Consider the following 63,908-nt stretch of genomic DNA (forward strand, 5'->3'; position numbering starts at 1 on the left):
AAATAAATGAGGGTTAGCTTAGCTAGTTGGTGCCTATCTCTCTAAGTAAAGGGCTTTCATGTTCAAATCTAAGGCCCCATCTAACATTACTGTTAATAACAGAGTTTTTGTATACAGAGTTTTGGACAATAGGTTTTTGCTAGTAGGACTTTTAATAAAATATTGTTTACTATTTCATAACAGTATTTCAAATGTACTGTGAAACTTTAACATTGTTTGATGGCCAAAATAAGAAAATATGCTTAATATTAAAAAATAAAAAAATATTATATAGTACTTTCAATTATCTAATTATTTTGTACTATCAAATTTTTTATGATAAAATATTTGTAATTTATAAATTATTTATTTTGATATTAACCTAAATAATATAATAAATAATAAATTTTAAATTTATTATAAAAATATAATAATAATTTTATAATATAACATAGCAAAATCAAAAAGAAAAAAAAGATGAATTCGCTCATGAACTATATTGTTTTGACTTCTTCCGCCACTCTGAAATCTATCAAAAATTGTTATTAGAAACTATTGTATTGTTGGTCTGTAAGCTATTTTTAAATTATTTTTTTTTAAAAATCAATCATGGAGGCTTGAATTCGGATCTTATAAAAAGAACAGCTTTTAAAACTTTTGCCAGAAACCTTGGAGCTTTTCCCTAGCAAACCTTTTCAGCTATTGGAAGAGCCAAAAAGCTATTTCAAAACTGTCATCAAACACCTGAATATCACCAAGAAAAAAGTTTCTCAGCCTCCAAGAAACTTTTGGGTCCTCTAAAAGCAATTCCAGATGGGGCCTGTGGAATAACCACTGCATTCTTTTTGAAAAAGAAAAAGAAAAAGATGATACATACAAAACATTGGGAAATAATGGTGTACCTATGGAATGTTAGGATTATGATTATCTACCGAATATAACGACAAATCAATTAAATTTACTTTGTATCCCTATTACAGCCCAAAATTGTAAACTATTAAATCTACAAACTTAAGCATGACAATGGGTAAGTGAATGAGAATTGAGAGGCTAGGGATTTCAAAGATACGGGTTTCTAGGTTAGATCAAATCTTGGGAGATCGAGCCAAGTTGGTCCAGGCTATATCATGTTTGACACGTTCGAGGCCCGATTAGTATATGGGTCTATAGAGGTCTAGTTTGGTAGGACAAAATATGATATGTATCTAACCTAATTTTCCAAACATTTTTATCCAAATACAAAATAAGGTTACAAAAAATCAGTTTGGGTCAAGTCTAACAAGGTCGAGACTAAAATAAGTCACAAGCGAACCAACCAAAAATAAGAAACCTAATCAATGCCAACTACCTTGGAAGATATACATTTGGATAGTCCAAATTATTGGTTGGTGCAAGCAACACAACCATATTCCAGGGGACAACCATATATTAAACCAAGGGAATTTGATGCAACGCAACTTACCAAGTTTATCTAGATTCAACTACCATGTGCCAAGAGAAGTTTATAGACACAAGAAATTTGAAAACCAGAATGGAGGCCTCATAGCATCATCTTTATACAGGGGAAATAATAGCGAGGAAGCATGACTTTGACTCAGCTCATGGTACGCTACACCCTTGGAGCACTGCAAATTTCCATGTTTAGTGTTTTCACAAGATCAGAAGGGCTTTGGATTACAATAAGGTCTTTTATACTTGACCCTGGCACAGTGTGTTGCCTCCGGGATAGAACAGAGCAGAGAAAGGAAGTGTTGGAAGTTGACGGGAACTTGCGACGCGCCTAGTTGCCGAGCTACGGTCACCTTGCAAGGAATAATCTTTACGGAGAATTACATTATATAATACAATATATTATCAGTTTTGTTTTTAAAATCTATGAAAACTTAAATGATTTAAAGTTGGCAATATCTAATTGGCTTTCAAATTATGGAATAGGGCCTGTGGCACAACTTGTTGGTACCAAGTGATTCTGGTTCAAAACGTATAAGGAAGCTATTTGGTTTGGATTTTTTTTTTGTTTGTTTTTGATGAACATTTGGTTGGGATGTTTGATGCCAACATATGAAGAACTTGTTGGTTAACTACTCTGTTTAACAAATGCAGCAGATTACTCTCTGAGAAAAGGTTCAAATTTGGTTTTCTGAAACCAATTCTCTCTGCTGCCAAAAGCTTTAAACAAAAGGAGGTTTCAGAAACAATATAGAAAACAGAAGGTCTCGTTTTTTCTGTCCTTGTCAAAGCTAATTCAATCTTCTCCCGGGATTTTTGGAAACAAAGAATATAAATGCAATATCAAACGGGCATAAGTAATAGAAAGTAGAAACCCACAGTGGGTGCAGTGGATCGGATCGGTGCAAGCACACTTCAACTACTCATATTTCTGCTGGCAATCACAATAATCTAAAAAGTACCAACTCATGATTCTTGATGTTGGTAAATTCCCAGCGCATCAAGTCATAAACATTAGTAGCCTTACAAGGAATCATTCACCCATTTATATTACACCCTAACTAGCTGCAGAGCCTCCATCCTCCTTTCTCTCTTCACACTCTCAATAAATTCCTCTATCTTTCTATTCAGTTCATCAATTCCTACGTTCTTCATTTCATCCACACCCACAAGTTCCTTTCCTTCATCATCTCCTCCTCCAATCACAGCCAACTCCAAAGACCTGCCACTATCCTCTATAGCCTTCTCCACAGCACGCGCTTCTATCTCCATAGCAGCGATTCCCTCTTCATCTTCTCTTCCTTCTATCATGACTAAATCTAAAGACTTACGACTCTCCACTGTTGCCATGGAAACATCTGCTTCAGTCTCCACGTGAGCTTCAACCTTCGGCTGCTGATGGTCTTTCCTCACAAGGAATTCATCGCCAAGTTTGTTAACCGGCTCGCTGCAAGGACTGAGCAAGCCGGAGTCTTTGACCAGGAATAATAGAATGGCATTGAAAAAGAGGAAAATGGCCTTCCTATTGATGCAGTGGTCAAGGTTGTTGAGAAGAGTTGCGGTGGAGGAGAGGTTGATGGAGTGGAGGCAAGAAGAGTAATAAGAGAGCAGGACGATGGAGAGCAGGAGGAGGACTCGGAGGGCTCTCTTCCATGGGTTTGGCTCCCTTGCTTTGGTCCCCATCTCCTTCTCAATCTCTTTGTATTGCGAAGAGAAGTGAATAAGATGATTGCAGGGGAGGAGGGACATCCTATATATCTAAACTCGTGGTTGGTGGGAAATGTCCGACCATGACCTTCAGTATGGGGATAGATCAGTTGTTGGACTCTGAACAGCTTTCGGAATTATAAGCTAACCTCTTGTTGACGAGTATTTCCTCAATGAAGGGGCCCAAACCTGATTTTTGGTATCAATACATGAGAGATGGAAGCTGCTAAGGGCCTACAAAAGTCCTGTATAATTGAAGGGAGTAGAAGTTGTTTCTAATCTATGTGAGTCATAGATCGGATTCCCCCCACTTGTCATAATCAAAAATCTTATCCAAAAAAAATCTAGCCAAAAATATAAAAATTAAAATTTAATTAATATATAGTTGATGTGGGACTAAACATATCTCGCAAGGTCCTACAAAATATGATAAGTCTCTCTAAACTTTTGGTCAAAGTAGTTGTCGGGCATGTTCCAAAACATGGGGCGGCGTCCGTCAAGATCATCCGGATTCTTCCCCATGTGTTCATGGACGCTGCTTTTCCATGAAAGACCGCGACCCAGACTTCAAACTTGGGCTTGTCCGCGTTAATGGACCCAGTCTCTCGCCTTGTTGGGGTCCACCTCCTCATCCTTCCAAAGACTTCATGTTGACTCGTTCCTCGCACGTCATGCCTCTCCCCATCTTGCACTATAGAAGATGACTCAGTTCCATGTCCTCATCTTATTTTCTTAGATATCCTCTTGCACTCCCTATCTTTCCTCATCTATTCAAATTATAGGAAGACACCAAGAACTAGAAACAACTTCTTACGTCTGTCTTCCCCCTTCCACCACCCAACCAAGCTGCTATGAATATATATCTCCAATTAAATCAAATGAATTTGGTGGGATTCAAATTCATCCTTATCTCCTAATCTCGTTTGGAGAATTTAAAGAGAAATCATGATGATAAAGCTTCTACCCCACCCAAGACTGGTATAAAAGAGACTATACTATGGAGTCTGGACTCGGGACTCATGTAAATCTGGGTCCACAGACTATACTACATAAATATATATGAAGTATATAAATATATAGAGAGAGAGAAAGAGAGAGAGGAATCATAAAGGTCTTCAGAAGCGTGGGGCACAGATTTGCATCACTTTGCTTCCAATCATGCCAACCACTCCCCATCCAATTGGCATCTCTGTGCCTTGACTCTGTAAGACAATGGATTGATCCTTTGCAGCAATAACTCTAAGCAGTTCTTTCAATTAAGATACATCATTACTTTTTTTTTGTTATTTAGCTCTGCAACTCTTGACCTGCAGCCAGTTCACATTATGCCAACAGCTAAAAAAATTACAGTGATCTAAGCTGTTGGACTCTGATCACCAGTTGTTCTTTTGGCACTAGCCATCATACAGACAACGAAGAAAATCTAAAAGAACGCTGACTAGGTAAGCACTCTCCTATAAATAAAGGATGGGGTGTAGTGAGATGGTGGTGAACAAAGAGAAAAAAATTCATTCAATGCAAACAAGTTCTGGCAAATTACATCATAATTCTTATCATCGGGAAAAGATTTCGTTTGCTCCAATTGAACGTTTTTGAATGCTGCATTTGCAGAGTACCTTCGCCCAAGCAAAACTTTGGAAGGTTTTGCTTTGAAGAAAGAAAAAGACGATCGAGCAAATCTCAGAATGGGGTTAAGAGTGAATTCAAGCTTGAGCTTGAAACCGCCCGTCTTCAAAAATGACAAAAGATTGTTAAGAACATTGCAGTCTACTTGGATGTTAAATGCACCTAATTAATGATTTTGCATCTCAGAGTGTGAGGACTACTCATAAGTTGATTCATAGCTTTTACAAGGACCACATAGTCCATGCATCAACACCATGGAACATATGAATCTCATATACCTTTCTCCTTAAAATCTTAAGGAAAATAATTAGAAGAAATTGGAGAGAATGCTGTCCAATTCAGGACCCATCCATTCTAGCATACACCATTACCATGATAATTTTTCCTACGTAAATGAAAATAATGATCCCATCGTGCTTCTTGGCTAACCATTGCAATGGTTCACATTATCCTTCGTGGACATAATTTACATTTTCTTGAGAGCATGTTTGGAAAATTCAATAGGTTCGGGCTGGATTTTTTTATAAAAATCGGACCTTTGGCCTTTCCAGCTCATGTTTTTCCAAAGACCCATCTTGATAGCCTAAATCCCATTTGGAGGTCTGTTGGACTACAGCAATTAAAAAAAAAAAAATCCAAGAAGGTCTTTTTCTTCATCCAATATGATTTGGGCTGAGAGGGGTGTGTGTTTATATGAGCGTTATTCAAGTAAACGGCCCATTTCCTGCATCCAATAAGGAATTCAACCCAATCCTACGGGATTTTCCAAACCGGCCTTAAGAGTTTTAGAGATCCTCTCCTTTCCTTTACCCCACACAAATAAACAAGTGCACACAAAAAAAAAAGGATAAAAAATTGTCAAAAATGCAATTTTACTAGTATTATTAAGTTGTCTTGAGTAATGCGCTCTATATATTCATTTAACTGGCAGCTTAGGACATGTTACTAGTATGGAATTTACAAACTCTCGCGTATGCTTTTCTTTGAGAAATCTCTAAAAAAGGGATTGTTAGAAATAGAGTGGAGGTAACAAGAAGCAAATGTTATAGTTTTTAAGGCGCAAGGTGTTAATTGCCCCCATATGATATTTTGAGTTTGCTAACGGGTTCTTACAATGCACCATCAATATACAAAGAACCTTATTGGGCTTTGCAGGTAACAATCTTTAAAAATCTCACAAACCTTTTGTTGAAACTTGCAACTCTCAAGTAAAAAAACAAAAAGAAGAAAATTTATGGAATTTATGTATCAAAAGCAATCACCAGGTTCTTGTTGCAGTATTCTCACAATCCCAGGACTTTGCTTTATTTTTAAAGAGATATTTTTGGTTATTTGCAAGCCACAAAGTACGTCACTGGGATTTGTTGAAACAAGGGCTATTGGCCCAATTTGTACTGGGCTAGGCTCTTGCTGGGTTCAATGTTCAAAATAAATACGGGTCCAACTTGGGCCCTGCACGGCTCAAAGTATCACATTAGGCTTAATTCAAGCCCAGTTTTCTCAAGGCCCACTTTGCTCAAACGTGAGCTTCAAAACATTTGATTGGTTCGGGCCTAGGCCCATTTTCAGCCCAATAAAAAACTCTCTTTCTTCTATCTAATTAAATTATTTATTTATATCAAATCCAAATCCTCCGCCGCATTGGCGAGTGGGCCCGTGAGCGGCCGATCCCTGATCTTTCTGATCGCTTCACGTGCAAGCCTCTGCCCTGGTGGCTCGTGCGGTGGGCCGCGGCCCACGCGTGGCATTCCCTGCCCCCCCCAAGGGCTCTCCCTCCTCCTCGTATACCGTTTCATGGGGACAACTTCCCAGAGCTCGTTAAATGCGACGCTGTCATCGTTGGGACCTAACGCTTAATTAACGCCGCTCGTACCCCAAAAGCCTACACCAGCTTTTATTATCCCTCTCTCTCTCTCTCTCTCTCTCTCTCCCCCCCCCCCCCCAACCCTCTGCACTTTTTGGCGGCTTAAATTACTTTTCCTCGTTTCCTTTTCCAATGCACCACCCACCTCTCAACTTGTCCTCCTCCTCCTAAATCATAGCATAGCATCTCATTAACTAACTCTCTCTGCCCCCTTGACATTTATTCTCCCTGCTTCCCGTCCTTTTTGAGTCACTGGGGCGTTCGTTCTGGCTCCGACATAACGCCCGTTATAACAGAATTAACGGCCATTCTCCCACGATAGACCTATCTATACGCCATACCCTGGTTTCGACCTTCGTTATTAGAGGAAACGGCGTTATTGGAACGTAACTGGCCACAGCTGTTGGCCATGAGGGACCGGGCTCCAATATAAATCGCTGCCGTCAAATCCAGATCACAGTGGACCCGTGACGCGATCTATGATGCGACGTCCCATCAGGGATCACACGGGGGTGAGATGTCACCGGTCGGTCAAAGATCTCCCTAGCGTTTCCCCCCGATCGAGGGCCGTATTTATTTTGATCGGCATCAAAAATGGACGGATGGATGTTTATCTCAGTCCAGCATCTGACGCCCTTCATTCGATGCTCCGCTGGGGAATGTTCTCTTCCGATGGACCCCCACCCCCTCCCTCCCTTTTCTCCTCGGTCACGTCATCCGATGTGACCCCACCCACCCCCTACCGCCATTTAATATTAAATCTCCGTTTCATCCCAAACGGCACGCGACTTTTGAAGCCCATCCGCGGCCTTCTGATCCTTCCGTCATAAACGGGAAAATGTAACGGAAACGGAATTATATCGGGGAGGCCGTCGTAAGTCATAAATGCTCGCACCTGGCGTGGAGAGAGCACGACGACGACGGGGGATTTCCCAACTTCTGAGCCCGGTGGTAGATCCGCAATTTTGGAACGAAGGCGAGGCCATTTTGGTACCAGAGACACGGGGGAATACCGGTATAAAACGACGAGCGATCCCTTTCTCAACCAACCGTTTCGGGTAAAGACGGTAAGCGGATTTCCCTTTCGTCTCTACTTCGGACTTCCCTCCTCAGTCCTCCCCTCCCTTTGTACTCCGTACAGTCGTCTCCTAAGATCCGACGGCCGAGATCTACCCCTCATGGGCTGGTTTCCGCGGTTCCCTGAAGTCCGCTTGCTTTCAGCCATCATGAGCTTGGTTTTGCTCTTCTCCATTCTCTACTTCGGTAAGTCGTCGACTTTCATTCCGTCCCTTAACCTTAAACCCTTTCCATCCGACCGTTTGGATCATCGAACCTTCTCGTAGATGCCAATTTAGATAACCTGGATCACCAATCAGACGGTCCAAATTCAAATTATAACAGAATCTATCTGCTATCCCTAGAATCTAGCTATCTGAAGGTCTTAAATTCGTAATTGACTCTTCGAATGGTGGTCGTTCGGAAAATTCCATCAAAGCGAGGGGCAATTACTAATTAACCATGCTAACCTGCAGTGGATGGAAACGACGCGGGAGGAGCCATGGCCCTTGTTCCCGAGAAGAATCGGAGCGCCGGCAGCACTCGGAAGCTCTTCCGCATCGGTAAGATCAAACGGCCCTGATCGGCTTCATTGCATGTGTGTTTCTAAGTTGAACCGGCGACTGACGGCGTTAAAAACGATGTTATAGTGGGGGAGAGGATGGGGGTAGAGTCGTGCTCGAAGGACGACGTGGTGGTGTACCAGGGGCCGACGGCGCCGCTGCCGAACGGGATACCGACGTACACGGTGCAGGTACTGAACGTGTGCTCGACGGGGTGCGCGGTGGCGGACATCCATGTGAGCTGCGGGTGGTTCAGCTCGGCACGTCTTATCAACCCCCGGGTGTTCCGCCGGATCGGCTACGACAACTGCCTGGTCAACGACGGCGCCGTGCTCGGCCCCGGCCAGTCCCTCTCTTTCCAGTACGCCAACACCTACCCCTACCCGCTCTACGTCTCCTCCGTCTCCTGCACTTGATCCTGCTGTTTACCATGCATCATGCATGCCCTTCCTTCTTCCTTCTCCTCCCTTGGAGCTTGCTATATATATATATATATATGTGTCTATGTAGTTACTATAAAGATTGTGATGTGGTTAATTTATGGTTGCTGCGTTCCTGTCTTGTTAGCAGTGGTGCTAGTAGTAATAACCGAGCTGGAAGCGGATGTGCTTTGGTGGAGCAGTTCTTACTCTATGAACCAAGTATGGTATGATATGTATATGCATGCTAATGTCGTATAGCAACTAGTTTTATTTTCTGGATCGTTGTATGAAATAGTAATATATTTTTGGGCTTGTATTTGCATCGGAGATCTGGTTTGTGGTCGGAAGAGTGATGTGAATGATGTAGGTGTGAGTTACCGTGTGGAATTGGTGAGTATGGAGGGATGGTGTCTCCCTTCCCCCATCCCCCGGGGTGCTCTTTCTCAGTCTCGTTTCCTTTATTTTTGTCTTCCAGGAGATCTCTTGGCTGGGCTGAGTGCAACGTCTTATTGTTCGAAGGCACAATCGTATGGTATGGTTTTTGAAATTTTGGTTCAACACTTTAAGAACGATGTGGGCTGAGGTCTGCGCGAGCAAAGAGTCGTTGTGGTTTGGTTCGAGGGTTGTAAAAAAAAAAAAACGTGCTTTGTTGTTCTAAATCTTCCTAGTGTAGATTTGGTGTTGCTACTTCTGGTTATAAAGGTAATGATAATGATTCTGCTGCCATGTCAAGATCAGGGTTTATTCAGATTTGAGAGAGTACCTTGTACACTTGCGAATTATTCTGCCCAACGCCCTTATTAACTATCCTCTCGTTTCCTGGTACGAGACTCAACTTCTTTTTACAAGAGAGCTGGTATATATGCAATGTTAGCTCTCATTCTATTAAACAAGCAAAAACTACATGATTGAATAACTAACAAAATGTCATAAGTTCGAAATATGCTATTATCTACCTGACCAAGCAAATTTGATTAATCATAATTCATACATAGTCACGGAGCAAGCTGATAGCTCTCAGCTGGGTAGTATCATGTTATCCAAGGGGGAGATTTCATGTTCAAACCTGAATGTGTTGTATAATATTCTCTATATTTTCAGAAAAAGAATGGCCCTCTATGTTTCTAGAACCTTAGGTTTCACTGTTTTGCAATGAGCATCTTTTCTTTTTTTAATTTTAAAAAAAAAAGAAAAAACGTGGAAGTATGACATGTCTGCATCGCCATATTTACATGCAGTTAGGTTTTCTAGTCAACAGGTGTAGAACAACAATCTGTAATATTTTTGACAGCTGCCTAACTCATCACCCCATCCTTTTATTGCAGTTGCAGACAATAAAACGCCGCTTCATATTTCCTTAAACAACACTTCGCTTCGAACATTGCAAGTCCATTATTTTTCTGGTTATACTTAACACCATCGTAAACTTGATCGATGCTTAATATGTACTTGGAAAAGGCTATATATAAATCCATCATCTCTTGGAAGACCTCCATGAAAGAAGCCGGCAGTCCCAGTGCCAGCAAGATGCCCTTTCCGTCCTCCCATGGGGAAGAAACAAGGCCACCTCCTCTTCGGGCAGATCAGCCAAACCGGACTGAACCGCTCCACCCCGCCTGAAGTGCGTGCTCCTGAACTCTAGCTGGCTCCATTCCGTCACCTGAAGCCCGGTCGGCTCGTAGTAATCGATAGCGGACCGGATGAACCTGTCGGTCGTATTTCGAATCGCGGTTTGGACCAGCTGGATCGCGAAGGAAATCGGCTGGTCCAGCAGCTCTACGGCCCGGCACAAGCAGCAAACTAGCACAATCCGGTTCCCAAAAAAGCCGGCCGAGAGGGGCGGCTCGAACTGTGTCCGTCCATCCACCGCCAACAAGAGTGGTCTTCTGATGGGGGCTCATGTTTAAGGCCCGGGTCATGGCCTGCCCATTGCCATTTGTTTCAGCCGGCCCAACTTGCTGGTGTCGTAGGTGAAGGATCGGTCTCGTCAAACTCGTAGTGGGGGATTTTGGGCTTGGCGGGCTATCGGGGCCCGTTGAATTGTCCGATGCAAGGGCGGCATGGAGAGCAGCATGCCGCGCGCGGTCTCAGCCCATGAGTGGAGGAATTCCACGGCTGAGAGCCCATCGACAAACCCACCACGCTCAAACCTTGTCACCTGAAATGACTCAAAAAAAGAGAGGATATGTATGATATGAATGCTTATCTGATAAAAACATGGGATAGCTGATGGGGCACTCATTTTCATCAACATGAGAACAACAGAATTTCCAAAAAAAATGAATAAATGAGCGACGAGTATAGTATTTTGGAATGGGTCTTCAAAGCATTTTCCTTGCTCTTATTCATCAGCTATTGCAGTGCTAAATAGAGTAGCATAATGTCATTATTTTTTTCCATCACTTGGATAAAATCTTGCATATAATAGGAACAAGAAAGAAGATACTGAGTTGTAACATCTCTTTCGAAGATTTTAATGTTTATCAATGTCAAACCATGACTTACTAAGAGTTGTATAAATATTTCTTTAGAATCTAATAGATTGAATGTGATTTAAGATGAAGAGTGGATAGTCGGTGTACGTGAGGTCAAAATAAAGGTAGAGGTTTTATGTCTGCCGTGTCTCAACTTCTCAGAAGGTTAGCTCAAGAGTTGCACGAAACATCTCTTTTCTCGTAGGTTAGGTCAGAAAACTTATGAACTAAAGCTAAGAAACAAGCCCGTTCTCCGACGTGATGGCTTTTATTAAATGAATGCTCTTTGTTTGGACGAGGTACGAGACTCCAGCTTCCTACGTTTTTCTTGGGCTGTTCATTTGCCAATTTATGTAACCCACATGGATAGGTAACCAGCCTCTTCTTCTGTGGAGAGAGAGAGAGAGAGAGTACCCACAACCACAAGCCTATACGTACGTAGTATTATTATGACAATAAAGTTCTTTGTGCGGATACCTGAACCGTAAGGAGAGGTGTCTCCAAGAGGTTCTTAGCTCGAGGATCGATATAAACTAGCTTTCCGAGCTTCACAGTATCGGGAATGGAGATATTCCCCAAGACTTTCATCTCAAAGTCAGCCACCGCTTCAACAAACGGCACGCCATGACCATGTCCATCACACTTAACGATCAGCTTCCTGCAAAGGCGTAGAAATGGACCAGCACCTTAGCAAGAGCCTCCTCTATAATAACTTGGCCTGCATCGTCGCTGCTCCTCCTCTCCTTCGCCTTGAATAGGTGCACCGTCTTCATGATAACTGTAATGTTTTGGTCTAGGTTCGATAGGAAGTAGTACTCGTCTCAGGTTACCTCCATTATTGGCTTAATTAATACTGGCTCCGATCTCACTACAGTGATGGCGACTTCACCAGTCATTTACCTTGGCCATTTGTCTGTAGTTTGGAACATGTAGAAAGAAAGGAAGTAAGAAGCTTATATGTAACTCTTTGAAGTTGACGGATAGAAGAAGTGGATATAGGTCAAGGTTTCCATGGTTTTAGATGGCAACTTTTATAAGGCCATACGAGTTATGCATTTCAAGGGTCCTCAACTACGTACCTATCAATTAGTCTGCGAACGTCGCAGAATTTTTGGATGGTGACGAAAGTATTTAAATGTGGCAAGATTTGGTTGAGGGCTGCAAAATAATTGCACGGCCGCTAAAAATTTGGCATGTTTTCAGATTATAGGAATTTCCTACAACTGGGATTAACTCCTGGCAATTCAAAGTGGCAACAGGATACACACGGAAGCAATTAAGATGGTGTAATAGTATTGTAACGCTATGACCTATCTAGGTTGCTCCTAGGCCTCAACTCTTATAAATTTAACCAATTATGTCATGCATGTAATTTCAAAGTACTAGAATTTCTAGTTCTCTAAATTTACTCATGCAGTTCAAAACATTATGGATTGTCACAAGAGAGAAGAGTGCTTGTTCTTCTCTTTAAGAAGAAACAGTTGAAGCACACCACATTAGAATTCCAAGAGAAGAACACTTGGAAGGCAACGCCAACAATGTTCAAATCCAGAACCTTCTTTTACATGGAGGGTGCAGGAGATAACATTATGAACACGTTTGACACCATAATCGAGTAATACTTGGCAATGAGGATCTCCACAGGGAAAAGCTGAAATATGATACAGAAACGCGCGAGAGTTCCTCCATGCCTGTAATCATGCAAAAGAGTAGATACGAAGAATTGAAGAAATAATCTTCTTACTTCCCAATAGAAACAAGATAATTCCCTCAATCAATCAGAATTCGTAAGCCCTCTCTAGTCTTCGTCCCTTGCAAAGCCTTCTCGAGTCTTGGCTTCCAATGTGGCTCTGTTGCTTATAAAGTAGTGTTTGTGGAGTTGGTGAAGAGTCACCATTCCAAATTAAAGAAAGGCTTGGAGTGATATCGGAAGCAATCTATATCAATTTGAGACATTGCCGACGCTTTTTAATGGATATACCGACGCTTATAAGTGTCGGTAATTTTATTCCCGACGCTTTTTAAAGCATCACAAAAGCGTCGACTATGTAGGTATTGAAAATCAAATTAGGCGTCGTAAATTCTTCTTTTAACGATGCTTTAAAGCACCGTAAGAGTTTATTTTTTAAAAAAATATTTAATATAAATTTAAAACTATGTTTACATTTTTCAAACACAAAACACAACAAAAGTCATATTGTCACAATCAAACAGAGTTTCGAACTATTTGTATTATCAAATATGATCAAATTTATGTTGTTAATTTACATTACAATATGCTTCGAGAAATATAAAAAAATATACATATAAAACTCCTAAATAAATAGTCTAAAAGCGATCAGGGGTCGATGGCATTATCATCATCATCATCTCTACGAGTAAAAGAAGTATTAGGAACCTACAAGAAAAAGATAGAAACTTTAAAGTTAAAATATGAAAATCATTAAGCTCATATAAAAATACATGATAATTATGCAAAATATTCAAATAGATGTAGTTATTTATCCAAAGAGGGACAAATCTATGCAAAATAGATGCAATCTGATCAAGTTGAGCCCTCAAAGATTATATCTTTGTTTAATAACTCTGTCTCATCTTCTCCATCTCTGTATAATAGCTCTGTATCCCTTAATAATTGAAGTAGCATAGTGAAAGACTTGCTAGATCATTCATTCAAATATTTCAAATGGAATAAATGCACAAGAAAAAAAATCTTTGAAAAATTTTTACAACTCAAATGTAGTTCTTGATCATAATCTTTCACCTCTTGTGTTATCTTGTGCAAAATAGTCACAATTTATAAGAAACACAACTATGACAAAAGAGAAACTGTTTGTTACTCTTTGAATATAGAAATACATAAAAAACCTATACAGCTCTAAGTTTAAGGGGCCTCTCAAACAACCATCAATTGGATCGCCATCCTTCAAGGTATCTTCATTTGTCTTCAGAATTTTCGTTGATTAAGATCTTATTTACATATATTAATTGGTTACGTAAAGAGGATATCAAACTTTCTAGTCAGCGCTCGTGGAGTTAGCGAGGCAAATCGATGATTGGAGAGGCTAATGAATCAAAGGCAAAATAACATTTTAAGGAACCAGAGCATGCCGTGTGAGTTGGACCAGAAAAGGAAGGAGAGTCATTATAATATGAAGTACATGAAGAATCTCTATACAGCCAACTTCACAACCAAATCTAATGGCACCCTGGGTAGGTCGTAGGTGAGTAGGCTGGAGGGAGGAAACCTCTAAGGCAGCTTCTTTCCTCGCTAAAAAGTTCTAAAAGGTGCAAGGACACCATTAATGGCTTAGACTACGATCTGAAATCAAAGCCTCGACTGTTGACTGTAGTTTTAACTAAGAAACCTGTCAATTAAGGTTCGGCAGTTCCATTAAGGTCCTTCCAATCTATCATTTCTATTGTGAATAACATTCCAGCGGTGGTAGTAGTAATAATAAGAATAATAAAATTGTTTTAACAATAATAAAATACTTGTGCCAACTTTTATATATCAAATTATTTTCTGTTTTCATGTTGATAAGAATCATAAAATTGTTTTAATGATTATTGCTCTTAATGTTAGAGGATATGAAAGATATCAACATGAAAATAGAAAATAATTTGATATATAAAAGTTGGCACAAGAATTTTTGGTAGTCCATTAGAAAGCTAGAATATAAACATCTGGAAAATCCTGCCTACAATCTTTTTATGCATCATCTCATCACTTAAAAATTTTCGTAGTGTTCAGACATGAGGTTTTCATTTCTTTTTTCAACTTTTCAATTTACAAGCAACTTGTCACATAACTCAAAGCCAATGCTCATGAAAGTGAAACTTGAAGAATATTCTACTCCAAACATTTAACCAACATCACTATAATTATCTGATGTTTGATCTCTGCCTTGAGTAGAGATATCAGCCTTGTTTATATTTCTTTCTTTTCTCCACTGTAGTTGGAAGTCTTTGGCATAATTCATTATGCTTATATGAGCACACTCTACATCAATCTCTCCCAAGTCCTTACATCTATGCGATCCACTCTATCAGTAATTACCGCTGCAAGGACTTGTAGAGCACCACAGTGACGTACTTAGACAGAAACCTGCGTGTTGCACCAAGTGCCACCATGGGTTGACCACTCCTCCCTTTCTGAATGTAAAGGTGATTCAGCACTACATGCGGAGGTCTCGACAGAGAGGAGGGGCTCTCTATGTCGGCTGGTGCATTCAGAAGGGTAAGGTGCAGCTGTGGAGGGACAATTGGTGGTTCTTTGGCAAAATCCTCTGAACCAAGTGGCCAGTTGTTATAACTTGAGTCAGGTGACTGAGGTGGCTCAAAACCAGCAATACTTTCTATGTCCTCAGCGACAAATTCCTGCACCACAAGTTTGCAGTTTCTATGTAACTTCTGATGATGAAATCTTAACTTCTGTAACAGAAAGTGATGAGATATTGTTTAACAACGTTGTCATAGAGAAGAAAAGATGTTACTTTATATAACTAAAATATGCAATATATGATGCATGTTGTATGGAGATGGATCAACTACTGTGCAGAGCTTCAAAGTTGATCGAGAATGGTAACATTTATCAAATCTATTGCCGGTTGTCCACAAAGGTGAGTAGTTGGTTCATAAGCAAAGTTTCAATGTTGTCTAAACAAAATTTCAGCAAACCAAAAGAAATAACATTTAATAGAATAAAACTGCATAGATGCATTGGAGCATCATATAACATTTACCTCTTTCATATCCCCATTTCATCTCAAGCCCCCATGGCTCAAGCATCCCTAGCCAATGCATCTACAATAAAGGAGTGACCTATAGAACAATGGCTCATCTGACTAAAAAATGTTCAACTCATCCAGCCAAATAAGTAGGAACTTTTATTTTTTTTTTGTGCTAACAAAGTGCAGCGACATGGAAAGAATACAGATTAGTTTACTGTATACTCGATAACAAGCATAACAACATGGTGGCCTCAATGCTCTATCAATGAAAGGCCTGCTCGGAAGCTGAAAGTGAAGAGATGGATCAGTTAATCCTTTGTAATCTTATTTAGATTTCTCCTGGTTCTGAAGGACCTTCAGAGAATAAATGACCCTGAAAGGGAGACCTTAGTTGATGGACTTGATGCTATGGCTTATACCATAACAGTTTATATTGACTAGCTTGTTTCAAGTTATGAACAGATATTTGAGCTACGCTCTATCGAGGGATTGAGAGATTTTTATTTATTGTGATCAGAATAGTGGTGACAGTATCAATCTTGATGTGGCTGGTTAAAGGATACTTGATCTTAATCAATAATTGTTTAACATGTTTTGAGATCAGCAAATCTGATGTTGCAGTCCACATATATAATCTGCAGATTCTGTATTACACTCCAATAACTACTCGAGCAAAGGAGGACAAGGAATTAGCAAAAAACACAAAATAGGTCATGTTTGATCCATACATTTACATCTATTAGGTCAAGCAAAATCTTCGCTATTTGTGAAGAATGAAGTACGAAGTCTACTACAGGTGGCATTACCAAGAAAGAATATCATTTCTCCTGAACCAATTAAACCTTTTTCAGTTTTCAGTCCAAGAAAGCAACTATCAAGAGGAGCATATTGCACCCAAGCTAATTCCATGGGAGAATTGCTTGGAAAAAAGACAACAGAAACACAATACTACATCGGAGGTTCCGTATGAGTGATGATGAAAACCTCTCTCTCTCATACACACGCACGCTCGCGCATGCATGTGCACACACAGATTTATCGAAAGGATTACAAGAGTCATGTTGGAACCTGTCCCTTTGTAAGACAGCAAGCATAACCCAGAGACATATCAGTGACATGCATAAACCCACCTGCACATGCGTTAAAGAGAGACTGGTTGATATGCGAGAATATGGCTAGGATTCTATATTCCATAAAATTCATTTTAACAGCATAAAATCAGAATAAAATACACTAAAGTAATGGATAGCAGCATGGTGTAATATATATGATGGAGCACCTTAACAAGGTCAATTAAGAAGAATTGATAAAATACTAGGCTAAAGTAGTTACCTTCAAGTCTAAGATGTTATAAGCATTCCCTATATCATCATGCATCCAGGGAATGTCAGGTGCATACCTCCATTCTCCATCAACGATGAATCTGTACTGGTAGAAACCTGATGGAAGTACTTTCATGATCGTGAAGTCCTTGCCCGACTTTTGCAATGGTTTCCTGCAATAGCAAAATCCATCCGTACATGAGTTGCTTTGTCCCTTAAAACATCTACATATTTTGAAATAAAGAACAGTTGATGTTGCATATATAAGACAAAACTGTCTCTAGGCCCTGATACTTTGTCTTCCAGTTATCCCAGGATCCTTCCACAAAGACTTCCTTGCCACCATGGCTCCAGGTTATCATTGTTGGAATTCCTTGGTCATAGATGACATTCTCGTACTCGGTTAAACCTTGCATCCATGAATCACTTGCTGAATGCATCTCTTCAAGTCTCTGCAGTGGAACCGCGGGGTTCTGGGAAAATCAAAGCGACAACATAACTTTTTTTGTAGATTTTAGAACATGAGGAGGCTTTGTTAGAGCCAGAATAAGTGATTCTGGTAGCAGATTGGAAAAAAAGATGTCTACAATTAATATCTAGTTCAAGCAAGAACAATGGCAATACATCTAAATTGATGAACCTACTCGGTTAGTAGTTTCTTGATAAATGACAGAGCAAAAAGCTACTTTTCAGTGAAGCTACATGATGTGATTTATCCTGGAAAGTGAAGATACAGCTTGTGCTGTTATACTGATGACAAAAGGCTAAACAAGACCTAGATCACATGAAGATATTACATCCCTCTTCCTCCGAAGGGTGGTATATTGTCACCAAGTCACTTGTAACAAAGAGAGCGCCTATCCTATAACACTATAAAAATGTCAAAGTCCTTGATGTATTTAATAATTTGCCCCGTCATGAAAAAGACCTATCTCATAATAATGTAAAAGTACCTTTTCCTGCTGAATCTAAATGTATCCTTTAAAAATATGAACACATCTGGGACCAGAAAAAATGTCAAAGACTTCAATGTCGCATTTCTGCTTTCACTACAGCTGGGCTCTCCTCAGAACCCAACACAAATAGGAACTGCCACTTCAATGAGCAGAAACAGAAAAGCTTCACTGTATGCATTGAGAGTTCCATAGTCCACACATCCAAGATAGGTCCCCAAGTCTTGTAAATATAGAAACAAAAATTTGGTTTAATCGTCCATTCATCAAAAGAAAAAATATCTTGTTCACAGTAGGCCTGAGGAAGAACCCACAAAATTTTCAAATGTAACAAACCAAATAAAGATTAGAAGCACTGGATATTCATAATATAGCAAATAGAGGAAGTTAAAGAAATGGAACAAGTACCACTCAAAATTAAAAGAAAAAAAGGAAAGAAATGAGAAAAAATTCTGGCTGAAGTACAGCAGATATGAAATTAAAATGAATGTTTTAATATGCTTGCCATGCCTCCTAGTCTCAGTATACTACTAAGTATACAAATAAATCCTTCAAAAATATACCAACAATTCATTAACTATGTTTTCCTCCTTAACAAAATGGACAAAAAGTGCCTAAATAAAGGGGAACAACAGCTTGAACACTACATAAAACCCAAAAACAAGGGGAAGAAAAAGAACAATAGAAAAACATTGCATAGCAAGGAGATATACGCTGTGATATAACATGACAGAAGCACGACTTCCCCAAAAAAATAAAAACAGAAAAATAGTAATGTAAATTTTGAGCGCAAAATAAAGATATTATAAGCAACATGCAGTTTTTATAAGTAGCACTAATTATTACACTGCAAAAGGATAAAAACAACATAATGGACTAAACCCCTAATCAAGAAAGGAGCACATAAGAGAGATATGCATTCACTTGGAGGGCACTGAAATAGAAGTCTCACTCTCAGTCACAAGATCCACTTCCCACAACCACAGGCACATATTACATCGCCAACAAGAAACCTTGCCATAGTAAGAAGCCTTCTACTGAAGGTGCAGTAACCTTTGTTATGACCTCCATTTCGTAGCATGTAGGATCACAGCAAACGTTGCTTTAACCATCAACATATTTGATGAAACTATGACATAGGAAACCTCTAGTAACGGGACATTGATGTGAACCAACTCTTCAGAGACAAAAAGACATCTAGTAAAGGACAGTGAAGAGGCATACAGCAAATTATCTGGCCTGTAAAGACACGCAGTCACCTTGTCCATCTTCTCATGGCAAAAAAATTGTCAGAGGTCAGAATCGTTTTCCTACATAAGTATCCAAATATATGTGTAAAGCTTCCTGGGAACCTTAATATACCAAACAAGCTTATTACAAATCTGACTACCCACTCCTATTAAACTTGTTTTCCAAATTTCTCATTTCACTATCAAGAAATTGTAGGTAGAGTACTTTATCAAAAGAACTATCCACCTAAGAAAAATGTATTAGGAGATACAGTGCCATTTTCAACATATATCCTTAGGAAACCTAATTAACAAATAATCCATAAAAGCAAATTAGAACTTCTTATACAACTTCATACCATAGGGCATAACTGCTACGGATGAAGGTGAATTTGACCAGGTACCCAAAATTAACCAAAAAGCACTCATTCTCCTGTGACACATTTATAATCAGCATGTCCTATGATTAATTAAGGATGAATTTTACCATAATTAATTTAATTAACAAGTCATATCTCATTTATAAGGTGACCCTGTACTAGTAAGAGAAGGCCTGGTGGTTAAAGTTGAGATTAAGGATACAGATGTCATCACAAACATTCTCAAATATGCAAAGCACATCTTAGGACATAGGTTATAAGCATTTAAGACAAATTATAATTAATTATGAAAACCACAAGTAAGATAGATTTATAGGTCTTGGTATTTAAGGTAAAATGAAGAACCAGTTATGTTATCACTGAGTTGCAAAAACAGATGCATTAAACATAACAAGATGCTGAATGCCTCATGAAGATGGGGAAAAAATCATTTGGAGACTTTTGCATACAGGACAAAGTGAAACTTTACGGCTGGAAAGGCATTTATCAATCAAGTAAAAGTATGATAACCTCAAACAACCAAATCATGCTTCATAACTATGAAAACAGAAATCCATGATCGAGATTAGCAATCTTAATATTTAGCTCTTCCATATAACCAGAAGATTACAACAATGAACAATGCAATGTGGTTTGGGTTTATGTTTCATGTAAGTGTCTGAACAGGTCTCGGTTTGTTCGTACTGGATTGGGTCTCTCGGTCAAGTCGTCCTTTCATTTCATCAATGAAATGTGGGGTGGGTATCGCCCACCATTTTGCTCAGGAAAAAAGGTAGTGCAAACCTCTAAATGCACATCCACCTGAAGTTGTGCAACTTGAAAAATATTTAGAAGAAATTGTATTTGGGAAATAAAAAATATGGACCCACCCAACCAGAACTAGGCATCAAAAAGGCACAAATTTACACACCAGTTTTAAAGAAATGCATCAATATAAACAGGCTTAAGGCTCCACGGTGTAAGAGACTATCATCAGAACATTAGGCATTCTATTAAATGAAAGTAATGCAAGTGATGAAAACAAAGTTGTATAGTTCTTTACTTCTTATAGTATTAGAATCAAAGTTGGCGGAACTGTTCCGAACCGTCCGGTTCAGGACGTCTCGAGCCGTACCAGCGGTTTACCAGGATGGTACAGGCAAAGAATCCGAAACGCCGCATTAGAGGAGGAGAAGAAGAAGGAAAGAGAAGAAAAGAGAGAGGGAGCGGGGGAGGGAGAGAGAGTGAGAGAGAGGGAGGCCGGCGGAGGCCACGACTAAACCCCTGTAGAACGAAATAGAGATCTCGCCGTAAAAAAATTTGCGATTTTTAAGTGAAGTCGCTCTGCCATAAAAAAATCATGATTTTTAAATGAAGTCGAACTTCACTTAAAAATCGCGAAATTTTTTACGGTCGGACCCTGTTTCGTTCTACAGAGGTTCGGCCACGGCCTCCGCCACGCGCACCAGCGCCGGCCTCCCCCACCCGTACCAGCGCCGGCCCTCCATCAGCCTCTGCCACCCTCCGCCGGCCTCCCTCCCTCTCTCCGCCTTCTCTCTCTTTTTTTCTCTCTCATTCTCCCTCTCCCCCGTCTCTTCTACTGTGTCGCTACGAGCCCGGCACGGCCCAGCACGGGCCCGTACCAACTCGTCCCATCGGGCAATCGGTATGGTGCCCGATACCGGTTCCGTCGATGCTAATTAGAACTAAATCAAATAGTCAAGAGATCAGAATGGGATCAGATATATGAATGGATTTCCTAAATCAGAATCTTATTATAGAAACAAGCTAAAATAATCTCTTCCTTACAGAAAGAGGAAAAAGAATGTTCGGATAAGTCTATCTCCATCCTTCTAAAGAGGCAAAATGGCCAAATTGAATCTGGACCTACTCTAAAAAATTTATGAGACTAACAGATCATATATTTGAAACTTTAAGAGAGGGAAAGATAGGGGTGGGGAGAGGGAGAGAGATCATTTTCTGCTTTCACAACCCTACTCTTTGAATGATCTAATATATTTTTTTCATCTTTGTCATCTATGTTCTTTGAGTTTCTATAATGTGTACATAGATCTGAATGATACACATTAGTTGAATCTAGATTATCAAAGTTTTGTTTCCAAATACCAGATTCATTCAACTATCCTATCAATATCCTCTTGAAACTACAGGAATCGAATGGAACCAACGTTAAGAAGCCCAGACACAACTAACTGGCCTAAGGAGGTTCGCCATACCATGACGTACCGCCCCATACTAGGCGCACCATATTATACCATACTGAACCGAGACTCAATACACTAAACTGACCTCATACCGAACATACCGACACTATGCCAGTATGGTACTGGTACAAATTTCAGTACCAATGAACCCTGGAAGATATACTTATTCCACTAAAATAGACATCTCATATCCCAATCCCTGAAATCACTTCAGCACAAATACTCATTTAAAACTGCACCAACCCAAATTTTAAACAAAATACCAACTCTCAAATCACTTCTTAGAAGACTGACACAAACCTAGTAAAAACTAGCATAAGTAAAAAAACTGGGAAACACTAATGCACAGCCAACCAATAATATCATTTATGTCAACATGTAACACCATGTTCATGAGAAAATAAAAAGAAACAGAATTCTAGATAGTAAATGTAAGAAAATTTCCAAATTGAAAAAGCAATATTACTTGATACAAAACAGAATTCTAGATAGTAGATGGGGGACAAACAACAGCCCGTTAATTCAAATATATTGAAACTATGGAAAGAATTAACTAAAAACCAGGTAACAATCAACTATAGGGAAAAAAAGGATTCACGAGAACTTACAAGCAAATTCTACTGAGAAAAAATAATATCCAGAACATATATGTAGGTGGCATTTTCTAAAATCATAGAGAGGAAAACTTGAAAAGAAAAAAAATCACACCATGGATTAACACACACACACATCTCTTTCAGTTCATAACTATTAACTAACATTCATCAACATAGAAGATAGCCACAAAAGAGCAAGTAATACATAAGGAATGTGAGTTCTTTTCTTTCCTTCTTTTCCAAGAGATGAAATTGAGAGAAAGGAAGAGAGAAACGGAGGTATGAGAAATGACCTGAGGAGTGAAGAGCAGAGGAGACCTTGCTGCACGTCTGGGGCTCTGTGGAGGGCTCTGCCCCATCAAATCTTCTGACTTTCCTCGAGACTGAGAGCTAAGAGCCTGCCCCTCCCCCTCCTGCTGCCGCCCCTCCTCCTCTCCTTCCCGGATACTACTAACATTACCCATTTGGAAGACAGATTTTCTGATCTAAAGATCAAATTTTGATGATCAAAACCTCCTCTTTCCCTCAATATCACCTTATTCCCATATAGAACCTTAAGCAAAAAATCAATCCATAAGCTAAAAACCAAAGATAAAAGTGACTGAAAGGCTAAAAAACACTGCTTGGAATGAAGACTACTTCTCGCAAAATCTGGACTCTGGAATGGATTCCATTTTTTATCAATAGGAAAATCGAAATCGAAAGAGAGAGAGAGGATTCCAACACCTCCCTCCGTCTCCAGCTGCCCCTCAAAAGAGAGAAGGCTATAGAAAAGTTTGGAGAAAGAGGAGGGGTGGGGTAGCGGACGCTGGACCGGAACAGGGAAAACAGGCAGCCATATGTCTCTAGAAACAGAGCAAGAAAGGATAGCCCACGTCCACCCCCGAAAGAAGCACCAGCCCACTTGGTGGCCATCTAATTTTTATTATTAGCAACAACAGTAATAATAATAAAATTATATTTTTAAATAAAAAATATTTTTATATTAATAATTATATTTTTTTACTATAATAGATATTTCATACATTACAAATACGGATACATCTAAAAAAACAAGAAAACAATAAATCACATAGTATCCTAAACAATCCCTTCCTCAGTGCAGGGTGCCTCGGTGTGGCTAGCCACATAAGAAACTACTTAGTACGCGACTTCATTAGTTTCTCTGAATACATGCTTAGCCTAAAAAATCACTCTATCTCCCACCACCCGATCAAATATCCTGAAGTAAGGTTTTATTATTTCTTTTTCTTGTTATTTTTTTTATATAAATAGATATTGAATATTTAACCCTTCTTCTTTTTTTAACTTTTGCTTCTTTCCCCTCCTCCAATGAGTTCGGAAGACCATTCAGAGGCATCATTGCCGCTCGGAAACGGCAAAATAAAATATAACAACAGTTGTTATAATTAAATTCTACTACTCGCTGGATCAGGTGTTTGTCTTCCTCTAGCTTTACAATAAAAGGTGCCTGCCCACGTGACAGGTGCAAGTAAAAAGAAAAAAGAAAAAGTCCCACCAGAAAATACGGTCATCCACGTGGGTATTTTCCCGGATGGGATCCCGGGACGGGGAGCAAATGAAAGTGGTGGGCCCATGAAAAGGAAACCTGAAGACTAATTAAATGGTGGGGCCCAAAAAAAGTGGTAATTATCTGTGGATGAATCACTCTACGGGGTTCCTTTTTGGGTGTTTCCTTTCGTGCTATGATAAAAAAAAAAATGTGAAACACGATATTTTACGGCGACACCCAGCTCTTGTGTGAGTGCGACATCTTGACGGTACAATTTCCAATCAGAATAAAAAACCCGGGACCACCTACGACGTACGGCTTGATGTGGGGGACCCGGAAGGTGGACCCTCCCAGGCCAATCGTGTGGTGGTAGTTGCACCAGATGGCAGCGAGGCATCGCGTCGATCCTATCTCCAGGTGTACCTTCAGTTCTGTGATAGCAACAGTGTGACGGTTGATGAGGCGGGGACCACCGCTTCGATGGTCCACTTGCGTCCCTGTAGCGCGTCATTTCAACTTGCCTTTAGCCCATTGTGTCAGCGATGGTGGCCCCACGGTATGATGCGCCTCATAGAATTTGATTAAATCATCAACGCAAGCAATGAGTCATAATTATCTAAATCACCACATTTTATATTCCCAAGTGTGTCTAATTTATTATGTTGCAAGCTTCTAAAATATTATATCCCATAAGAGGGAGTCGCCTATGCTCGGAGGTTTATAGGAGCAGATAGCATTATTCTAGAGAAGGCCTCTACTATTATAACTGAGTGGATTCGCGACGTCCGATGCAGAAAGATGGCCACTCTATACTCAGGGATATACAGAGGCTGATGTCAGGTTGCCGCTCATCCAGATTGTTCATATGTTTCAGAAGACGAACATAGCTGCAGACTAAGTCGCCTCCTTTACTACTCATCATTCTGGAGAGGTGCTATGGATTAAGATTGCGGTTGTCCCATTATCTTTATGCTGGTTTCTTTCTCTTGATGCTAAGGATAATGCTCATGCTCATTTGGCGTGGGTAGGGGTGGCAATCGGATCGGGTCGGGTATAAATGGGTCGGGTCAGATGCAGGTCAGGTCAAAAAATTATAAACCTGAACCCGACCTGTTTATTAAACAGGTCAGAAAATTACAATCTGAACCTGACCTGTTTATTAAACAGGTAACCCGACCCGACCCGTTTAACCCGTTTAATAAAAAAAAAATTTCTCTCAACTCCCCAGTCCCCAGAGTCCCCACCGAACCCGTTCTCCTTCTCCAATCTCCACCTGTTTAATCCGCCGGCTCTACAGTCTCTTCCTCCCATCCTTCCGGCTTCCGCAAACCTGCAAATCCGCCGGCCCTACTCTCTCGGTTGGAAGAAGCCGACAATCGCCGGCCTGACTCTATCGGTTGGAAGAAGGCGACGATCTCTGGCTCGACGACGACGACTCTTGCGGAGGTGGAGAAAACGTACCTCGAGGAGTTGCAGCTCGACGACGACGAGATCTGGCTCGACGACGACCTCTGGCTCGACGACGACGATCTCTAACTCGGGGTATTGAGGGCCGATTCACCGAAGAAGGAGAACAGAGAGAGGGGAGGGCCCGAAACCCTAACCCTAGCCCCCACCGCCGCCCTCGTGCTCTGGGATTCTCCCCCCTTCGGGACGTCTCCGACATCCTCCCCACCGCTCGATTTCAGGTCAGCGGCGTCTAGGGGCGTCGCGGAGGTCGTCGGGACCGAGGATGGTGAGGGGAGCTTCCAAGCCTTCCACGGGTCCTTGATCGCTGACTAAGGAGGAGGAGGAGAGTCCTATGGAGCCGATATGGAGGGGCGCTTCCCACTTCCAAGCCTTGCAGGGGTCTTTGGGACCTTGATCGCTAAGGAGGAGGAGGAGGCCAGGAGGGTGCCATGGAGCTTCGGATAGAGGAAGGGGGAAATGGGGAAAGAGGATGGAGAGTTGCGATTCCATCAGCCTGACTCAACCGCCTGACTCAACCGAAGACGAAATTCCACAGGACTTAGATGGCTTGATCAACAGTGACCAACGGAAAAAAAAAACACACACTATTTGCATCAAATTATAAACAGGTTAAACAGGTTAAACGGGTCAAACAACTAAAACCTGTATCCGACCCAATTAATAAACAGGTTAAACGGGTCAACCTGTTTACGACCCGAACCTGTTTAGGCCAAACCCAAACCTGTTTATGGCGGGTCGAATACGGGTCGGGTTGGCGGGTCGGGTCATATTTTGCCACCCCTAACTATAGATATTGGAAAAAAAAAAGCTCTCTCTCCCCCACCCAATATATATGACACAATGCTATATAATATTGTACAATATGATATGATATGATGCCATATGATATAATATCATATAACATAATATTATACAAATATGTCTGTGTGTGTGTGCCTTACAGAGTATCATCTAAATCAGAGCAAAAGTCTTATTCCACTGAAAACCTTGTTATTCAGGCCTTAGGATGTTCTTTTTAGTGCTTCAACGTTCATGGCTAAACTGTTTTGTGGAAACCCATCATAAGAAGCAGAGAAGGATCCAAGCGTCAAAGTTTTCATGTGATAACTAGTATACAATGAACCTCTCTATTTTTTCATGTGAACATTATCAGCCATAACTTATTCTGAGCTATAGAAGTTTTTCCCTTGCTACAAGGGGAAAAAGGGGGGAATTCCAGTATAAAACAGAAGAAAGAGGAGTCGGGAGATGGTTGGGGAGGCACCAATCATTTTTCACAAATAATGTGAGAACCTCCAAGGAAGCAAAACAATCAACTGCATGATGACTAGCAAGAGAGATTCTCCATTAAGGACATGGACTGATGAAACTAGAAGAAATTAGAGGAATGGTAGATCATCAACGAGTAAAGAATGAATCAACCTTGAACGCCTGGTCATTACATCTGACTTCACATTTTTGCTATCATTCCTGCTGCTTGGAGCCTTAGGTCCCTAAGTAAAGCAAAATAACAACATTTATTGAATATCAGAAACATTATAAAATATAAATTTTTAAGCTAAGAGCATTGTAAATTTTACAAGAGAACTTCATATTTTATTATCACTGGTATAGGTAAGAAAACCACACTTACCAAACGTAATGGAGGATTCCATAAAAGAAAGTGTTTTTGACTGCAAGGACTTCCATCATTTTGTATCAAGTCTAAGTTCTGCAAATTGGCAAGCTCCTAACACACGAACAAATAAAAGGAAAACTTCTTGAAATAAATTGAGGCATCCTTCATATAATCACAGTTATTAAATAATTTGCAAAATTTGGCAAAGGAAAGTAATATCTAAAGTTACACCCCAAAAGTAACTTTGGTTTTTCAAAACAGAAGATACCTCGATATAATTACAAGATTCCCCAATAAACAACATAACCAATTATTGTCTACCTCAACAACATAGCTACCAAGCTACAAGCTGTTCCTTGCAGTGTGATTGTGTGTGAATAAGACTAATGCTAATTGCAATAAAGAATCAGCATTTGCAAGACTGGACCAAATATTAGACTATTCAAATTGAGAAGGTATTAAACTAGTTCAAGAAAACCCAATTTCAAATCTTGATGATCATAAATTTCAGGAAAATGTGGTATTTGGAAGTAAACAAGTTGATGCACCAATCATCATTCATGATAACACTTCATTGAACTACTTAATCAAGGCAAGAGAGTGTTGTTGTACACTTCATTGAAATGTGTTGTTGTACACTTCATTGATAAATCTTGATGATCATTCATGATAACACTTCATTGAAATGTGTTTTTTTTTTCCGTTGACAATGACCAACGGAAAAAAAAAACACACACTATTTGCATCAAATTATAAACAGGTTAAACAGGTTAAACGGGTCAAACAACTAAAACCTGTATCCGACCCAATTAATAAACAGGTTAAACGGGTCAACCTGTTTACGACCCAAACCTGTTTAGGCCAAACCCAAACCTGTTTATGGCGGGTCGAATACGGGTCGGGTCATATTTTGCCACCCCTAGGCGTGGGCTACCGATATGTACTTAAAAAAAAAAAAAATGTCTCCACATAGTGGGGAAATGTGGAGAACATGTATATGAGGGTTCCGCCTGATAGTGACTGCATATCACCCAATAAGATGAGCGTGATGAAACGTGCAGTCATTTTTGTTTCAATTTGTTGATGGAGGAATGCAACAAAAATCTCACTAAGAAAAGAAAGGGTTAAGTAACTTATTTTTTATACCAAACGCCGCACATTGTGTTAGTGGATGGTGAACAAACCCATCCAAAGCCACACAGTGTGCATAAGTTCTTCAATTTTCGTATTAGATATTTGCGTTACTATAGCAATGTTAGGTTTGATGAGGATCGAATCGGTTGTTATGGTGGGACCCTGTGACGTTCCCCATGGGAGGGGAATCCTTGCGTTGGGACGAAAAGGAGTGGGGGGAAGCAAAAGAACGGGGCAGATTTTTTTAGCTCAAATGAGACAAGGAATCCAAAAAGGCAGGGAAGGTAGTTAGGCGTCGACATCATGATAGAGATAGGATGCGGGATGAGAATCCGATGACGCTGCCTTGGGATGGAATCGAGCTAAATCGAATCAAGTAGCTAAAGGTTGGAGCTCGATTCGATTTAAAATATGCAAGCACGTCGACTCGAAATCGATCGAGACTTAACATCCAAGCTCAACTCAGCTTGTTCAAACAAAAAAAAAACAACACTAGAGATCAACTCGACTCGACTATAATATCAACCGAGCCATACTTGAGCTCACATTCGAGTTCTAATTTGAGCCTTAGTCATAATTTATAAATATGGTTAAAACAAAATATAACATAATATTATATTTTAAAATATTAAATTGATAATATATATTGTAAGTAAAATATAATATTATTAAAAATATATATACTCGATTAAGCTCGTGAGCTTTCGAGCCCAGTATTTTGCTACTCGAGTTCGACTTGAAAAATTGTTTGAGCTTCTCGAGCTTGATAATAGTTAAGTCCAATTTGGACCCGAGTCAAGTTTGCACCCCTAATGGGGCCTTTCTTCGGGCCTTAATGTGCCATTCTAGAGATGGTGTATCACTAAAGTGCAACATTGTACACTATCTAATTTTAGAGTGCAGAATGTAGCCGGTGGGATAAGGATATACAACAAGTAGGCATAAAAAATTATTAGATGAACCAGGTCCATCATGGACCTAGAAGGAAATCATCATAGCGTGTGTTGCTTTTTATTCTTTTTATATGTAATAACAATATGTGTTAGGATGATTTCATCCTAGGTCTATGATGGATCTAGTCCACTTAATAATTTCTAAGCAAGGGGAGACAATGGCCCACTCTGCATTTCGATCAAAAAGATAAATAGGTTAGGGTAAGCTCAAAGGTAGAATCTATAGCCCAAGTTACTCTAATCTTAGACAAGACTTGTGAGCCAAATAGCTTGGAATTAATACCAATGGGTCAGTGCTAAGTCCCAGATGTAAGATCAAAAATATATGATTCTTAGAAATTGAATAAGCAATAATGCGCAAATAATAGACAAGCATATGCAGCAAAAGGCAAGCTGATTGGATTCAAATACATCAACAAAAGAGTCAAATGTGGATCTAAATTTTAGACTTGAAGCCAATTAGCTCAGATGCAAGAGTAGAACTAATCCAACCCAACCCACTTCCAAGCCCTAACCTAGATAATATGCCAGCAACATAGTTTGAGCCTTAAACCACTCCCAAGAGCAAGCCTCATAAAAGGGGCGCCAACAAACTAAACTAAAAGCTATTTCACAAGCTCTCTCTCTCTCTCCCTCTCTCTCTCTCTCTCTCTGTTTGTCCGTCCATCTATCCATCTGTCATATACCTTCATATATAAAGGAATAACGTGAGCATCATGGGAGGACTTCTCATACAAGTATTAATTTGGTTATGCACTACTTGGATGCTTACACAAGATCAAAGAATCCAAAGAATATCTTCAGCCTTACCTTTTTTTATATAAGACCTTAGACTGCTACAATAATAATTGTTAAAATATTTATAGAAGAAGAGAAAAATAAGAGTAAAGAGAGAAAAAGAAATGATTTTAATTCTTTGTTCCATCATATTCAGTACATCTCAGGGATTATATATACTTGTATACAAACTCCAGACAAAGAAAATAATATAGGCTGATATAGGATCACACTAATAATGAAAAAATATTACTAACTATAAGGTGTTATGTGATCTCTAATAAAAAAAATAATATAGATTGATACAGAACATGTTAATAAAAAAATATTATGAGCGATGCAGGTTGTTACCTAATCTCTAAGATTATGCTAATAGCAGAACACGAGCTATAAGAAGACACTTGCAAGCAATAAGAAGAAAATAATTAAGAACTCGGAAGCAACTATAGTTAATCCACACATGATCTCGTCCTTTTTTTTATTTATGTTTGTGATTACATGCAATATATTTTTGAACAGTAACTATCCATGCTGAAATCTAACAAGGTAGTACATAAGATCTCAACTCATATGAAATGGTTCTTGTACTAAACCGTCACCATCCTTCACCACGCGCTTTCCATGTCATTGTACCCGTTCTCCAAGCACTCCTGAGAAGGTCTAGTTCTGCAGCTCAACCGTACAACTCCAGCAGTATAGACACGGATGCTATTTCCAACCGAAGACAATTTTATTCCCTTGTGGTTCATTTCTGACATTTGCCTGCAACATGAGTTCTTGGGCATTCTTAGGACCCTGATAACGCAATCCTCTTCCAGTGGGATTGCATGGAGATGGGAAGGGACGTCGATGATGAATTCTCCATACTCGTCTGCCATTCCATACGCCCAGTTAGTTTTCCTCCTCCTTTCTTCAGTTTTGCATGCAATGGCTACCTTTGCACCTTCAAACCATAGACAACTTCATGTTATTTTATTGATTAGTTCATGCCAAACAAATTATATCAAGCAACCCGGCCATCCGTCACGAAATCATATTATTGCTGGAGGCCTATAAGTTTGTAAATGTTAGAGATGACAATCAGGTCGAGTCGGGTTAGATTGGATGCGGATCATATCAAAAATTTAAATATGGACCTCACTTGTTTATTAAACAAGTTATCCGACCCGATATGCATAACCTGTTTATTAAATAGATCAAATCATTTTAAATGGTTAAACATGTTGAGTAGATTTTTAACGGATTAAATATATTTAAACTAGTTAAACATGTTAAGTGGGTTAAGTTAAATAGGACATAAATGGGTTACACAAGTTTTAAATGGGTTAAACAGTTATTAAATATATAAAATAGAATGAGTCATGGTCAAATTATTAAAATAGGTTAAATGGGTCAAAAGTCTAAACCTGAACCTGACCTATTTAAAAAAAGATTTAGATATATAGGTTGATGTATTTATGATCCAAACCGATTTAAGCCAAATCTAAATATGCTTAAAGTAGATCATTTATGGACGAATTGCTGAGTCGGATCATAAATTGTTACTCTTAATATAGGCATCTCTTGTAGAGATTATGAGACATATAACAACTTAGAATAATGTTGCCTATTTCGTGGAAGGAGAACCTTAAGTTGGTGACTTGGTGTCTTTCGGGGAACTTTGGGGCCCATTTCTTATATATATTCTGTTTGAGGACCTTGTATCTGGTTCAATTTTCATGGTGGTGGACTTTTTAGACTGAGGAACCCCCACCGCTGAAAATGTGACATTTGTTTTGCTCAATGAATTTGGTGGAAAACATATTTTGCCCAAATTATTAAAAGAAAAGTTTGGTAGATCTTATTCCACATTTATTGTAGGTATGTATGTATGTATGTATGTATGTATATGTCTGTCTATATAGATGCACCATAATGAAATCCTTGCTTTTATCTGAACCATGCCATTTATATCTTAAAATTTGTTTTATTTTATTTTATTTTATTTTATTTTATTTTGTATGAAAAAGTTGTTGTTCCATCAAGCATTTACCTCTTCATCAGATAAGGCCTCAGCCACAATCAACTTTACATCGATTTTTTCATCATCAACAAAGCTTATTGGAACCAAATAGAGCATGAGACCAGTAATACAAGTAATCAGCTCCATCCACAGCCATAAATACTCACTACGGCCCTCTGGTCGACCATAATATATAGTACTTGCATATCCTATGACTTGTTTACACAATCCTTTGAATATTTTGGGAGCGCTAAAATCGGTACATGAGATGAGAGACTCAAACCAGCTTCGCTCGTGTTTACAGAGCAAGCTGAAGAAAGTGATCATCTCCAACCCAGTTTAAGACATTCCAAACAAAACTGTTTTTCTTCTCTTAGCCTCCTTCCTGAACTATCCAAACTCCTTACCTACCATCTTCCTAATAACCTAAACTTTTGATCCCGTAGGTTTTATATAAACTAATATCAAACCAATTTCTGGCCATTTGTTAGGAATTTGTGGGACTTATAACCATGGTCAAAATTAGGCCACCCAATTAGAACAACTCACAACATCACAAACCCATGCAAGAAGCAACCACCGACACTTATCTTTTAAGCAACATGTCACTTAGGATTTCGATGGTGGTCAAGAACTTAGATATCTCTATATATTCCACCATATCAATGTCTTAAGGTAGCCTATGTGCCGTATATATATAGTTCACCTGAGGAACAGGAATTTGTTGCAACTTCCTTACCTATATCTCATGTTTTTCCATTACGTAAAAAATATGAACTCATTCAAGGAGACTATCATCTTCACTTAATAGGAAAACACAAGCAGTGTACCACGCCTTTCACATCTCCTTTGGTTTCATAAGCCTCTGTATTAGCTCCTCTCTATGGTTGTGGAAACTACTATTATAAAACATCTTCCGTTAAAAGAATTCAGCTCTCATCTAATATTCTGATAAAAACCCACCACCTAAACTGAAAACATCTCTAACTTCCATCCAAGCTTTAACTTCCCCCTCTTGCTTTAAGCCGGCACCTCTCCCGGCTTATTGAGGAAGAGTATAAGTTGGCATGTCATAGCTTATTCCTACATTGATGTCACCCTTGTGTTCCTTCAATTCTACTCGGTTACAATTGATAAAGGCCATCTACCCAACAAGCATACCTAATTGATAACGATGACAAAGTCAGAGAATACTATCAAGGGCTGGAAAATGTAATTTACATAAATAGATTAAACAAATTAATTTTAACAACTTAAAAGTACACGACTGATTCATGATATATATAAGCTCTATCTAGTCCCCACATAATCTTTACTATCATAATGCGAAAGCCTAGGTCTTGAAGTAGCTCCACTTTTTTGGTAGGTCGTCAACTTCAGATTTATGAGATTTTTTTTTTTATTGTTTTTGTCGACAGTTGCTAGGTTAGTAGGTTGGCATCTCTCTTCTAAGATTGTGTAGTAGAGTTGTGAAACCTGGTAGTGACCCATATAAGGAGGCTCCATTTTTTTTTTCCTCTTAGACACCATTTTGACTCTACGTATCGCATATGTGTAGAGCTCCGGTCTCTTTATGTTACAACTAACCCCATCATGTCCATCCCTCATTCATGTGAGAAACACCACCTGCTCCCATGCATACCTTCTAGAGCTCTGTAAACAAACTCGTGCCTCCTATTTCCAAGTTTTGCTCTTTTTCTTTAACGAGGAGAAAAAAAGAAGAGTTCCAATTCATTCATCTTCTTCTCACATGCGCGGCACATGCCAAGCACTATTTGATTATTTTTGAGTCAACTTATATACGGTCCACTGTAAATAGTAGAGAACTTAAAAAAGAGATATGAAGGCAACAAATGATAATCCAATATAAATTGATCAATTGCTACACAACCTTTGCATTGTCCTTCTTCTTCTTCTTCTTCTTTGAGAAAAAGAGAGGCCATGCCACCCGATTTTATTATTCAAAGGAGTGAAAGTTGCATTACCTTTCTGTCTTATGAAAAAAATAGGAAGAAAGAAGAAGAAATGAAAAGAAAAGAAGACAGAACAAGGGGATAGTTATCTCCTTGTATATTGATCTGACATTGTTATTCAAAATTAATGTTGATGATAAACATGATCATGAACTTATCGATTAATGTGAGTAAATTCATGACAAAGTTGATCCATGGGCTGACCTCGGACATGGGAAGAGAGGAGGTGGGACCCGGGTTGCAAGCAGGCGTCGCAGAGAATGGTGCCGGTGATCAGCACGGATGAGAGCCTCTCCTCCCCGTAGCCGGCCTGGTGCACGAGCTCCGCACGTGAGAGCTGCATGGGCATCTCTGCGGAGCCCAGGAAGAGGGGAAGGAAGAGCAACGCGGCCACCACCAAGATGGAGGCGCCTCGGAAGTCGTGCACCATCTTTTTGCTTCTTTTCTTTGGCTCTTTGGTTTCTTGGTTGGATGGCTCGAAGCGAGACCCCATGCCGAGTGGTATATATAGAAATGGATATGGGCTTCCCAAATGCCCTGACTTGTTTCTACAACTACAAGAATAGCCCTGGGTTGTCTTCTGATGTTGGCATGCTAATGGGCCTTCCTTTGTGAGTCGGGTACATAAGAGTAGGTATAAAAACTTCGCTTGGAGACCAACGAGATCCAATTTTGCAACCACTCCAACTAATTAATAGAAAGATGATAATGCCCTTGCTTAACAAGGTCACATAAATTGACACAGATGCAAGTAAAGCTGCAAATGAGTCAAGTTGATTCATGACCTGACCCACTCCACTTTAGTTAGATCCGACCTAACCTATCCTTGAAGACCAATGGAGTCTGATCGAGTTCGAATATTAGATCCGTTCCATATTTTAGATCAAGTTTAGATCTCATAAATTTTAAACAAACCTAACCCACAGCAAAAAGTATCCCAAGTCATTTCTTTTATTCCTCGGTTAAGAAACAGGTGCTTAAATAATCAAGCTATATTAAGAAAGGCCAATTTTTTAGGTTGTTAACCTCTTGAAGCATATCGTAATTCTAGATAAACATTAATTTGCGAAGCTATGACCATGTTGGCAAACAATTTTATAGTAGTCAAAATTCAGTTTGATTCAGAAGTAAGACTAAAATTTTGTTAGTAAACAAATCTAGGCTTGGACCCGAAACATACCCGATGTGAACTCGATCCATATCCAAATATTTTAGGTTAGGTTCGGGATATACATAACCCCAACTAGATTTGAACGACTCCTAGGTCTAAAATATTTTCTATGTATCTAACCCAACTCGACTCGATCATCTATTAGATGGGGTTTGGATCCAATATAAAGACCGTACATGAAATTAGCTTGGGCCAGGGTCAAGCATGCCTCGGTCCTATCAGGCCCATTTGTAGTCCTAGATGCAAGTAGATTGGCATGGCCTATTCAGGATCAATAACTGACTCAAAAATAATCGTGTTCCAATTAGCAATGAAATTTTGAATTAAACTTGGAAAAAGAAAAAAAAATGACCATTTTCAAAATATGGGTCCAATATCTAACACCAGGCATCTTATACATCCAGTCCAAAACTAGCACAGACTCGCATAAAATTAATACATTGCATATTTCACAGCCCTTCTTAAAAAACGAGAAACTAGTGTACTTAGTTTACTAAGTACATATGCTCATTAGTTTGTTGGCTGGATATATTTATATATGCTTGTCAATCAAATCTCATGCAAAATATATGGCCATCGGTAATGTCTACAAGTTGGTGAATCATTATTTTCTTGCATGATATCTTTATAATATACATAAAATATTTGATTTATTTTTAAATTTTATTTTTCCCTTGGATTACTTGCAATCTAATTTTATCTGAAAATTTTAAAAGATCAATAAAATATATAACAAATTGATTGAATTCAACTGAAAAATGGAGTAAGTATATTCAACTTTTGACTTGATTCAAAGATTAATCAGATTTAGGATGTGCCAATTCCAAGTCCAACTTGACTTGCTTACACTCCCCAGTATATGATATCTAATAATAAAATGCTAAACAAATCTATATCCTTGTTTTGCAGCAAGCCGTCGAAATTCGAAAAGGAAACACTAGAACGACTATAATTATAAAAAGTAGAGCTCAGAGTACTGCAGTTTGCAATAGGTATCGTGAAATAGCAATGGAGGAACTAGCTTTCTTTTTTTTTTTCTCTCACTGTTTGAATGAGAGGGGACTCCACCCAAAGAGCAAAGTTTGACATAATGGTAAGGATACTTTATTACGACTTAGGTGTTATAGGTTTAGAATATGAAAATTGCCTCTCCGTAAGTGGACTTCTCAGTGGCAGGAGCCTCATGCACTGAAAGAGGACCCTTAACATATATAATTATACCAAGGAGAGACTCGAATACAGATCATTGGGATAATACCTAGGTCATAGCAAAGTATCTAATTTGTGTCAAAAGGTACATTGTTCACCTTTTCTTTTCGCCATTCTTGAATTTAGATGATATGGCATGACTATATGCTACAATGGTATGGAGGTCTTGCACACCTATTTGGTAGGTGCTCATAGCGAGGAGGAAGAGTTGAGTGCCCCTTCATGTGGTTAGGAGTCCATCATCCATTGCAAGCTATAAATAGACTAGATATGGTCCCCTCCACCACCATGGACCAGTGAATTGTAATGTGCACAAACCAAAATATTGGGTGCAACATTCCCAAAATAGGCAGCCACCGCCCCTTTTTATCCTCTCAAGGCTGAACTTCCCGAAGCACAAAAACCATGGATCCGAGATCTTCCTCATATTTAAACCCATTTTGTACAACGTTAGCCGAGCATGCTTGCTCATTTAGGGCTCATACGACTCTCCTTTACATGGCCAGCTTAGCAACATGCCGACAAGTGTCACGATCATCACACATCGACTTTCCATGCATGCTTCTCTAGCTTTCTAAGTCGGCCCTTAATTGTAGGAAAATTTCCACTAGTTGTAAAAAAAAAATCAGATAATTAGCGATAATCAGCTAATATATCATGCATGCAAAACTTGCACTCACACCATATTAGTAAGAATCTCCGATGCAATTAATGCTTCAAGCTACGCTAAATAGGAACCGTTTTTCATCCTCCTCGATTGCTTAACATAATCCTCTTTCTAATGATCTGAAGGGAGAATTACACTAGATAGCAATAATCTTCTTTATCTTTTATTGCGATGCAAGTAGACTAAAAGTCTAGATAATTAAGCATGATATATACTTGCCTTGGAAGAAATTAATAACGCATTTATCTTTCGTTAAATAGCGGTAGCACTTTTAAAATTACATATTCTATAGTTGTTTGATCAAACCCTTATAACCAATGCATATTGAAAGGAGATTAGAAAAGGAGTATTAGAGTCTTAAACGCGACGACTGCAGATTTCCTACATGCCTAGCCTATTCGAAGAAAAGGAAAAACAAATAATAAGACCGAAAAAATGTAGGATAGTTCTTAAAAAGAAAAAAAATTAAAAGAAAAGAGGTAGGAAATTACCAACGCACTTTCACATAGATTTTGAAGTACGTGGAAAAGGTTGCCCTAGTTAGTTATTACATGTGAAAGAGGCCAGGAGCTCAAACACCTTTGAGAATTGGGCATCACTGCAGTTTTCTATGAGTTAATGGGTGTTTTTGTTTGGGCAATTCTTAATCTCCCATAGAAGGAAGGGGGAGGTGAAAAGATGGTGGTAACAACCATTGGTTGGTTGCCTAACTTCCCTATCACTCACCTCTTATATCACAAAACATCCATGTGTTTAGATTTGAAACATGTCTAAGTGTTAGCAATCTTAAAATATAAGAAAGACCCTCTCCAGTTTCGAAGTCTGTCTCCAACGTTCCTCAGAAGTCACTTATTGATGGAGTAGCCAATTCCTACATTCCATTGATTCTGTCAAGAGTCTTTGTTAGGACACCATCGTACTTACCCATCAGTCGGCTCTGTCTTGATTTTGAATGATCTACAAAGTAATATTTGTAATCTAGATTTGCTTTGGGGTTAATTGCCAAAGTTTTTCTTATATATTTATGGAACAACTCAGAACCTCATCCAAAAAGACTACCCGGAAGATATTTTTTAGGTTCCTTAGTCCTGTATAGGTACCCAAGATCTCTTCGACGAATAACTAATATACGACTAAATACGCGCCTTCACAGATCCTTACATACTCTCTCCTTTAAACTCTGACGTCCTCGTCAGACTAAGAGTCCAAATCCATTCAAATCTAATCATAAGTACCACGATCGGCCTATGATCAGTCTCAACGAGCCCGTGTTGTAGTGTTTCCTAATCTACATGGGTCTTGTGCCAGGTCCGCTCTAATATTATTTGTCACAACCTAAGATTTCACCCAAAATAGCGAGTCGGAAGATATTATTTGGATTTTTTAGTTATGTATAAGTACCCAAAATCTTTTCGGCGAATAACTGATGTAGGACTAACACACGCCCGCACGAGTCCTCACAATTTATATAGGCTCCAATAACTGCCGCTAGAATAATTTTATTTTACATCAAAGAAACCTCTACATGTTGTTGTGAGGATCCACACAGAAATGTCTTTAGTTCTACATCCTGGATATATTGGGGAGCTCTTGGTATTTATAGAGCCAAAAATCCTAATCTGATCCATTCCTTCAAATCAAGCTTGAGCTTGATTCAATGTTGATATTCAACTGATTCAAATATTTAGATTTAGAAAATAATAATATTTAATCAGAAAACATAAATATAGAAAATTATTAAATATACTATGAGATGCTCTCTTGCTCCATGAGAGTTTAACCAAGTATTGAATCAGCTTTAATTTATATGATCGCAAATATTACATATGTATTGATATGAATGTATTATATATCTATATATAAATATATGTGTATATGTATGCATATGATATAACATTTTTTAGCCTTACAGAGTTGAGCCTGATCAATCCTATTAATTTCATGACTTTGCATGAAATTAATTTCAAGCTAGTGAAGTGAGTTCAAGTATGGTTCAAATAAATCTGAAACAAGCCTTATTATTCTAGCTAAGCTGAAGCTTCCTAATCTATTGATAACTCTATCTATACCCTTATCAATCAACTGTGGCACAAGTAAGGTCAGACTGGAAATTCATTAGAATATAAAACTTCAAGGTTGGTAAATAACACTATGCAAGAAACTAATGAAAATGGGTATTATCTGAGCCTCTATTTGATTGTTTGCAGCATAAATTGCAGTCGTTTTTATCATGCCCTTCACATGTTTAAAAAAAAAGTTAAAAAAAATATTAGATTCAAGCCCCTCTTCTCATCACTTGAGCTGAGAAAAGTTTTCAATTAAAATCTAGAAGGTGACTTTCCACTATACAAAAAAAAAGAAAAAAAAAGGAAAAAAAATTGAAGAGATTTATGATTGAAACTGATAATGTATTTAATATTTCTTTTTTAGGGTCTCATTTTAGATTGCTCGAGCAGAAGATCCTATTCTTCCTTGTTAATCTGGTTCTACCTTGGTTACATATAATGAAGTTTTCAGCCAGTTACTTCTTCTCTGAGATATTCTCTTGGAAGTCAAATATGATTGGAGCACATTATGTCATGCTTGCTATTCAACTATCATACAGTCCTGGAAAGGAAAAAAAACTGTAGAATAGATCAGCCCCGCCTTCGATGTGTGTCTCAGCTGCAATCAGCCTCTTTAATGACTGAATGATTGCAACTTTATTTTTTTCAGCTACAACTCGTGTTTGTCCTCTTATGCCTTCTAGCAAATTGTATTATGCTTTAGAGGAGGTACCAGACTTGGTATGAAATTGGTTGTTTTTGTTTCAAAAACTCTCTTAAGCTTATGTGAAATTTGGAGTTTGTGGCCATTTTGGATTCTTGTGCTTTTTCTCGAAAATCTTTGTGAAATTGCTTAGAACTTTTAGGGAGTGAATGCTCCTGCTTGTTGGTCTAGATAAGATTCTTTTCTCCACTGCTTCTTCTTACGAGTATCAATATTCTCTATCTTGATTATCAGACACTTGGTTTGAAACCATTTAGCTTCTTTTTCTTGCATCTGTTCCTCTCCTTTTGCCTTCTTTTACATCATCAAAAAGATAAAGGCAAAACTTTTTCCCTTTTATCTTATTTTCCTGTGAAATAAAAGGAGTGGTAGTCTCATTTCCTCCACTCACACTTCAAAAAAAGAAATGAATGGAGAAGTTTCTTTTGAAAAAGTTCATAGGAACATTCTCTTAGGGCCCATGATGTTTGATATATTAGATGCACAATCGACAGTGCGTCATATATAAACACGAACAACATGATAGGGCTGGACCTCCACCATTAAATTCTGTAGGTTCTGAATCCAATAGCAAAAGGACATAGATATCATGAGAGGATATAAAGCCATATCTATGCCCATCATTATAAGCACAAACAAGAGACAAAGCCCTTGAAACAAGATAATTAAAATCATATCGCCAAAGCAAGCCAAGGAATAGACAGAAAGGTTGCCGATCTCCCTCCATCAAGTGACTCCTCATGATCTTATATCACTTTACATCTCCGAAACAAGTCGGCCATTTAACTGACCTATTACTCGGTTTGGACACATCACGACTGAGTTCTCTGATCAGTTCCATGAACTCTTAGTCAGACCTGAGATATGATAAACTTATTAGGTAAGTGATAATGGATAGCTATTTTAATTTCAAACTAGAACAGTTCATACGAGATGGGCTATATTATAAGTTTTTCAAACTTCGCAACAAAAAAAAAAAAAAAAAACTTTTTCAAACTAAAACAGTTGACATGAGATGGGCGGTATTATAGCTAATCTTCCTTTACTCTCTTTATCATCACTCTGTGCTCCTACTTCTGACATTATAATAAAAAATCTCGGAATCTAGTGCAGGGTTGAGGGGTTCTTATTGAAATCCGAAATAGAGCTGCTGCAGGCTGAGAGATGTTGTTGCAGCAGAAACAGGTAAACTGTCATGCCTGGCATCTGCGTTTACTTACAGAGGGATGGTTAAAAACTTCAGTTTTTTACATGGGTTCTGTGTGAGTAGCAGAGAATTATCAATAGAAAAGGATTCTCTTAGGTGGATCTTTAAGCAAGCAGACAGAAGCAGGTGGATGCTTGGAGATTTCTTTTCAGGTAATTGTTGTGCTAGGCTGATGATCCTCACCTTGTTTTGACTTGGAAAAAAAAAAATGAAAGAAATAGAAAATTTTATGTACACATTCATGATATATGATGTGGAAAATGGTGTTTTTCAGTGATGGGCTGCCTAAAAAAAATTAACAATCGTTGCAGAGAGTTTTGGAAAAAATTATAAAAAATTAGTTCCTTTTTGTATGCCATTTCTTTTGACTTCTCTAATGGAGTCTTGGAGGGAAAGTGCCATGTGGTAACCTGCTATCCCTGCACATGGCCTCCCTAACTTCTAAGCCATTGGAGTTCAGAAATCTATACCCACACCTTTGATTCTCCCAAGAGAATCGGAGGCATTAAAAAAGGACCAGATGTTGTTAGTGTCTCAGGTGTGGGGAAGAGTAAAATGTCAAAAGGAAAAGAAAAAAAAAGAAACCATTTTTTGCGGAGCAATGGGGAAGGTGAAGAAAGTAAACAAGCCCAACAATTTCAATGCACTTCCAAAGAGAAATAGAGCCCACCTATTTACAGATTTTCCTGTTGGTCTGTCTTCTTCTCTGCAAGTAGTTTCTCAGTTTATATTCTTTTTATGATCTCTGAGCTACTTTAACGGATACTAATCCTCCTCTTTGCCTTCCTCCTCCACCTTCCAGTTCAAATGCCTATAAATATCCTTCTCTGGATCTTACTCAAGTACAACTCACAACATACACTTATAAGAGACTCACCACCTAAGAATTCTATTCTTTTTGGTCTTTCCTTTCCTGCAGGTGTTCTGGTTACGTCCGCTGCTGCATCCCACATGTGTTGAATAAGAGAAGGAAGAAGAAGAAAAGGAGGAACAAAGGAGCAGCTGAGAGTTGTGACTCCAGATGGTTTCTTCTTGTCCTCTTGTCTGTAGCAACACCTGTTAAGAGTTCTTTGCGACTTTCCTCTACCTGGTTTAATAAAATTTCTACCATTCTCTACTTCTCATGGTAGAAACAAGTGATCACCACATGGGTCCTTTTTTCCACAATCATCCTAAAGTGTTCCTGGCACTCTCTCTCCTCCTCATCTTTTCTAGCTATCACAGTAATCCCTTCTCTTCAGCATTTCTCACTTTGTTCATCTTGGCTTTCTCCGCCTCTTTCCCGTTTTTCCTTGCTAAGTTGAGACAATTTTGCAAGCCCAACACTATGGAGAGGCCACCAGAACTAGAGGCTGGTCTGCAGATTCTGCCCATACATGAGATTCTTGAGGAAAATAAGGCAACCCAAGAAGAAGCAGGCAAGTTTCCACAAGACGAATTGGTCACCAAGTCAACAGGCCCATCATTGGAATATGAAGACATAAGTGGAGGTGAGACTGATGGTCATGCATTGTTAAATGGTTCAGTTTGCAGGGACAAAGATGTGTTGGAAAATCCAAGTCCATCAGAATGCTTCAAATTTTCACTCTGCGATGATGAGCCTTTGCCAAAGAATTCGCATCAATTGAAGGAATTCTCTGAAGGTTCGATATCGGATGATGACAACCTCATTGAGATTGAGATTCCCCACGGGAATTATGTAGTTACAGAGGAGTCAAATTCACAGTTAAAGCCAGAGCTGAGAGGAGGTTTCCTACTGGACTTCTTACCAGAAACAGTGTGCAGGCAACATGGGCTAATGGAGCTATTATCAGAGATTAATGAGGAAGACAATTTAATTGAGATCGACATCGCTAGGGGCTCCATCAAATGTTCAAGGGTAGGAATTAAGGCATGAACTAGGTAGGGTGATCTCTAACCTCTTAAATTCTATGTAATATTTTAGTGATAAGTTTCCTAAAGGGTTAGAGGTCTGATTTGGAGCTTTCTAACTTTATCATTGACTTTGCTTTCTTAAAAGCCTTAAAAGCCTGTGAATGCTGCTTAAAGCCTTAAAAGCACATGAAGCATGTCATCCTTTAGGGTTAGGGTTTTCTCGTTGTGTTTGAGGTTCTTTCATAGTTTCAAACCAATTTTGAATCTTCGGAGTTGCTTCCTTGGAAACCTAAGGGCATTTGTATAATGCTTTCCTACTATATGCATGATTGAATAAATAAATACATTGGAGTCTGAAAACCCAGCTTAATTTTATGCTTAATTTATTGAAATCTTTGATTGTTTTTGCAGGGATTGATGCACCGAGGAGCACAAGACATTTCCAAGAAACTATCCACAATTTCTTTTTGGAAGGGGACAGGCAGGGTGGCAAGGGGAGTGCTAATGGTTGCATCTACTATATCCTAAGGTCGTTTTGTTATCTCCAACATTCATGCTCCATCTATTATCTGTATTCTGTTATGGTAAAAAAGATAAGTGATGCACATCAAAAAAAAAATCAAAAACTTGGGTAGCAACACTCCTATGCCAGCCAAGAGCTCAAGCTAGCACAAAATTCTCAACAAAAGTTGGACAGTGGTTTGGGGTTTTCCCTTTGATGTTTATTGTGATCTTTCATCCTACTGTAAAGAATGGTACCCCACCGTTATGATCAAGAGTAATGACAAATTACTGAATCTATATGCCTTGGTTCATGAGTTATTATCCGAGTGAAATAAGAGCAGCTTGCCATGTTTCTCTCTTTTTCTTCCCTTTTCCTTTTCTCCTTTTCTCTTTTCTATCCTTTGTGTCTTTTTCAGAAATTCATCCCTGCTCAGACTAACTTGTTCATTAGCGATTAACTTGTATAAGAAAGCTCAGCTATTTGCCTATTTCAATGTGCATCCATATAAGCGGAAGCATCAGAATAATTTCCAGATGGTTCGAGAATGGATTCAAGAGACCAAAACATCTATCATGTTTTGGATGAACTAGCTAAACTGTCTACACTATTCTCTAACATCTAGACCACAGATCAGAAGGACTCTTTTGGTTTGGAATGAATTTTGAATGCGATTTTTTTTCAGTTAATATTTGTTGTAAACTTTTGATGCATGGAGGATTTGTCTCTCTGACAGCCAACTCTAATTCGGAAATGTTCTTGACCTGATAAAGCCAACGTGTTTCTGGTTTTATTGTGTAAAGACAAATCCTTACATCTGAGAATTTAAGGAGAAGAAATTGTTCTACTTACTACCCGTCGTCTTTGTTCACTCGAAGAGGAATCCATGGATCACTTATTTGCTATCTGCTATTTTTTCTAGGAATATTGGAACTTCTTGAGTCAATTGAACAAATCTGGCTTGATTGGCCACACTGAGATAAGGTTGGCTTCTTGCTTGGATCACTCTTAACTGCTACTATCAGTTCGGCTCTTTGGATTCAGAGAAACAGAAGACTGTTAAATAATCTATCAGACAGCATCCCTGAAGTCTTGAAAAGTATCCTCTCTTGCTTAATGACCGGCCTTCTCAATGCTCTGGAAATGCTTCCTTGAAACTTAACCCTCCTTTCGATATGTTTGGTATATGGATGCTATTTTGGGTTCGGTGTTTAGCATACTTTCTTTGTTGATTTGTCTTTGTACTTCTTTATACCCTTAATGGAAGTGATTAGGCTCCTTTTCCCTTTTTTTCTCCTTTTTCTTAAAAAAATACATCATCCAACCTTTTCCACAAAAGCATAAAAAGTCATGACCTATAAAAATCCTTGTTGAGCTTCCAACTTTTGCTATTTTGTTTTTCTAATCCTATCACTCTACATCATTCCTGCAATCTCCATTTCTAACCTTCTTCTCGACAAACTCAAACTCATATTACAAACTTGTCATATATGTCAGAATCTTGGTTCATTATTATTATTATTATTTTGTTTTACGTGCATGTATCATATATTTGGATATGTATATGCATATGTAGTTATATATGTAATATCAAAGTTGATATTCTTTCTCATATGTAGAGAAAATGTTTTGAGGAAAATATGTATACAGAATGTTCCTTCTCTTAAAAAAGTTAGAGAGACTGCATAAGATTCAATACATGCAAGCAATAGGTAATTAATTTTTTTCTCTCCATCTTTCCTTGTATGCTAGAATGGAGTTCTCTGTTGTACTTGTACTAAGAAAGCCTTTATATTCACATAAAAAACCACATAATATGACCAACAAAGAAAGAACTTCTGATTACATATTCATTTCTCTGTGTACTCCAAGTGCTTCAACTTCTTGAGGGGATGGTAACTGAAACACCTTCTTTTTCTTTTATTTTCCTTTTTATTTCAAGGATGTTGTCAACAAATGGGAGTGTAGGCTAAGAGTAGCAAACTCTAATATATAGTTAAGCTGTTAAAGGGAGAGAGAGAAGGCAATAAAAGAAAGCTTTCAAGTTTCAAGAGGAAGGAGTCAGAATAGGCATTGGTGGATTAAAAAAGGTGAACTTGTGCGAACGGGTTTCACTGGAGAAGCATGAATTTCTTTAGACAGGAAGCTAGTGAGAGAAATAAGACTGTGGTAGGTCGAACAAAGGCTAAGAAAACAATAGCCATCTACTATCTTTTCAGTGTGAGATCTCTTTTTCAATGTGAGATCTCTTTCGCCTTAATCAATTAGTTTATTCTTGGTTATGATGCATATATTATATCAAAGAAAACCTCGAGCTTTTGAAAATAATGGAAATAATATACCAAATTTAAGAAAAGAAAAAGCAATTCGAAACAAAGACTCAGAGATCACGATGAATGTAAGAATTTTTTTCTTGCTGTCTTAACTACATGTTTTTTGATGAATAAAATATCCATGTACTAATTAAATGAAGTAAGAAACTACAGTTACATAAACAATTTCCCCAAGATGCAAATGTGCTGGTTTTTACTAGGCTTCAGTAGTGTTCCCAAGATAGTGAATGTCATCAAAATTATAGATACATATGCATTTGAAATATTTTAAGCAATATTAATACCTTGCCTGCATTTTTGTCGCTTCTGTAAAACACGTACATGTCTTTTATAGCAAATACTTCCTAAATACAATTTGATTTGACTACATAGTGATGTGTTGCAAGTTATAAGTTAGCACCGAATTTTATTAATGAGAGTAATTAGAAATGATTTAATGTTCCCATGATATTTTAGTATTGAAGGTTTTAGACACTAAATGCATGTTTACTTGTTCCTTGCAAAACCTGCTTTGGGAGAGCCCTTTGGGTTGGTGAGAGAAAGTTGCCTAGAGCACTTGGAAATTTGTTATCTTTTAATTTTTTTGGATGTATTTATACTAAAAGTATATGAATCATCCGTTGTAGCAAAAAAAAAAAAAAAAAAAAAAAAGGAGCTTTGAATAAATTAATAGATCAGACACCTAAAAATTGAGTTTAATGAGAAAGACTCTTTATTTTTTCTTCCTTTTCCACAAAACTTATTAATAGAATGATGGGTTTTATTTATGTTATAAAACTAGCAAAAATCAAATTGCATAGTTGATGTTGTAATGTTGCATATCCCACATATATTATGTCTATGGTAGGCTAGCTTAGATTGTTCCTTCACACAGGTTGACATGCTTTATGCTTATGAGATGATTTTAATCGTTCGGCATCCTTTTAGCCTACAGAAAGGATAAGAAGAATTGTTAATACACATCTATGTTTCGAGGGGGAAAAAAAAGAGAGACAAGTTTTAACTCAAAAATCTTGTGTTTGTACAATTGTCCACTAAAAATTGCTATATTTAAATCAACCACTTATATGATTCAATCCAACCACAATTATAAAAGTTTATAATAATTATCTCTTTATTTCACTATAAGCTTTCCGTGCCATTACCAGCCTTTGTTGGGCAATTCGGCACAAAGCAACTTATTTTTCCGCAAAAGAATTTCCAATCTTCTCTCTCCATCGTTTGACAAGCTCAAAAGCTTTCTTTCTTATGAATAAATGTAACACTTGAGAAAAAGAACAAGCTGCTAACGTGAGGAGGATGTTCGTTCATGGAGCATCACCTATTTTATCTTTCACATCCTACATGTGAGCTCCAAACCAGAACTTGTTGTGCATCATTTCTTAGACTGAGTCTTTGGTTCTCTTGTCAGGAATCAGGATCCCATCCAAAAAGATTAGCCAAAAGGTACTATTTAGATTTTTTAATTTTGTATAAGTACCTAAGATCTACCCAGTGAATAACTAATATGAGACTAAATACATGCATGCACGGGTCATCATATAATCCTCCTATTAAAGCCCTAACATCCTCATCAGAATAAAGATCCAAATCCATTCAAATCTAATCACAATCACCACAGTTGGCCCATAGTCAGTCTCAATAAATTCGTGCTACAATATCTTCTAGTCTACATGGGCCATAGATCGGATCAGCTCTGATACCATTCGTCACAACTCAAGATCTCACCTAAAAAAACAGCCATAATGTATTATTTAGATTTCTTGATCCTATATAAGTACCCAAACTCTATTCAGCAAATAAATAATGTGGGACTAAACATACGTCCACACGAATCATCACATCTCCACTCTTATTATATTAGTTTGTCGGCAAGCCTCTCACTGTTCTTGCTTTGCTTGTTGCTTTTGTTTTTGGGAAGAAATGGGGCTTTGCCTGGGGGCTTGTTTATGGCTACTTGATTTTGATTGGGAGTGTGGATTTTTAGCAGTCTTTTCAGTGACCCGCAATGCAATGCTTTTCCAGCTTAGTTATCTTATGAGTAGGAGAGTTTCTTGATCAACTCCTTCCTTCCAACTTTTTTAGGTAACCACTGGTTTCTCAAAATGTTTTGTAGTACTATTGTTGCTTAATGAAATGCAAAACAAGTTGCATGCAAGTGACTTGGCCTAGAAATCCTCTTCTTTCCATTTTATAAGATTACTGAAACCTTGTATTCTATTCCCAAGTCGTAAGGAAGCCGAGGGCGAAATTTTAGAAGCCGTTTTGTATCCTCGAAACTACCACCATCAGACAGATCTTGTCAAGTTCTCTCTTACCTTTATTTGATTGAAACTTCATCCTTTTCCTGAAAATGGAAATAATGTCCAATTCCAACAATTATAATGATCTTCGATCGTCTTGTGTCATCACTTTTGCTCAAAAAAGGCAAAAAAAAAACTCCTGTCATTACTATGAGTGAATAATATCCAGTTCCAACAATTATAACTTGCTTCAATGGTTTTGTGTCATCACTTTTACTCAAAAAAGAAAAAAAAAAGAAATTGTGTCATTAATTACTATGAGAGAATTCTAAGCTTCACCAAGTTATACTGCTGAAAAAAAGCTAAATTTTATATTGTTCTCACACCATTAATCTCTCTCTCTCTCTCTCTCTCTCTCTCTCATGAATGATATCATTGCATGACAATTACGTTCATAGGCATGAGAATTCCACCCTATCCATTTTTTGCTCATGCCATCACTTTGACATGCTTGATCAAATAATGCAATAATAATGGGACGAGGAAAATGAAGGAATGGTTTGAGCTCTCCGTGTACAAGTAATCATTTGGCGCATGCATTGCACGTATAGAGTTAAAGATTATTAAATATTTTAATTTATTATATAGTTAGCTGTGCATAAATTTTTCCATATTTTTATTCATTACTCATTACACATGCAGATTTTATGGACTTACATTTTTTTAATGAACATATCACATTAAATAATTGACAAAGAATATGAGGTGTCAATCATGCATGTAGGGCAACAATCAAGTCAAAATCCGAGCATGCTCGCCTTGGATCTGATACAATTACAATCTTGATCATGAGTTTAGGTCAAAGCCTAACCCATTGAATGATAGGTTAGCATGGGTTAAGCTTATGAAAACATAATTAGATTCAATAGCCGATTCATGTTTGGTTAAGATCAAGTATTACTTGAAACGAAGCAAAAATATGCATATATTGGAATTGGATTGGGTTGCATTGCAGTTCTAGCCAAGCATCTAGCAGTTTTGATTAAAACTAAAGAGATTAACCAAAATAAATATGAATTTGGGAACATTTTTATATTTTAAAAAATAGTTGACATATTTGGAAATATTTTTTAAAAAAAGTATCCACTGAAAAGAAACAACATATATTTAAACCTTCAATTGTATTATTTTCCTCAAATAATGGGCGCCCCTAAAACCATCACTTACAGTTATAGAGAAATCTATAGCCATTATCCACTTGATTCCGCCCTAAAATATGAATTTATGAGGGCAGAATAATACTTTTCAAAACTTGAGACAGATCTTTCCATCAAAAAAAAAAAAAAACTTGAGATAGATTTCATGAATTTTGTAATAAAATAATACTAAGCAGTTGAGAATGCGCAATTCACATCAAAAGACTATTGTTCATGCTGCATTGGCCACTCAATGGAGGGCCACATATTGCTTGTGGTCCTAGACATGGCCCTATCTCATGGGCAATCACCTTTTTTACATACCATATTATATGCCGTATTTTATGTAACAAAACATTCCGTCTTTGTTATTTCTATAGTTCATTAATAAAAATAATATCTTTAAAATTAATTTATTACACTAATTAAAAATAATTTAAATGATAGAAGGCTTGAAATATATTATTTTTTATTAGTATTCTCATGGCATGCAACAATTAGCTACTTCATCGAGGACCACGAGCTCCCTGGCCACATCCCCTGGGTGAAATATGCATGACCCAAGCATGGCAAACCACACCATGGTGTTTTTTTTTATTGAAATAAATGTATCATATAGAAAAGGTACGGATATAATTAAAAAAATCAAAAAATAACAAATTCTGAGCACACGAGGTAACTTTCTCTTTCTAATTCAAAGAATATCACCGGAGTGGTTGGCTACGTATGAGGCCACCCAATCCGCTGCCCCATTGGTCTCTTGATACACGTGCTTCCCATAAAAGATCATTCCATCACAGACTATAGCTTGGATATTTCTAAGCAGTAGATGGTAGTCGCCCATACTACTCTCACTCTACTAGATCCAGCCAACCACACCATGGTTCAAAATAATAAATGCTATATTAGTTTTAAGCCTCCCTACCATGTTACATGTACAATAATTAAGGAAAAGATAATGGCTATTATATTGGATTTTTTGGTATTACAATGGCTTGATAATGGCTTGATGTGCATTGTTTCTTTAAACTGATATTTTTTTTCACAATCCAATGTTTTCCAGAATTGTCAGGTGAAGAAACTCGTACAACTTGGAAAAAAAATATTTAAGTAGATAGCATTCTACAAAGTAATACTGTTGCTTTCTTATTCTTCTTTTTTATTTTTTGTTACAATAATATTACAATGGTAATTATGATAGGATTTTTTTTGGTATAACAATAGCTCACACACAATGAATGTAGATGGAGACAACAAATTCAGAAAACAAAAGGTTACATAAGGGCTCCGGCACTGAGCCACGATCCATCCAGACGAAACCTTCAGAGTGGTGAACCGCAAAAAAAACAACCCAATCGGCGACACTGTTTGCCTTCCTGTAGACGTGCATAGCCTGGCGAAAACTACACTCCTCCAGTAATCTGTGAATGTCGTGGAGTGCGTCTTCGACTCAGAATCCACTTGATCACCACAGTCGAATCCTCTTGAGGAGGAGACGGTCCGTGCTCAGTATCCGCCTAGCATAGAAAATGGTCTCCTAGGTGGCTCTAAGCTTGGCGCACATCACAGACGAATCGAAGATCTACCGAGCCTCTGCCGCTACTAGTCTGGCATCTTGATCTCGGATAACAAAGTCTATACCTTTGCATTTTTCGTTCTTAACCATGCTGCTATCGAAGTTCATATAGAGGAGGCACCCAGGATATCCTTTCACCATCCGCTTTTGTATGGTATTATAGGTATCGGTGTGAACTTTTTCCGTCCTCAAATATGTCGACTGGTGATTGCTGCTGGGCGACGCGGCCGTGGGCGTTGCACAGGGCGATGCACCATGTTGGCATGGTATTAATCGACGGTCCAGATTCAATGCAGCCCAGAATGCATATCAAATCTGTACCGTCCAAACTGCCCTCTTTCAAAGAAGGACCGTCCCCTCAAGCTCCCACACGTGTCACGAGCGGCGTGTCCCCGGGAATAAAACTCGATTGGAATTCGAGTTTGGACCCGGGGGCAAAACTTCCTTCTGCCCTTCAGAAAGAAAACCCGAGAGAGAATAAAAGATCGCTTTTTTGTTCCAGTTCGCTCGCTTGCTCCGAGGAAGAGAGGAATCGGTCGTTTCTCCTCGAATTTCTCCTCGATTCGGCTGGTAGTTCGTCGGTAAGTAGTAGCTTCGCGCGGTTCGATGCTTGTTGTTAGTGGAACGCTGATATTTTTTTTTCGAATTTTGGTTCTTAATGAGTTTGTTCCTGTTAGGGTTTTACAAGAGTGGGCAAAAAGAGCGATTTTGACGCCTTTTCTTTGGAACTTATGATGTTCTGGAGCTCTTTTCAGTGTTTTACTAAGTTCTTTAGATTCACGTTTGGTTTCGGAAATTGCGGCATTTATTTATTCATTTTTTGGGTGAATCAAAGTACCGATTTTGGAGCTCTTTTTATTTTCTCCGTTTCTTTGCTCGGTATTGCAACTCAGTCTACGTAGGATTATCGTGGAGTTTCTTGCATGCAGCTCTTTCAACGATGAGAAGTTCTGGGAGCTTTCTATTCGTTTTTCTTCTCATTGGAAATATTCGATTTCGTGTTCTCCTTCCATTTCGGGGTTCTTTGTAGTTTGATGAGTACAAATATCCGTTAAAAATGGAATTTTGATGAATGCATGATTGAGTTTACCATACATCTTTGCTGTTCTACTATAATTGGCACATAAGTATGGACTAACGTATCATTTCTTTGGTCTAAATTATTATATTTTCAATTAGAAGAAATTTTCTAGGCTGAAATACTCACTTCAATTATGAGCCAATGTTTTTAACTAAAATTTTGAGCATTTATGGTGTGCTACTGCAGGTTTTATGCTACCATAAATCTTTAACTTGGTTAGAAATGTCTGAACCAGAGCTGGCGTCTGAACTTAAGGCAAATATAATGCTAAATGGGTCTGGTCTGCCTCTGCCTAAGGACACTGGCTGGGAGGCTGCTTCTGAAAAGAAGGATGAGGGAGAAAATACTCTGAAAACAGTTGAAGTTGAAAGGAAAGAAGAAAAGAAAGATGATGATGCAAAAATGGAAGAAATGGAGGATGAAAAAGTGGTAGAAGCTGAGGATGCAAAAATTACAGAGCCCGATGATGCAAAAGAAACAAAAGCCAAGGATGTGAAAGTGGCAGAAGCTGAGGATGGCAAAGTAGCAGAGGTTGAACGTGCAAAAATTGTAGAATTTATGGACGCAAAGGTGGAAGAACCTGAAGATGTGACGATGATGGATGCTGAGGCTCAGAAGGATGGTGACAAGGGGAGGAAGAGGGAGAGAAAGAAGTAGAAGGGGAGAAGATAGAGGAAGGGAATGATGTGAAGGATGAGAAAGATGGTGTAAATCAGGAAAATAAGGTTCAAGAGAATAATGAGGCAAACAAATCCAAGAGAAAACGAGTGAGGGAGAAGAAAGCTGGCGAGAAAGGGGATGAGAAGGGAAAGAAAGAGAGTAGGTCGAAGGACAAGAAATTGTTAAGTACTCCTTTGGCTTCATCTACAGAGCGCCCTGTGCGTGAGAGAAAAACTGTCGAGAGATTGGTGGAATCTCTTGAAAAGGAACCAGTTAAAAAATTTCTAATTGAGAAGGTCACTTGTTTCCATGTTGATTTCTTTTCTAGTCATTATTGTTTTCATAATGATTGCTTTATACGTATTAATTTTGTGAACTTTGTGACTTTTAGGGTTGTGGAACTCCTCTAAAAGAAATACCAAGTGGTATGTTTTGACTGCTGCTATTTATATCTTGCCAATTAATTAAGTTTGCAAGCTTAAGCATATGTCTGGCCTCCTTGGTTCACTTTATCCTTCTGACTCCACTATTAAATACAGACTCTTCGGCAATGATGATTTGCTCCAAAGCTTTTGGTGTCCACATGCTTATAGATACTCCTGTTTTTAATAAATAGACCTTGCTTGGTTCAAGGATGCAGTTTAGGTCTGCTGCAAGGCAGAGACTGAGTTTCATCTGCTGGCCTCTGCACAAGACACTGCCGAGTGTGGGATCTAGACATTGCCTTGTGATATGTTCTTGGTGCACCGCTCAACACATGACAGCGCACCCGAATCCCAAAGTCTATGAGATTTTCTGCGGATTTCGACAGTGGAAACTCAGTTTCTGCTTTTCTCCAGGCCCAAACTACACTCTTGGTTCAGCCTTTGCTCTCTCTTTGAGGGACAAAAAGTGAAGATTGCTTGCAAAAGTGGTCGTATGGATGAAGTTACAATAAATATCTGTGCTCCCTGTTACCTGCATGGCATGGTTGCAATATTAGTTTTTATAATTCCTTTACATTTATTTTGGAGGTTTGTGGAATCACTCTTGCCTTTTTCTGAGCTGGTGCAAAACATTAGATTTGCTTTCCTGTTGCATCATGATCATTTTTTTCACCAAATTTAACCGACTATAATGTTTTATGCTTGATGCTTGTATTTCTGGGTTCAAAAATCCTAGATGTTTAGGTGTTGAGCCGATTTATAAGCATTTCTTTCAAGATTAATATCAGATTTTTAGTCTTTATTAAATATTCAAGAGTCCTAAATTTACTGCATCAAATTCCTTGTGTATGGATCTTGAAACATGTTGTTTATATGATTTACATATCTTAGATTCATTTTTATATATGTCCATTACTTTTTGCAGGATTAGAACTCTTCCTATTCCTTTCTGCTCCATTAATTATCTATTGTGTATCATGTAGACATTGCATGAAATGCTATGTAGTGGTGGCTGCAGAGGCATCTTTTCATGGTCGCCAAAGTTGGAGGTTAATATTGTCAATAAAAGCAAGGTTTAATGGACTATTGGAGATTTGGAGTGTTTGAAATGAGGTACTGATAGTATTGCACTAAAAATGCATAGAAGAAGTGCCATGAGAAACGATAGCAAATAGTAATATCCAAGCATGTCTACAGATCAGTGATGACCTAATGATGCGATACAAGAAAATCTTATGACCAAGTCATATGATCTTCTAACATTGAGTTGTTACATACTAACTCACATATTTGTAGCACTCATAGTAGGTAGAAGAGTGATTCGATCCATAAGACTGAAAGTTAGGCATTTTGGATTTCCATAGGAGGCTGATTTTGTTTCCCTGGCTCAGTAGAAGTCAAAACTATGTTATTCTAGATAGGGCTGAAAACGGGTCGGATATAATCTCACTGTATCCATTTTCGTATCCGACTCGGATCGGATACGGGTATGGATAGTTAGTTCAAAAATTGTCCGGATACGGATATGGATATGGATATACCTGATTTTTTCGAATTCAGATCTGGATATCCGTATAACAATTGGCCAAACCTTTTAAATCCACTTGGATGACCGGATCCGTCACTATTCAACAACCCAGGCCAATGGCCAAATAGGCCAAATACGAAATTGCCATTATATTCGCCGCAGGCTTGCTCATTTCGTCGTTCGCCCATTCGAAACTCGAAAGTCCCTCACGCCTGCGGATCTGATCGGAAAGGGCCTCACCGACTTCAAATCGCCCATTCGCCCTTCTTGTCCCTCAGACCCTCAAATCCCCAGACCCTTACGCCTCTTCTTCTTCCTCTTTCCTCCTAGTTTGTCTGTTTCGTGATTCTTCTAGTCTTCATGATCTTTGAGCCTTGAGATGCGTTGAGCTCCAAGTTTCGTCCCTCTTTCCACCCGGCGACGGCCGTGAGACGCCTTGGAGGCAGTATTGTGGGGTGGTCGACGGCGTCAACCAAAGGACCAAACCCATCTACTTCCAAATCTAGGTAGGAGATTGTAAAATCCTGGGTTTATTCTTTAAATATTCGCCTTTACCACGTTTGATCTGGTGTTTGATTTGGGAAACAGGTTCCTTTGCTTCAAATGAAGAGAACTCTAGCTTTACGGATCAATGCCTCTTGAAGTGTTGGTAATCCGTTTATTCTTCCACCTGATTTGGCCTTTGATTTCTTTGTTCTTCTCCATTCCTTTCTTGTTTATTCTTTTTTCCGGTTGAACTCATCTTTGGATGTTTATATTATGTCTTTAGAAGTCTTTAGTTTTTAATGCTGCATCTTGTTGTTTAGTTGCGAGAAACCAATTAATCTTCTGAAGGTCAGTCTAAATGATTCTATTCTTTTTTTGTACTTGATTGCTGGGGTCAAATGAGTGCACTGTAAACAGGAATGCTTCACATTACTCTGCTAATTTTGCAGTCAAATGCTGGGTATGACTATTGTAAAATTGCATTTAACGTGATTTTACTTTTATTACTTCTTCCTCCTCTACTTCATATTATGTGCCAATAAAATATTCAACTTTGGAAGCAAAAAGATTCTTATTGTCTTTTCTTTTTGATCATGTTTTTATTACTAGTTTTCATCATTGAATTTCGCTCAAAATTTGATTAATATCCGATTTATATACGTATTCGGATAAAAAAAATATGGATATGTTTAATATCCAATTCGTATCCGTATCCGTTTATAACAAATATGGATATGCTTAATATCCGATTTGTATCCGTATCCGTATTCGTTTAGAACAAATATGGATATTAATTTGATATCCGTTTAATATCCATATCCGTATTCATATTCATCGAAAAATATGGATACAAATATGGATATATCAATATTCGATCCGTATTCGATCCGGTTTCAACCCTAATTCCAGACCAATTGCTCCTTTGGCTTTATGATTTTGGACCATCTAAACATTATCTAGGAGACTACTATTTTATCATGGAGAGCTTCTTTCTACTCATCTAGAACAGGATCCGAAGACATTTTGTTAACAATTTTAAAACATTGCTGCTGAGGTATTATTGTCCAACATCTGGAAATTTACTCTGTAGAACCTCAAAGCTGTTAAATAAGCTAAAGAAAGGTTGTTTTCCCTTTTTGTGGATGGCAAATTTCTAATCAACCTAATTATTTTTCTTTTAAAGTTTTATTTAAAAATTGCCTTGTTTTAGCCATTGCATCTCCCAGGGAAAACATGAACAAGAAACAAAGTTATATAAGCTCAAAGGCCTCGAAGAAGATATATGACAAGCAGATTAAGATATATGGAAATTATTTTCACATCAGCATCTTATAGTACTATTTATATTTTAGGCATATTTTTCAGATGGAGATATTTAATCTAAAATGTTCTATGGAGATATCATGGTCATTTCCTATTCAATACTGAAAACTTAGAAGAAATAATGGCTGCAACTTGATTTGTGTCATTGTCATAATTAATTTTTTCCAAGCAATTCCATCTGACAGCAGTCCCATCTGAAGTGGAAACTATCCTTATATTGTGAAACAGGAGTAAAAGTATAAGCCAAAATTGGCAAAATTTCTCCCATATATAATGGTTGGCTTTGTGGCCAGGGTATGCTAAGTCATGGTTTAACTTATTTAACAACCTGCGCTCTAACTTGACATTGACCATCCTTGAAGTACTGTTATTTCTTTGCAAGGCCAGCTTAGTTATACATTTCATTATTGGTTTTGAAACACTGTATATGTAAATGTGAAATGCTGATTTTGATATGAGAAACATGCACTTTTAAGCAATTTAAGCTTGGCCGGTGACTGCCATCTTTATCTCTTTAACTGAAGGTGGTTGCTAAGGCATAATATGCTTTCTTTTCTAATGATATAATTAACTGTAAATTCAGCTTGTCAGTCCTTCATAATCTTTGTTTTGTGTATGAGGAGTTAGATGCCTAAATCCAATCCCTGGTTTTTGAGCCATGCAGTACCTTAGTCTGCATGACATAAAAGGTGATGATGCACGATCGGTTGTGCATCCAGACTGTAATTTGAGTACCTGTTAATATCATAATCCTTTACATAGGGAATTTGGCCAGCACTTAGAAGTCGGAAATTTTGCAACTGATTATGACTTGATTACAACTCTAAAGTGACCTCATTCGACGTGCCAGGCTTTGTCTTGGTCTCATTAATCACCTTGAGGGCCAACTTATTTTGATGCAGCATTTTGTTAGGTATGTGCTGGTGTATGTAAAATAGAATTCTTATGATTTTCGAGTATATTTGAAATCAAAGCCAAGCTGAAGTGTCTGACTAAACAGGTTAAAATTTTGACCTAACTGACCTGTTTGTAGATGTGGTTTTGTGCCTTGATCGCCCTGCCTATTTCCTTGCCTCATTAGCACATGCCTTGAACTATCCAAAGGTTTGATCTGTTGTGCACCATGTTACCTGTGCTTTCCCATGCGATACAATATTACAGACATTTTTTTTCTTTGCATATTCATTCTTTGTACTAGCATGGTTGCTGATACAAGCTTATGAATATTACTATATCTATTCCCGTGGTCCTGTTATTGAGGTGTTTTTTTATGAGAATTTAAAAGCCTTAGACCTGTATCCAACACCATTACACCAATGCCCCTGATGTGGCTAAGATTTGCGGATTGCTGATGTCATGAGTTTCAGGTATTTTTGTTAATCTTTATAACGTATATACAGCCAAATAGAAGGGATGACTGATGTAATCCTTTTCCACTTTTATTTTTTAAAATACTTTGTAGATTTGAGGTGAAATATAGTGCCCAAAGTTTGCTTATTGTTTTGAATACCAACAAGTTACATTAAGTATCTCCTTTTGACATATCTTGTTTTGTACTCCAACATCATCTACCCAAATAAAAGTTGCCAAATGGAACTTTGAGTGGCAAGTTTTGTTTCTACTTGACACATTGTGCTTGCTTTCTGCTTGATATGGTGAATCCTTTTCTGTTACATTTATTTTATCTCGTTCTGACTGCATACTCATGTTCTTTATCTTATTTCTATAATTTTCGATGCCAAAAAAATTCTATATATTTTTTATTTTAAACTTGTTATGTATTGATTTCAGTGGCTTACAAGTTAGCAAAAAAGAAGCCTGCTGATCTTAAATATCTTCATCAGACCCTTTTGGTGGAAGGCAAGGAAAGGTGATTCAATATATTGTGTAAACTGCTAATCGTCCCTTGGGTTCACTTTTTGATTGACTTGTTGCACTTTGTTTACTGATCCCATCTTTCATGGAATCGATTCCTTTTTTGTTTTAATGTTTTTGATACCTAGATTCATATTAAAGTTGAACTTTAGGGAGTCCATAGATTTTGCTATTAATGAAGTTTGCAGTAAGTAAGTTATTCTTACTATTAGTAAGTTAGTGTTTTTTATGAGCTCTCTACTTTGTCTTGGTAAGTTAGTAAGTTATTATCTGATAATTTGGCTTCTGGCAGTGACATTATTGTAGGGCTAGTTCCAATACCCTTAACTATTAGCTATTCTAAGTTTATTTTAAGCTAGCTATTCTGCTGCTCTGCTTGTAAGTATTAAATGAGGTTTTTGTTGAGCTGTTTTCCATATATTCCTGCTATTTCTTCTTCATTCCCTTGCATCCATTCACCTAACCTGTTGATTTAACTATTTTGTTTCTCCAGTAATAAAAGCACGCAAAGGGATGTGCATTCCTATTATGTTTCTTATGTAAGTTTTCAATTATGAATAGTGTCAAAGCTAAAGTTCTTAAGGCAAGAGAGGAAGTACACTTGAAGCGCTTATATTTGCTTATTACAGTTTGATGCAGATATATAGGATACCCAAGGTGGAAAAGAGAACTGACTCCAGATTAGCTTTCTAGTTGGAAATAGGTAAAGCTAGGTTATATGGTTGGGGAACCGCCCCCCCCCCACCCCCCCCCCCCCCCCCAAAAAAAAACACACACAAAAAAAAAGCAAAAAAAAAAGAAACCAAAAAAAAAAGGGAAAAGGAGGGGAAAAGAGCTGATAGCTGGGGTGCCTGCTTGCTTCCTGACAAATTTGTGACACTAAACATCTATTTTGGTGTTTAAACCACATGAAAAGGAGTGCTGGGGCGAGGGGTTTATTATAATCATGGGCATTGCAAAGATTAAAGTATTATTTATTGGGCCCATGCTGGTCATGGTTAGCATGCTACAGTATGGTGCCATACAATGCTGATCTATTTTATGCTAGTTACATGCCCAATCACGGTCCGAGGCCCAAAACAAAAGGCATGGATCTGAGTTGGTTTTTGTCAACAATGTGCATCAGCTTAGAACCATATGCACAACATAACAATACATATATACAGTACCAAGGTCGGAGGAAGCGTACCAGGCACCATATGGTTCCTCGGCGGCATGAGTCGATACGGGCCGTGTCGGGCCTGTACCAACAAGAGCACGGTACCATGGGAGAGATAAAAAGAGATAGAGAGAAAAGGGGGAGAGAGGGAGGGAGGCTGGTGGAGGCCACGTGCCGCGGCCGTTCCCCTCGCCTGCTGCGGCCTCCATCGGCGTCCCGACCTCTCCCTCTCCCTCTCTCCCCCTGCTGGCACTCTCTTTTCTTTCCTTCTCCGGCTCTGGCAACGTTCTCGTTTCCGTTGTCGGAACTGTATCGGTGAGCCACCGGTACAACTTGGAATGGCCGGAACCGTCCCGGTCTGAAATAGTTCCGCCGACCTTACTCAGTACTATGATTATGCATGGCCATCATGCTACATATTGGCACCTAAATATTTGGTATATGGAACAATATTGTCTATGTTAAAAGGTAAGAATATAAAATTGTGTTAAATGATGTTATCTTTATATGGTTGAAACCTAAACACTTATAGGTCTAGCATTGGGATGCTAGTTAGTAACAAGAAAGAAAAATGGAAGTCAAGTCAAGTTGGGATGCAACTATAGTTGCACTGCATAGTAATGAGAGAACATGGACATGAATCCATGTAAAAATAAGCCAAGTAAGAGAGAAATACTATGAAGATAGGTTTGGTTAATTTTGGGTTATTGAATCCATCAGGCATTCTGCCACAATTACTAAGAAGTCAAGGGGATTGAGGAGAAGCTAGAAGAGCTTAACATGCATTTTTTTTTTTTTTTTGGTGGTGGTTTTTTTTTTTTTTTTTTGGGGGGGGGGGGGGGGGCATGGGCACAAATAGAGAAGACCATCTGTCATGCATGCGGATCTCCAACTTTTGATGCGGATAATATCCATCAAACAAGTGTTGCTGTCCGGTACATGCCGATGCAGACTTGGTTCCTTTTATGGCCATTGGATTGTAACTAATTACTTAAAAATATTTTTTGGTAATACTTAAAATAATTTTTGAATGTTAAGAATAAAGCTCAATTCCCCTATTTGCATATTTCATGCACCCCTTTTTCTCTTTCTCTAATTTCCTTCTAATTTATCTTGTTGTGTTTGATTGGTTGCATTCCTTCCATTTTGTAGTGTTTGACGCCCAAGTGTAATGTAATTCTAGGACACTTCATGTGATGAATATTCCATGTGCATACATCTATAATTGTATACCCCTTGTATCAACCTTTCTGGATTTAGAATTTTTTTCATATCAAGAACTTCGTATCACCTATTTTCATATGGGCACATCATAATCTTTTTCTTTTATCTAGCTTCTCCAGTTATCCTTCATGATCATGCTTATATTCTCATCACCTTTGTGGATTCTTCCCTAAATGACCACATTCCATGAGTTGTTTTTCTATTGTTTATTGCTTCAGATTATTATTGCAGCGTTATTGTCCTTTTTAATTGTGATATAATTGTTATGTTGCAAATTTTCTCCCACCCCTTATCTTGCTGATAATAACTGTTGCCTTGCTAATTTTCAGGTAGCCGATTCAAAAATCACATCCCCAATTTTCTGGATTCATTGGCACGGGATGAGGTAAGCAATTCTTGACCCTCTTGAGGACTCAGTAAACAGATTTCGTCTTATAAAGATTTTTCTTCTCCTTATGTCCTTCTTTACCTCATTCTGATCAAAATTAATTTAACTTGCTACAGGAAAAGCAGAAACTAAGGAAGGACAAGCTTGATAAATGTGTCAAAGATACATTGGTGGATCTCTGCGATTTGTTTGATTTACCTGTTTCAAAAACTAATACAAGGAAGGTTGGTGTGCGTCATTCTTTTAACTTATGTAGCATCTAAACAACTATTCAAGCTTAGTTCGAGTCGGATCATGACAACTTAATGGTGAGTTTGAGATATGTATGCAGGAGAACTAGTGGCCAAAACTAATGGACTTTATGGTGGCGCCTCATGCTACCACAGATAATGTCCTTGCTGAAAAGGAGCAGGTTGTCTCAAAGCTTGAAATCCTTTTTTCTTTTACTATATTATTACAAGTGCTTACATCTGGCATTTGATTCACCGTTAAGGGGTTTCTTATCTTCCTTTCTTCCACTTCTTGCCTTGAAATTCAAGTGCAACTGTGAATATGTTATTTACAAATACTCATTTTCTAGTAACCTTTTCCAGATTCAAAAAATTTGTTCTCTGTTTAATGGTCTTAGTGTCTTCTCTTTTCCTAGCAATCAACAAAGTGGAGAAAGCGTAAGAGTGTGGCTAGAGGAATTGCGTCAAGGAGCTCAGAAGGCATTCCTGGGAAGCGGCCAAGAGGTGAGCATCCTCTTCTATAAATGATAGAACACATTAAACCATTCTCTTTTCTTTTTTCTTTAATATTCTTCTCTCCGTTTTTTTTTTTTATGTATGCCCTCCTGTCTGCAATGAATATGTTCTGTTTATGTTCAAACTATTCATGCCTGCATTTGCAGTAATCATGATATAATTTCCAGACTAGCCAAAAACCTCAGTCCCAGCCCACCTGCACATGTACATAATTAAAGGTTTATCTATGAGCTCTTCCATATTAACTTTTATGACCACTTATTATTGCAGGGAATATCCAAGACTGAAGACTCTCCGAAATCAAAAGGGAAAAGGTGCGTGAAAGGAAGAGGAAGAAGAACGGGAAGATGAGGAAAATGGTGTTCCTAAGGACAATGTTGCACTTAAGCATTCCCGAGAGTGAAAGAAATTGAATCTGAAGAAGTTGAAGATGATGATGATGATGATTACTCTGGCAAAAGCAACATAATCGGAGGAAATCTTCTAAAAGAGGTGGCTCTGCTGGTACAAAGAAGTCGAAGGTGTAACTAGCCACAAAAAAAGGCCCTCTTCCAACACCCACAAAGAGCCCTACTAAATCATCTTGAAACACTCAAAAACTGAGGACACCAATGATGTGGGTGCAAAGGTCCTTCCAAGGAAGAAGAAAAATGTTGATGTGCCTGAGAAAAATCAACTCCTAAATCAATCACAAGGAGAAAGCTACCGGTATGCCTGTATACTATGTGAACTTTGCTTATTATCTTGTAGCAGAAATGTAATGCCTGCACTAAATTTTGTGAATGTAGATTTTGCTAGACTTTTAGATGTCCTTCGTGCCTTCCAGGTTAAAATATGAACTCAACAAAGTGTAAAAGAATAGCTTTGGTGAGTAGAAGCATAGTAGCAGGAACCTTTTGCCTAGGGTAACATAGCTACTTCATATAGAAGCTGCACTGTTTCTCAAGTGCTTCCATACTTAAAACATTTTTGGTATCCTCTTCACTGATCTGCAACTATATCCATCCCTGATTCTGGCAACTAATGGTAAAAGGGCTGGATATTGCAGGTGTTGCATGGATTTCTTAGGTGTTATTGGCTCTTGGTAGTTGTTGAGGCAGCTGTATGCCCGTTGGCTTTATTCACATGAAATGGTAAAAACCTAGAGGCCAAAGGGTATTTGTCATGTAGCCAGTATTTCAAATGCTTCAAAGAACTAAATGGAATCATAATGCAAAGTTACATAACTACACGCCCTCTTGCATTTCTAATTCCATGTGAGCATGCTAATGGGTGAACTGGTCATTTCACCTCTAGAGGGTATAGGCAAATATTAGGAATACCTGTATGTATGAAACCACAGCCTTCACATAAAATGAGTCATGCATATAGATTAATAGTCTGGAGATATTTTGAGTGTCACCCTAACCATAGCCAAAACCATCGAGCCTTGTCGCAACTATTTCAAACTGGCTTATGTGTCGCAACCTAGTATCTCACCCAAAATGACTAGCGGGAAGATATTATTTAAGTTCCTTGGTCTTGTATAAGTACCGAAGATCTGCTTAGCGAATAACTGATGTACGACTAACACACGCCCGCACGAGTCCTCATGTACCCCTTCTGTTTAAGCTCTGACTTTCTCATGTACTCGTGCTACAGTGTCCCCCTAGTCACATGGGTTATGGGTCGGAGTTACTTTGATATCATTTGTCACAACCCAGAAATTTATCCAAAAAGGCTAGCCAGAAGGTATTATTGGATTTTTTGACCTTGTATAAGTATCCAAAAACTACCTAGTGCATAGCTGATATGGGACTAAACGCACGTCCGCACGGATCCTGACACTTTCTCTATTGAAACACTGACGTTCTCGTCAGGCTAAGCGTTCAAATCTAATCACAAGCATAACGTTGTTTATGGTTAGCCGCAATGAACCGTGCTACAGTATCTCCTAGTCTATATAGGCATGGCTGAGTTCGTTTGATACCATTTGTCATAACCTAGGTTCTCACCTAAAATAACTAGCTGAAAAGTATTATTTGAGTTTCTTGGTCCTGTATAAGCACTCAAGATCTAGTCAGCGAATAACCGATATGGATGCTTTAGCAAAAAAAAAAAAACCCTGATATGGGACTAACACACCTGCAAGTTTATCCAAAAGGCTAGCCAGAATGTATTATTTGAATTTTTTGACCTTGTATAAGTATCCAAAATCTACTCAGTGCATAGGTAATGTGGGATTAAACACATACCTACATGGTCGTCACATACCTCCTCATTAAGCCC

At 38.3% G+C, this 63,908-nt stretch overlaps 5 protein-coding genes across 7 annotated transcripts; 3 read left to right on the top strand and 2 right to left on the bottom strand.

Annotated features, from left to right (window-relative positions):
- The first annotated feature begins 7,803 nt into the window (after positions 1-7,803).
- LOC103707568 (TPD1 protein homolog 1) lies at positions 7,804-9,421 on the top strand. The gene is given in 6 exon segments (XM_017842939.2): positions 7,804-7,888; positions 8,158-8,244; positions 8,332-8,616; positions 8,619-8,667; positions 8,815-8,890; positions 9,335-9,421. Coding segments are annotated over 6 exon segments (669 nt in total).
- A 5,418-nt stretch (positions 9,422-14,839) lies between these two features.
- Positions 14,840-23,425, bottom strand: LOC120111125 (SNF1-related protein kinase regulatory subunit beta-2-like). Of its 2 annotated transcripts, XM_039127637.1 has the most exons (5): positions 23,197-23,425; positions 22,851-23,110; positions 17,490-17,668; positions 17,206-17,368; positions 14,840-15,520 (listed from the first exon to the last, which is right to left on the bottom strand). In XM_039127637.1, exons 2-5 carry the CDS (start codon positions 23,019-23,021, stop codon positions 15,197-15,199), a joined length of 837 nt encoding a protein of 278 aa, XP_038983565.1. In that variant the 5' UTR covers positions 23,022-23,110; positions 23,197-23,425; the 3' UTR covers positions 14,840-15,196. The 2 variants fall into 2 exon arrangements, with proteins under 2 accessions (XP_038983565.1, XP_038983564.1); XM_039127636.1 differs by having other exon boundaries at positions 22,851-23,425.
- Positions 23,426-30,447: 7,022 nt separating this feature from the next.
- On the bottom strand, positions 30,448-34,469 carry LOC103707566. Its single transcript, XM_008792099.3, has 2 exons — positions 34,202-34,469; positions 30,448-30,965 (listed from the first exon to the last, which is right to left on the bottom strand). The coding sequence occupies exons 1-2, from the start codon at positions 34,425-34,427 to the stop codon at positions 30,628-30,630; spliced, it is 564 nt and encodes a 187-aa protein (XP_008790321.1). The 5' UTR covers positions 34,428-34,469; the 3' UTR covers positions 30,448-30,627.
- Positions 34,470-40,930: 6,461 nt separating this feature from the next.
- Positions 40,931-43,650, top strand: LOC103707640. Of its 2 annotated transcripts, none has more exons than XM_026804834.2 (3): positions 40,931-41,172; positions 41,940-42,922; positions 43,307-43,650. In XM_026804834.2, exon 2 carries the CDS (start codon positions 42,144-42,146, stop codon positions 42,915-42,917), a length of 774 nt encoding a protein of 257 aa, XP_026660635.2. In that variant the 5' UTR covers positions 40,931-41,172; positions 41,940-42,143; the 3' UTR covers positions 42,918-42,922; positions 43,307-43,650. The 2 variants fall into 2 exon arrangements, with proteins under 2 accessions (XP_026660635.2, XP_038982930.1); XM_039127002.1 differs by lacking the exon at positions 40,931-41,172 and adding an exon at positions 41,348-41,712.
- Positions 43,651-51,187: 7,537 nt separating this feature from the next.
- Positions 51,188-58,055, top strand: LOC120111126. The gene is made up of 3 exons (XM_039127638.1): positions 51,188-51,326; positions 52,013-52,911; positions 58,040-58,055. The coding sequence occupies exon 2, from the start codon at positions 52,049-52,051 to the stop codon at positions 52,481-52,483; it is 435 nt and encodes a 144-aa protein (XP_038983566.1). The 5' UTR covers positions 51,188-51,326; positions 52,013-52,048; the 3' UTR covers positions 52,484-52,911; positions 58,040-58,055.
- The last annotated feature ends 5,853 nt before the right edge of the window (positions 58,056-63,908 follow it).

The sequence above is a fragment of the Phoenix dactylifera genome, chromosome 6 (genome assembly GCF_009389715.1).
Source record: "Phoenix dactylifera cultivar Barhee BC4 chromosome 6, palm_55x_up_171113_PBpolish2nd_filt_p, whole genome shotgun sequence".
Taxonomy (NCBI): domain Eukaryota; kingdom Viridiplantae; phylum Streptophyta; class Magnoliopsida; order Arecales; family Arecaceae; genus Phoenix; species Phoenix dactylifera.

Excerpts from the sequence above, each read along its gene's own strand:
- LOC120111125 (XM_039127637.1), bottom strand. The coding sequence starts at position 23,021 with ATGGGTAATGTTAGTAGTATCCGGGAAGGAGAGGAGGAGGGGCGGCAG. Across the intron at positions 17,669-22,850 it reads CTCTGCTCTTCACTCCTCAG|AACCCCGCGGTTCCACTGCA; the intron begins GTCATTTCTCAT and ends TGATTTTCCCAG. Across the intron at positions 15,521-17,205 it reads ATAACATCTTAGACTTGAAG|GAATTTGTCGCTGAGGACAT; the intron begins GTAACTACTTTA and ends CTTGTGGTGCAG.
- LOC103707566 (XM_008792099.3), bottom strand. The coding sequence starts at position 34,427 with ATGGTGCACGACTTCCGAGGCGCCTCCATCTTGGTGGTGGCCGCGTTG. Across the intron at positions 30,966-34,201 it reads CCTCTCTTCCCATGTCCGAG|GTGCAAAGGTAGCCATTGCA; the intron begins GTCAGCCCATGG and ends TATGGTTTGAAG.
- LOC103707640 (XM_026804834.2), top strand. The coding sequence starts at position 42,144 with ATGGTAGAAACAAGTGATCACCACATGGGTCCTTTTTTCCACAATCAT.
- LOC120111126 (XM_039127638.1), top strand. The coding sequence starts at position 52,049 with ATGTCTGAACCAGAGCTGGCGTCTGAACTTAAGGCAAATATAATGCTA.